At 39.5% G+C, this 72089-nt stretch overlaps 1 protein-coding gene across 1 annotated transcript; it reads right to left on the reverse strand.

Moving 5' to 3' along the window:
- Positions 1–1810: 1810 nt before the first annotated feature.
- On the reverse strand, positions 1811–49827 carry cspg4 (chondroitin sulfate proteoglycan 4). Its single transcript, XM_026919479.3, has 10 exons — positions 49561–49827; positions 24354–24517; positions 20328–23885; positions 18964–19434; positions 16524–16700; positions 11878–12076; positions 9291–9422; positions 8349–8509; positions 6748–6931; positions 1811–6649 (listed from the first exon to the last, which is right to left on the reverse strand). The coding sequence occupies exons 1-10, from the start codon at positions 49628–49630 to the stop codon at positions 4821–4823; spliced, it is 6945 nt and encodes a 2314-aa protein (XP_026775280.3). The 5' UTR covers positions 49631–49827; the 3' UTR covers positions 1811–4820.
- Between the last annotated feature and the right edge of the window lie 22262 nt (positions 49828–72089).

Consider the following 72089-nt stretch of genomic DNA (forward strand, 5'->3'; position numbering starts at 1 on the left):
CATGTGTTAGTTTGAATTTTACATCAAATTTTAATCATTATCATGATTTTATCTTTGTGTACGAGAAGACTATAGAAGTGAATTTCCCTGTTTCTAGCTTTTCCCCAAACAAACAGTTCACTGCAGCAAAAGGAAACCAGCAAATGGAGGCACAGGAGCTCTCAGGAGTGCATCTGTTTCATTCCTGCTCATTTTCTGACCAATGATTTGTTGTTAAGACCATTAAAAGCTTCATATTTACCATTTTGGGCTTGGCCCATTTTTTTTTCTTGCCCAGGAGTGTAGTGAGGGAAGTGAATTTAAAATCAGGCTATCCCTTTTCCGAGGGAAACGTTAATACTGTAGTAGTAGCTACCCTACTTTAGGGTTTCGGGGAGGAGCAGATGTGTACAGGATGTGTAAAACAGTGCTGCCAGGTACAACTGAACTCCAATTACACAAACACAAGTGGCCCCTCTTGAAACGCTCTGCTAGTTCTACCAAAGAAAAGAGACCAGTTTATGTTCAGCATATTTGTGTTCTACCACAAATTCAAACTAAATGATGTATATTTATTGAGAGTCATACATCATCAGTAATTGCTCTTTGTTTTCTCTGAATGAGTATAAGACATCCTCAACAAGTGAGTCAGTGGTAAGACTGGTGAAATTGGGGATTTTTTTTTTTCCCCAGCGCAGTCCCAGGACAATGTGTCACAGTAGCCAAGGGCCACACACACACCCACACTCACAATGATTTGTCTAACTTCCTGGTCACAGGGCAGCTGATGCTGTCACTACAAGCATAACAGTGTTGGCTGTATCTGTGTGATCTTCTAGCCCCAGGAACGGCTGTGGAGTATCTGCTGTTTGCTGTGGTGAGTGAAAGAATGAGTCTTTATTCCTTTCTGAGTGAACACAGACCCAGAGTTTGACCCTGATGCACCCAGATTCCCCCTCGCAATGCTCCATGGTTTATAGCTAGTCTCAAAAACCCATAGTCTAAAGACTCTCCAGCTGTCCTGAAGTTCAGCGTCATATGTTCAAGTGCTATAGGCCACGTTTAACACTGGCTGCTCTTGACAATTGTCTGAGGAACTGCTGTAATGTAACACAACATTCTGTATGAACATGTTATGTTATCCATCTGCTTTCCATATTTAAAGGAAATCCCATGGCACGTGTTAGAGTCGTTTACTGGTAGAAAGGCTAAGTGACCAAATGAGATCTTTGTTTTGACTGTTAACTATTTTGCCAGTTAATGAATGATGACTTTAGCATGGCAACACATTGTAAAAATAAATTCGGTCACACAACGAGCACACAATAAAACTCACTTATCTTATATAAGTCTTCCATCTAGATGCAGTTTCATGTCTGGATGCTGTCAGCCAACTTCAAAGCTTTACTGCATGGGCTCATTTCAGATGCTAAAACTGTCTGAAGCAGTAAATCCTTGCACAAACACACTAGGCTTTCTGGTCTGATTAACACTGTAAACTCAGTATCTCAAATAAAAACCAGGAAGAAAAGGGTAGAGAAGAAGTAATAAGCCACTGTAGATAAACTAACTATCGCTTCTCTTATGGATTATGTACATCATAAATACTAACATTATTTACATGATGCTAGTTTATTTATTACAACTATATGTCAAAGAGTAAAAAAAAAAAAAAAGGGGGGGGGGGGGGAACAACACAATCCTAGCAATTTCTAAATAAATTACATTTTCTTACAACTTCATAAATGCAATGAAAGTAAAAATAAACTTGTTTATAACATTTAAAACAAAGGTTGAGAAAAAAACCCTGTCTAAACAACCATGTTACATATTTCAAAGCCACATATAAGTCATGATAAGATTACAATAAGAATTATTTAATGTGAAGTACAGGTGTAAGTACATCCTAGAAGCATGAGCGTGTCTGTTCTTCCAGATAAAGAGAAAATATATACAACTGTAACACTAATAATAATGCATGCGTCAATGACGAGAAGGTTCAGAACCTCTGACAAGGAGCACCTAAAGGAAACGTAAAGCAAGATGCATTTTAAGAGTTTATATATTGTTTAAAATTGTTTAAACCATAATATATTCAGTGAGTAAGTAAGTTAGGTGTTGGATGTAGGATTTAGTCCCTGGTAGAAAGTACATTTTTTGTGTCTAAGTGTGATTTTTTTTTTTTTTTAAAGGGGAGACTATAGACCGCAGCACTCTGAGTTGCCAGTTGGCTTATATGGGTTAGCTCCAGCCGACAAACTTGTCAAAATGCTGAAATGTGCAGCCAGAGAAAATGCCGTCTGTAGGAAAGAATGACTGCAGCTCACAGGCTTGTTAAAAGCTGACGAATGACTACTTGTTTCACGACTGAAAAATTTCACATGTATCCCTGCGCCATCTGCTGTTCACTACATGTGCAGCACACAATGGTATTTACCTTGTACAACAATGGTATTTCTGTACCATTGTAATAAATGCATCAAAATCTGCTTATACATTAGTAAGTCATTTATAAGGTTACTAATGGAAATGGTAATAAAAATCTGAAATGCATTGTGTATCCTTTCCTTTTTTTTTTTTTTTTTTTTTAAATTTTATTTCATTTGTTGAGCAATATTGACAAAGTATATAAAGCCTAGATGACAAAAATAAATAAGAAGAACTACATAAGTTTAAAAAAAAAAAAAAAAACTTACATGAGCACACCACAGAATTTTGCATGTTTAGCCAGGCTGAAAAAAAAAATCCAATATTTACAAAAAAGACAAACATTAAAAAAGGGCTGGTTGATAGCTTTAAAAATAGAAATTCATCACTGCTTGCAATATAATCTTGATACATCATGGTAAAAATTCTATAAACCTAAAACCTGAGTTATATTTCATTCTCTAATTAAATGACATCTAATATTTCTTAACAGATAATAGTTATCCCAGGACTTATTTGCTTAATGTTAGCTACATGGAAATAATTTAAACAACCTTTTAAAGATAATATAGTGTACTTGGACAATCACTACTAATTTCTACTCTCAGAGAAAAGACATATTGCAGGATTTAAGGATATAGACTAAAATCTTAAATACTGTTAAATATGACCTAAATATTGATTTATAAGTCAATTTAAAAAGTATGAATACAACTCAATGGCATTGTGTTCCGTGTCTGTATGGACAATTTAAAATGTACAGCTTAAAGTCGGAAAACATTAATGAACCAAAATACATAACAGAAAATAACAAGGACTGGGCTTTAAGAATAAACTGACCCTAATTTGACAAGGAAGACCTAAATCTAATTCTTCATATATGTGTATTATCTCATTAGTTTCAACATATATCACATTAACATATGAAGCAGAAATACCTCCAGCAGCTAGGGAATGGGTCGTCCATGGACAATTTCACTACCAAGTTACTGAGGTGCTTTAGGCTAAAGCAAGTCCACTGGGCAAAACATAGATCTCTACTCTTACTTTTCAAGCAGATAACTTTCTAAAATATATATGGAAGTGGTATATACTAGAAAATATAGAAAGGAAGTGGAATTCTCCAAGCAAAGAATAAAAATCAGCAAAGTCATTAAAATCAGCTGGATAAGAATACCTCAGAACCTTGGAATATCATATGACTGGAAATGCTAAAATGACAAAAATACATTTTCCACACACTTGAAATACAATACAACAGAATTGCTCATCAACCCATATTTTCCTGTGACTAAATATATAATTATAGCTTCTCCGAAAATTCGTTTTTGACTGAGCTCGATTACGTTAATGGAAAATAGAGCCACCAGTTCAGAATAATGACCACAACTTCAGTTGTACCAGCCAAAAGAAATGTAGATGTCAACACAGCCACTGCTGAGTCACTTCCGTATGGCTTCAGTAATATATACTTATAGACTTATATAGAAATTGTTCTTCAGTGCCTTAAATCAGTCCAGTGGATGTATGTATAAAATCTCAGTTGTTTCAGCTACATCACCAAAGCACTGAGGGATTTATGGCACAATGTGCTACAGATAGATGATTAAAAAAATAATAATAATAATATTGTATATTTTTAGAAAAAAAAAAACCCACCCTAATTCAATTAAAAAATTACCCATATACCCTCTTTTATACGTTATTAAAAATACCATATTAACCATATTTAGATTTTATATATATATTGGGGTATTGGGGCCATATTTCATGCATCATTATTAATATGAACAAACTTGCAAATTATTTACTTTCAAAATACATAAAAAATTTCAAACATATTAAGTAATGTTCATGTCCAAAAGATCAATTTAAATATTAAAAATTAATTTCAACTTTTACGCATTGCTTGTTCTCTCGCTGACTGAAAATCTTAAAAAACTTTATCAAAATATCTTCATTGCTATAATGTACACTGTACAATATTTTTGGCAAATAACCTGATGTTTTACCTGACTAAGTAATATACAAACATGTAATCATGTTTGGGCCCAACCTGAAGTTACTGGGTCTTTCTATGAGAACTGTAGACTTTTATTAGAATCTGTTTCTAACTATGAAAAGGTGCATAAACCAGTCCTCATAAGACTTGGTCCTTCATCAGTGTAAAACGGAAGCAGATTCATGTGAGAAGTGTTTACACGCACTGACTGCATGACAGCTAATTGAACAAAAGTTAAATTATTTGCCAAAACGATTTTTCTCAACCACTAGTATAAGAGGAGATCTTTATAATACTGTTAGGAATGACTCAAGAAAGTGTCCACAAAAAAATTCTAATTCCTATATGCGAATCTGTCAATATACACTAAACGTCAATACAGCATGATGGAATGGAGTCCTAATTTTCCCCCTCATACCCAGTACTGGTTCTTTTTCAGGGCTGGGTTTGTTGTCCGACAGTGCTGCAGTAATTCAGGATCTGCGTCTTTAGACTCCATATTGGACATGGGGATGTTATTCGCTGGATCAGTTTTTCTGAAGGTTTCCTGAGCCACCTCTCCATTTTTTGGCTTGCTGGCAGCATTCTGGACATTGTGCTTTCCTGTTTTGTTGCGATGCACCAGGTAGTATGCTAGCAGACCAGCTACGAGTAGTAGAAGGAGGATAACTAATATAGGGATAAGGATGGCCCATACTGAGTTCCGTCTAGAAACAGGCGATTTATTGGAGCTGGTAGAGGGTGTGGTGGGACCTGCTTCATAGTTCCCATCCCCTCTCCATCTGGCATCAGGCTGGTCTGCTTTACTTGTGTCAGAGTTGGCCACAGATGGGGGGACCTTAAGTACTGTGGCATCATAGATTCCTGCTGGGTCATAAGGCACTGTCTGGAAGGAAAGAGTGCACTCTGCTGGAGGAACTCCATGTGCCTTGAGGAGGAAGCGAGCCTCATCCTGATCTTGACCTTTGCCCTTTGGATCCCCAGTGGAGTTCAGGACCTCTAGAGCCACTTGTCCCTCATCTAGATCTCTCTGGGTGAAGGATTCCACAGGCTGGCCATCTGCAGACCCTCCTCTTCTTATGAACCTTGCTCCCTTTGGCTGCTGCGTCAAGCTGAAGGTTGGTGAAGTTTTGGTCTTGTTGGCAAGTGGGGTGGCATCTAACAGCTTTCTGTCCACCAGAACTATAGTGCCACGTGGGAGTAAGGGATCCTTGGCCACATTTACTAAGGGTTTTACTGTGATGTTGAGGCTGGAGGAAACGTTAGCTGCTCTGCTGCGGGCTACAAAGGAAAAACTGTCATTTGAAGAAGTGGACTTGATGAAGCGAACACTCACTCTCCCTTCCCTAATCTGTTTTTGGGTAAAAGCAGAGGTAGGCTGCCTGTCCACCATCACTACTGCATACTTGGGAACTTTTGTAATTTTATATAGCACTTCTTCCTCTGTTGGCCCTCCTGTGGATGCTTTCAACATGGCCTCTGTGATAGGAGTCTCATCATCTCCCTGCTTGACTTGGATCTCCTGCACCTTATTAAGCGTAAGTTTCTTAGCCATAATGCCAATGCGCATCATGTGTGGCTCTGACTGGTGTTTCCCGTCAGAGACAGTGAACTCCAGTGAACCTTCAGACAAGCTACCATCGCTCACAAATGCCACCTGGCCCATGTTCACCTCCTCTTGGGTGAACTGTGTGATCTTCTCCCCAGTATCCTTGTAGATGATGTGCCCATTAGTAGGGCCCTTTAAGATAGTGAATCTGACCTCATCTGGTGTACTGTCTTGGTCTATAGTGTTGAAGTACTGCTTGGACAGTACACTAGTAGATCCTTGCAGAGCCTCCAGCAGCAGGTCCAGACTGACTAGCTCTGGGGGGCTGGCGTCCCTTCGTCTGATTGAGATAAGAAAGACCTCATCCAGCACCACGGCACCTGGTACAGCCTGAGGGGGACGGCCATGGGGGTTCAGCCGCACACGGAAAGAGAATCTGTCTGAAGATGCTCCTGAGTCATCATGGTAGTACTCCAGCTTCCTTTCACTGATGTCATCTTGCAGGAAATAGGGTGCATCCCGGGGAAGATCATCACCTCCAAGAGTGAGTCGGCCATGTATAGGGAACTGCCGTACCTCAAAAACTATGTCCTGGCCTGCCCGTTTTTCTTGTGGTACACTGCCTAGCAGGTTGGATGCATCCAGAATGGAGATGTCAAACACCTTTGATTGCCCCTGCACCACTGACATACCTGCAGGGTAAGTACAAACAAAACATCATCAATATACAGAACACTAACAACAGGAACTAAGGTGTTTAGAAATGAATTTAACAGATGTAGAGTGGTACCTTTGTTCTTCCACAGCTGTGAAGACACATTGCTATGGGTGGCAAAGTACGACACTGTAACAGGGAGAATGTGTTGGAGCTTTGCCGCTGGCGGTGATGAGAGCTCAAGTTCTACAGTGTCTTTTACTACCCAGAAGGACTCCAATGGCATCTGGTGTTCATAATACACTGCACCAGCATCCAGCTAAAGAATAAATGAAGAAAGAAATTAATAACTTGACAAATGGGTAACTGAGGGGGGCACAGTGGCTTAGTGGTCAGCACTGTTGCCTTGCACCTCTGGGGTTGGGGGTTCAAATCCCACCTCCACCCTGCATGCATGGAGTTTGCATGTTCTCCCCATTCTTCAGGGGTTTCCTCCGGGTACTCCAGTTTCCTCCCCCAGTCCAAAGACATGCACTGTAGGCTGATTAGCATTTCCGAATTATTTGTAGTACATGAATGGGTGTGTGCATGAGTGTACTCTATGATGGGTTGGCACCCTGTCCAGGGTGTCCCCCACCTTATACCCTGAGTCTCCTTGGATAGGCTGCAAGCTACCCCATGATCCTGTGTAGGATAAGTGGTACAGAGAATGGATGGATAACCAATCAAAAGTTTAAATCCTATTGTCCAGGAATTCATCCTGATTGCATCTTTTGTTATGATATGATAAAGTATAAATTACACTAAATGTACTCTGTCTCGATGGACCAAACTTTTTGAATCCTGGTCAAGAGTAGAAGATTAATCAGGATTGTCAATGAGAACAATCTTCACTGAGAGCATAATTTACTTCAAGAGTAGGCTTTTTTTTAAATAATTTTTTTTTTTTTTGGCTCAGAGCAATGTGGGACCAAATGTAGAAATTTAAATAGTTTATAGAAAAATTTCCTTTATTGCAGGGCACCATGTACACAGACAAATTCACACCTTGGAGAACTAGAGGAGTCACCAATCCACCTACCAAGATGTACTTGGTACTTGGGAAGTGGGAGGAAACCCATGAGAACACTAGTAGAACAGTGGAGCTGTGAGGTGGCAATACTTCCCGTTGCACCACCATGCTATTGCCACCTTGTTTTGTTAATTTGCTAATCAATTTAGTCAAGGACTTCAAGGAGTACACATGCATTATATACACATGCATTCTTACTTCAGATCACATCACACAGTCACCACTGTACTGCCTTAAACCTTTCAATGTAACCTAAAATACTGGTTCAATAAACTGAGTTACTTTGCAGATGGGCCATCATCTACTATATGCTATAAACTGTTTTAATGTCATTTGATCAGTATTCAGTTCATGTTGCCATTGCTAAGAACTTATACTTAACATTATAAATATGTTGTTTATTATTAAGAAGTAAAAATAAAAACCAGGCATGTCAGTAAACGTTTTGCTCAGTCTGTCAACTATATGGTTAAAGCGATATTTTTATGAACAGAATTATAGCAGGAGTATTTTGAGCTGGACTGAAGGGCTGTTCTTTGAAACTCTGAGATCATTATGTCCTCAGCTGAACTCTGGCCACGAAACATTTTAGCATACCATTGAATCCCAGGCATAACTTATTTTAGTTAACTGAAACAGCCATACAAATATGCGATACAGTCACCTCTGTTTGTGTGAATTGGCTGATTTCCTCAAATTGTCCACTCTGGTTGGGCTTAATGATTCGTCCTAGACGTGGAGGCCTCACAAGAGAATAGTTGATCTCATCTCCATCCTCACTGGTCACTGCTCGCAGGATATCACTATTGATGACTTGCCTGGAGCCTGAGCCAACAGCAAGACAGATACATGAATTCATTCATTAATGTAAAAATACTGATTTGTGTACAGTGAAAATGTTTGCATACCTTTTGGAAGACAAAGGAATATAGGTCTGATGCTAAGATATTAATTCTGCATCAGATACTTTATTATTTATAAGATTCTTTTTGTTGCCATTGTTGCTGCTACACTACAAAATAGTTTACAGTTCATTGTTTCTGTAGCTTTCCTGCACAACACACTTCTGTTGTCTTTCTGTAGCTCTTGTCCCATGTGTTCATTGTTCTGTGTATTTATTGTTCTGTGTATGCTGTTCTGTGTACTTATTGTCCTTCACTCACCTCACACTGTTGCTTATTTCCACGTTATGTAGTCTTGTGCACGTTACTATTGCTTCAATATCTAGCTACTAGCTACCACTCACGATCAACTGTATACATTTCATTTATTTTGGCAAAAAGCACAGCCATAATCTTCTAGAATTAGTGGCATATATATTTGACATTACTACACCAGATTATAGGGCCGTTGCCTGCTTTATACACCAAGATCAAACTTACTTTCTAACACTGCCGGTCCATATTTGCCTTGATGCATGTGTGTATATAACATATACAGGCCATTGAAAGGGAATAGGATGCTCACACAGTGATCTCACATCTTCTGCCACAGTATGGCCTACAGGCCCATACCTTAGACAGGGTGTATGTTCCTCTCTGGGGAACTCTCTTTCCTGCGTTTTTGGATTTAGGTATAAAGGTAGAATTACCCAGAGGCAACGTACCAGGAAAAACCATTAGCTCGCCCTGTACTTCCATGGAGATTGTCAGCTGCCGGACAGCAACGACGAAGCGGTGGAGAGGAGATGTGTGGTCTCCATCTGTCACTGTGAAACTGAAACTGCCAGATTCAGATCCTAATGGAAGAAACAGCTTCTGTTAGACAAACGTGAATGCTTGACATAACTACTTTGTGTCTTGATGTGTATTTTTCCTGTTCTTATGATTATATCTGTAGTGTCCTAACTCAAGAAGAACTATTTGAGTCTCTTATATGAAGTGCTATGTAAGTAGGGAATGAAAAACAGTAACCAATCCAATGTGGATTATTTTCCTTTAACAGAACATCCCAAAGTGTTTTATTCTTCATATACCACAGTAATTTGCCAAATATTACAATTTTAAATTTTTTTAAGAATGACACATTGTGCTCTTTATCCGTTTATTCACTATATGGGCAAAGGCACATGGACACCTGACCATCACACCCATATGTGATTCTTCCTCAAACTGTTACCACAAAGTTGGAAGCACACAGAATGTCTTTGTATGCTGTAGCATTACAACTTCCCTTCACTGGAACTAAGAGGCCCAAACCTGTTCCAGCATGACAATGCCCCTGTGCACAAAGCGAGCTCCATGAAGACATGGTGTGTGAAGGTTGGAGTGGAAGAACTCGAGTGTCCTGCACAGAGCCCTGACCTCAACCCCACTGAACACCTTTGGGATGAACTGGAACACCGACTGAACCCCAGACCTCCTCACCAACATCATTGCCTGACCTCACTAATGCTCTTGTAGCTGAATGAACACAAATCCCCACAGCCACGCTCCAACATCTAGTGGAAAGCCTTTGCAGAACAGTGGAGCTTATTATAACAGCAAAGAATGGGAAGTTCAACAAGCACATATGAGTGTGATGGTCAGGTGTGCACAAACCTTTGGCTATAAAGTGTAGTTACAGTTAATGTTGTGGAACATCCAATGAATTGATTTCTCTTGTCATTTATGTTATAGCAGCTATAAACATTCCTTCCCTCACCAGCTTAGAGAACCATGTTCTCTAAAATAAAAGTTCTGTACTTATGCTGACTTAATTAAGATTGCAGTATGTAACATTTAAATGAAAATGTCACATGGTCAACACAAGTTATCACCAGTGGTCAAGCCAAAAAGGGGGAAAAAACACAATTAGATCTATGGGGATCTGGCAAGTAAAGTTTTTGTTCATTTTTTTGTTTTTGTTTTACCTAGCTAGTGAAATGATATCCAGACAACTTAGCTAATATATAGCTAATCTGAGGTTGCTCTAGCTAAATAGCCAACAATTGCCAGCTAGTTCACAAGGAATGTGTCTGTTCTGCTGGATTTGTGTCCAGATATGAGTCCATATAAGCAGCTGGTCTTGTGTGTTTTGTTCTCTACTCTGTTTCTTTAGCTAGATAGATAGCTCACTAATGTTCAGTTTGTGTAGCAGAGCAGTAAGCAAGTACAAACACACCATGGTGCTGGGAGATGAGGTGGCCAGATGTGAACAGACTGCTGAGGGACCAGAGCTAATCAGTTTGTCTGCAACAGACTCCATGTGGATTTGCAGCTGCAGCAGAGGTGTGTGTGGGACTGTTTTTTTTTTAATTTTTTTTTTTTATCCCACCCCTTTCCTCTCTCACAGACACTCTTTACCAATCCCATCTGCTCATGCAGTTATTTTCTGTTGGCACCTGATGAACGTAGCTGTTTCTGAGTTTGCACAGATGCACAGAGTTTATTGCACAGAGCTTAATTTTTTGTGTTGTAAACTGACCTGGAGTGTAGAAATGATTAATTATTGTTTTCAAACTAGCTAGCATTGTTCCCTAAATAGCTAGCTGCTATTCTTGGACACCATCTAGGACAACCTTCTTTCTCCTAACTCACTGCTGAATTTTATAAAATGATTGCGACTGCTGCATTGCATTTAGCCAATCAGATGAGGGCTTTCTGATTGGGAAGCCTTTGATTCACCATAACCAAATCCAAGTCAGTGTCATAGAAATGCCCTAGGATGGTGTACAGAGAGACGCTGTGCGGCAGTAATGTTTGGCTACGTTATTTATAGTTATATAAATAGTTATAAATAGTTTATAGTACTCATTATTATCTAAATCCCTCAAAATGGCATTGTGCACAAGCTGGAATTGTATGTGGCATAGTTTGAAGATGAGAAGGTTTTATATTCTCCTAGACAACGTTGCATTGGTCAGATGTTCAATTCACTTAAAGGGACAGTTGAAAGAACTGAGTTTGCTTATTTGAATCAAACTTCTCATCAATATTGAATAGTCTTGAATGTCTATTAACCTGTCACTTAGTGTCAGAATAATCTCATCACATTTGATATTACAACATATTCTCCTGCCAGTTATGGACTGTTACTTAATTATTACTTAAGTAATAATAGTTAATAGTAATAAATTATTACTTTATTGCTCCTAATGGTGTCATAAAAACTCTTCAGCTGTATAAGGTAAATAAAATTTGACCACATTTTCAAGAATCTTGTAACCATGTCTCTTTGTCCAAGCAAGCACAGGGACATTTGTAATGGACTACCTTTATGGATGAAAATGACTTCGCCGTTGTTGATCTGAGCTTGGGTGAATCTTTCAATACTGTAATCAGGTGACTCTTTCAGAGCAATGATTCCATTCTTGGTTGCCTCAATGTTGTATACCAGCTTGTCTGGAGGGGTGTCCATATCTTCTGTGCTCAGTGCTTTGCTTGTGATTTCTGTTTCTTCACCAACAAGAAGCTGCACAGAAAGGGAATAGGGGGTGAGGGAGAATACAAAACATGATGAGGAAAAAAACCCAAACCAACTGTGGATTCCCTAAAAATGGATTGCAATGTTTGTTGTGGAACATTGCAGCTTGGCATGTTATCTGAAGATAAAGTGCGTTGCAGAAGTGGTTAGGTCTCTCCGGCCTCGATGAGCTCTAATGGACCTGTAATGGCTGGAGAGCTGAATGGAACATTAATTGAAAGAGCCCGAGCAGAGAGCAGAAATCCTGAAAGACATTCTTAAATAGCAGGAGTCAGTAGGGAGAACAGAGAGGCATGTAGTGAAAGGCTCATATCGATTTATTCAGCCTTTCTTCCCTCTGCTGCCTTCATCTACTGCTTTCCAGACATAACCAGAGAGGTTGAAAAAAAAAGTGGCTGGCAGAGAAATTCATGAAGCAGTGGCCTGTACAAGCAAGCGCTGCAATTCCACTAGATTTCAGGGAGCTATTTCCACACACCACACACCTACGATTACAGCACCTACTTACTTAAACACCATGGACAAAGTGCATTGTTGGATTTTGTTACAAAACACTCATCTTGACTGCCCTCAGCACACTATGTGAGTTCTACACCATTTACACTATCTACAACAGAGTCTGAAGTGGTGTGAAGTGGCCTGAAGTGGCGCACGCCCCTATTAGAGATTGACAGTCAATGATTTATCGCATAGATGTTCTGTGGATGCCCAGATCCTATCCTGATCAGGACCATGGTGGATCCAATGCCCATCCCAGGAACACTGAGTATGAGGCAGGAATACACCATGGATGGGATACCAGACCATGGCAGGACACTATTCACACAAACATTCACACACTCATCCACACCTAGGGGCAATTTATATTTATATAGCCAATCCACCTGCTGGTATGTTTTTGGGAGGTGGCACGAAACCGGAGAACCCAGAAGAAACCCAGACAGACACGAGGAGAATATGTATAAACTTAAATAAACTTCACACAGAGAGTAACCCGAGCTCAGGATCAGTGGAGCTGGAGCTGTGGACCATCGTGCTGCCTACACAGATTTCTGGTTTTGCCAAATGAAAAAGCATAAATGATTAGATTTGCAAAGAATGATGTGTCTTTCCAAAGGCAGGGGTTGTTTGATAACCAACCAACCAAAGTCTCACTACACTGAAACAATATAGCACTGTTCAGTTATAAACACAGAATAAAAAACTGTCTGAAACTGAAAGCATCATGAAAGTGATAGTGGGCGAATTATAGCAAAGTTGAAATTCCAAGCCAAAATATTTGTTTGGTTCAGAACTGAGTGTCATGTCCACCATGAACAATTCCTCCCCACACCACCAGAGGGGACTCTTACTCATTTTTTGAATTTCTTCTCTTGTTGTCAGCTCTAGGGATGGGCAATACCACTTATTTTCTTTTCGATCCGATATGAAGTACTTTCAAGACCAGTATCGTCGATATTGATACCAATACTGATACATCTATGAAGTGTTTTTTTTGTGTGTATGTGCGATTGTGTAGACCATAGTGTATTTTTGAAAGGCATCATTATTAATATTAAATAAACTGCAATGGACTGGACTTCTCTTTTGTTACATTTATTAAAAAATTACTGATTATTATTAATCAACAAACTTTTAACAAAATATAACAAGTCACACAAACCGTATTCAAACTGTTTATAATTGTAATTTTTAAATAAAAATGTCGAAACCTTTATACTTTATATCTTATTACTGTAAATTCTGTAATATTCTGCTCCTTGTGAAAATTCTAATATTGTCATTTTTTATTCAAATAATTAAAATATCTAAAAATCTAACATCCCACTTGGTAGCTGGATAATGTCTGCCTTTTTGAAAGGATTCTGGTAAAGAACTCTGCCTCATGCCAGAAGATGGAGGTCGTGTCTGTGTTACCTCCTCTGTTCGCCTCAGCTGTACTTCATCCTCCTCTTTAGGGTGTTTGACTTTTAGATGCTTCGTCATATTTGCGGTATTGCCACAACGGTGTATTGTTTTTCTGACAAATGTCATATGTAGCTTCATCATTGTTAAGTGGAGTGTAATAACTCCAGATGATGCTTCTTTTTCTGTCAGTCTGACCTCAGCGATGTACTCGCATCCCTCTTTAAACCTGTGCTGAGCGTGCTCTGACTGAGTGAGCGAACAGCGAAGGCACAGAGGAAGAAGGAATAGTTCCTATTCACATTAAGTAAATATTAGAATCACTTGTTTAAAAAAATCCCAGGTAGGATCGATATTTTAATGTGAGAATCGATCCTTTCAATACAACACCAGTATTGAAAGTATCAATTCTTTAGGATCAATCTGCCCATCCCTAGTCTGCTCCATTTCCTTCCTTGATTGTGCTCAACTGTTATGTGCTTTCCCAATTAGTTCCCTATTTAAGTTCTGTGTTTTCCCTCCTTAGGTGTGGAGCATTGTGTGTTTGTGCATAGTTGGTATGGTTGCTGGTATTTTATGTTATTTTGCATAGTGGTTTTTGTTTTCATGTTTTTTTTTTCCTCTGCCTTTCCTAGTCTTAGTCTAGTTCCTTGTTTTAGTCCTTCCAGTTTTTGGGTTTTCCGGTCTTTGCTTGTTTATTAATAATTTCTGTACTTGCATCCGACTCCCTGGAGTCCATGACACTGAGCTGCTCAGGAGAAAAACTAGAACACAATTCAAAATTGCCATATACACTATATAGCCAATAGTATATGAACACCTAAATCACACCCACATGTGCTTGTTGGACATCCCATCCCAGATTTAGTCCCTGCTTTGCTGTTATAATAACCTCCACTCTTCTGGGAAGGCTTTCCACTAGATTTTGGAGCGTGGCTGTGGGGATTTGTGTTCATTCAGCCACAGGGAAGGTCAAGTGTCCATGTACTTTGGGCCATATAGTGTAAATTGCAGTTTGTCTACTGCTTTTATACCATCCACAAGCATAGATGTTGTCGCTTAAATTTAACCTGCAATTGCAGTGTATGACCCCGGATACCCCTTTAAATGATGCATGGATATTAATTTTAATTGAGAAATCTTTGAGGTTGCTTAAGTGTTTCTCATGAAACTGACAAAACATTAGCTAGCAATAACATGTATTGAGGAAAACCCTGATTATGAAAAAATATAGAAAAGCTCAAATTAGAACATTCCAAAGAATAATTCACCAAGATACATCATCAATTGATTTGGAAAAATAACAAAATTCACGATTTTCTGTGTGCTAAACGAACTGAGCTAAATAATTCTCAGAATTAGTCATATTATTCTTGCACTTCCCCATATCCGATTTCTAAAACTGGACTGGACGTGTCACTAGTATCACTACTATTAAACACCGCAGATTTATGTCCTGTAGTGCCTGTGAACGTCACCATGTCCTGCATGGAGTGCGTTTCCTCCACCACTTGGTGGCAGTGTTACTATATATTTGCATCAAAACTGATATCCAAATTGTCCTGGAAATTTGTATTCTTACACAACGTATAACGCATATAACATTGATCAGAAGCTGTGTGGCAAATTTAATTTAAGCTCACAGTGGGAGAAGGGCCGTGCTTGAAAGAGACTCAACAAGCCATCATTAGAGCAATTAGTAATCAGTGTCTGATTGAACGACTATGTCTCCTAGATTTTAGATAATGCAGAGACTCCACGGGCTGCTGGAATGAGAACATGCAGTGTGTATGTGTGTGTGTATATATACGTAAGAGAGAGAGAGAGAGAGAGAGAGAGAGAGATTCTGTTGTAGTTGTGCATGTGAAGTAGATGAGATGGGCGTATGATTGAGGCTTAGCATTCGCTGAGTGAATAAGTGCACAAGGCAGACTGAGACGGTGCTGAGTGTGTGTTCGGATGGAGGCTCTCTAATGAATACCAGCTGGAGTCTGACTGGGCAGGATCTGGGGCCCTGAGCCTGTGTCACCTCTATGTTATTCATCATGTCTGATCATCTGCTGTAGGTCAAACAACACTGCAGTTTCCTGCTTTAAATCAATACAGCAGAGCTTGCTAGAAAGAGAAGAAGTGAACACATGAGAGAAGAAGAGAGCAGTGAGCAGGGTTAAAAAAGAGAGAGTATACACTGTGTATGCATGGAAAAAGGCATATCATTATTTCACATTCTGTGGGAAAGTAATGGAGAATGATGTTTGGCTGGCTTGATCTCTCTCCTAAAAGCCAAATTCCTGCCACAGACATAGTTTTCCAAAAATATGAGCTACCAAGTTGATGTGAGACCACAGGCGACGTCAAAAAAAAAAAAAAAAAAAAAAAAAACTAAGACGCTCTCCTTTCCCATTGGTATTTTCCGACCATGTATCTGTTTCAGATCCTTTGAGGTTTTTGAGCCACCCTTTAATTCTAGAAAGTCTTTGGAGTTATGAGGGGCCATGAACAAGAGGAGCTGAGATATTTGATGTTGTACCTCCAGGCCTGTGTTGTGCCTCAGCTGTGGCGCCTCATCGTTGACGGGGATCACTGTGATGCTGATGGTGATGGGGAGGCTGCGGCGCATTAACTCAAAAGCAGTGGCTGAGAAAGTGAAACTGTCCTCTGTGGTCTCTGTGCTGTCGTGAAGGTAGTAGACTGTTCCCTGCTGCACCTGAACATGATAGAGGGAAGCAGCAAATGCAATCACTATCGTTGAACCAAATCAAACATACTGTACGTGGAGGATAATAATAATAATAATAAAAATAGTAATAATAATAATAATAATAATAATAAAAGCACACTCGTGCACAGTAAATATAAACGGGATGTTCAGACTGTAGGGAGCCACGGCTCAATATATTAAGATGAACAACGAAGATAAATAGTACTCAACGATCACATCATACACATTGAAGTGCACATTATAATACCAATAAACTGATATTAGTAGCTAGTATGCACCATACTACATGGCACCGCGGGAATGTCTCTGATAACTTGTACTGGACTATAATAGTAATATATGATCATAGCACACTGATGCAGATATAAACCCAAAGCCTGGCGTTTATATACATTTATTGCAGGCGTTTAATGCTGATGTGTTGGTGTGCTTTTGCCCCGGGGCTGCTACAAAGAAGTGATAGCTGCAATAGCAGATTGAACACAGTGCTGTGTGCATTTTAAATGGCCTCCAGATGATTGCCTCCTCAAGAAGGGAACAGCTTAGTATTTTCTCTGATTGCGAGTGTTTATCTGGCACCATGGGCTTTTAGAAAAAGCAGCTCTACGTATTTTGACACATTCAGTTGACTCTTTCTGTTTTGTGCTCATGAATTCCAAGTCCTAGTGGCTGTTAAGTCTCATGCCAAGCCTAATAGTAGGAGTCTGCTGAGTAACACACAAACTGTTGCAACTGCCCTGGTTTGCTAGTTCCCTGAACCACATGCACAGAACAGTAGAATAAAAAGAGCCGCTGGTCCCACATGAGTGAATGGAGAAATTCTCAGTGATGCCTGATAATGAGAATGATGCAGTCTTCTTTCATTTAGGGATCATTATTCTCAGGTTCCAGCTGTTTGCAGAGCCAGTCTGCACATTTCTGTTCTCTCAGTATGGAACTCATTTACAGTGCTGCTGAATTCTGTCGTCTACGGCTCCTGGCATTACGGAACAAAGCACTCGCTAAAGACAGAGAATTAAAAACTTGCACTATATCAGTAGACTACTTTGTCTATAAATGTTGCCGAGTGTTTAGTTGAGCTTTCTAGGTATCTGGTGGTGTGAAATTCTTCAGGTACTTCAAAACCCTGACCTTTAGCCCTAATGTAACCAGGATGTTCTCAACAAATCTCAATTTAAGTTACAGTGGTTAGGGATGAGTTAGAGTTTATAGCTTTTTTCATTAAACAAACCGTCTGATAGGTAAAAAAATAAAACATAATCCTAGAAATAACATCCACTTTGGTTACAAACATCACCAAAACAGTGTTTATTCAGGACAGAAATCACTCCAGACCAATGCACATTTCTCTGTTTTAGTCCATTTATTCAAACATTGAATCAAAACTAAGTTCAGGTTTATGTTTCTCCTGATCTGGACCTACACATTCCCTCCTCACAGTGGAGTCTTTGACAGGCTGGCACTGCACAGGAAGAGCTGTGTGTGGATGCTTTATTATAGGATTATATGGGCCAGTTTATTTTGGCTTGGGGCAACAGGACATCTCCGTCAGAGTTTCCACTGGTTCTTAAACAGTGAAGGAGCTGAGGCCAAGCCCCATGCTTTACCGTTAGGAACAGTGTCTAACCACCTCCCTGAGGCTCAGCACTGCTCAGCACTTAGTGCTTTTCCACCAGAGACCAGTCATTTTACTCTCACTCTTTCCACTAGCAGACCTTTGGACCACTGCGGTAAGCTTCACACAGCTAGCAGCCTCAGCAAAGCCTATTCTGAGAGGATTCAAAGAGCGCTAAGATCACTGTGAACAGAGAGATGTGAGAAACAGAAAGGAAGAAAGAGGAGAGACATTGATTCCTTTTGTCGCTGAAACACAAAGAACACCAATGCTCCGCAGTACAAACAACTGGCATGATCAAAGTCTGGCTCAATGACTATTATTTGGTGAATGGCTTATAATTAAGATTTACAAAATGTTATTTTATTTTATTTTATGCCTGGCTGTCCTAAATGATACTGCTAATCTGGAGAATGAATGTATTTTTCTCAAGTAATATACGTTTCACCTCTCATCTTTTTAATTAATACAAAAACATCCTCGGTTTTTCCTGCCTTTATGTGGTCCGATCGGAAATATGAAACCTTTCCTAGCAGAACAAAAAAAAATGAAAAAAATGAAATCCACACAGCACTGCACAGGGCTAACAAACCTAATGAGTTTGACCAAATAAAGAAAATGGCATGCACTCACATCATCCCAGGTGAAAGAGACAAGCCCATCATCATCCCTGTCCAGATATCTGATCTCTCCATGTTGAGGTGCCTCCTCCATAAGGAATTCAATATGAACAGACCGGTAGAAAGGGTGCGTGATGTTGAGAATGTCTTCGGAAAAAGTCACAGCATCTCCTTCCCTCACCGTGAGGTTGGCCACTTGGACAGGTATGAGCCGGGGCATGATGTCCACCTGCACCTCTAGGTCCTCGACTATGGTGAAGCCATTACTGACATCTAGAGTGAACATGTCTTGACCCTGTAGTGAGGCTGACACATACAAGATTGTGCCCATATTTATGTCCTCTTGTGTAAAAGACTGGATATAGTCCAGCACAGGAGACACTGTGCTCTCAGTATCATTGGTCAGTTTGACCACATGGCCAATACGTGGAGGTTCTTTAATGCTAAACACTATCTCTGTAGGCGAGATGTCGGCCTGCTCCACCTGAAAGGAGGAAGGATAGCGTGTGTTAGTAAACAAAGTAGGGGTAATATTTAAGAAATTTAGGGAAAAAAACATAAATATTAAATTACTTCTCTCACACATAATTATGCTAATATATAAAAAAAATCACCAAATGTAATCTATGTTTCTCTTCAGATTATATATATTCTTTTCAAATCCCTAAATTCAGTAGGAATACATGTTCAGACAATTCAATCGCTCCCATTTGGAATGACTCATAGCTTATAATGATATATTTTAGGGAAAGCTGGCATAGAGATTGTAACCAAGATCTATTTTACACCCCCTATTATGCATGTCAAGACCCTGAATATTATTAAGGACAAGGTAATGTGACTGAAAAAGATTGAAACTGTGATTGAAGGTTCAATCTATTATTACTATAATTATTGTGCTTTAAACCATATTTTTTTAACATTTGTCAAATATTTGACCTCGTATAAATGAATCAGATTTCCCAAATATGATAAGCTCAAGCTTTCTTCGGCACTTGATTAACCATCATTTATCACCTCATGAGATTCAAATCTTGCACTTGCTTTGACGTGTGAATTAAGAAAAATGAATAATAGCTAATATGCTACATTCAGGTCAGAATAAGCACTGAGGTAACATATTCAGGCTTCTTTCAACAGATTTAACCTAAGAATTCCCATGCAGTTTGTGTGTTTCACAGTTTATGTACTTTAAAAATAAAAATGATGAAACTACAATAAATTGATGATCTAGGCTTTAACACTTGTGATTTTATGGTGCATAGTGATGTAACATGAAAGATTTAGAAAAATAATTTTCAATTTTCTACTAATGAGCATTTTATGTCCCATTAATTGTGGTATTATTAAACAAGCTGTATTCAAACAGACCCTTACCCTGAGATGATCCTGATCGATGACAGAATGCTCACCCTCATATGCAATGATCACTTTATTGGAGGTAACTTGAGGTTCAGACAAATATCCTTGCTTGAAGATCTTAATTCTGAAAGTGTCTTTCTCAGACATGTCTTTTGCACGCACAGTGAAGGTGAATGAGTCTGTGGACTGGAGGCTCTGATCACTGTGCTCATAGGATACCACACCTTTCTTGAGGTCTTCCTGAGTGAACCGAGTAGCCTCAACACCACTGACTATAATCCTGCCATCACTAGGAGGAGTGTTTATATCATATATAATTTCTGAAGCACTCCTAATGTCCATGTTGGACTCTGTGCCCAGAAGACTGGTGTCCAGAGTCTTGGTACTTCCATAGTCCATGACAACCATGGTGTTATTGACTACATGCAGGTATGGTTCACCTGCCTGCACCTCTAGCAGTGCTGTGGTCTTGTGCAAGCCATCAGACACTTGAAGCTGAAAAAGATCCCGGTCAGCACCATGATGGACAAACAGAACATTCCCATCTCTCAGGTCTGCCTGCGTGAAACGGTAGAGGGGTTGTGAAGCGTCTGCAGAAGACACAATGCTACCTGAGAGAATTCCCATGCGAACATAAACCAGTTGGGTGTCATTAAAGCCAGAGTCGTCATCCCTGAATAGAATGTCATCGGTTTTCAGTAAACGCTGGCCATTTCTTACCACATGGAAGGGTTTATTAATGACCCTCTGAGGTACATAATCATTTCTGGACTGGACTGCTATGGTGAACGTTCCTTTGAGCACCTCCTGTCCTTCAGTCTGCACATTAGTGCTACCTGTATTTACTTCAAAGACAAGAAAGGTGAATTGGTCATGGCTGATCTCTGAGCCATCATGTTTATAGATGAGCCTGTTTAAGAGTATATCTTCATTACTGAAGACATGAATTGCACCCTCGAACCTTGGCACACCGGGAGGGGAGTCCCGAATGAGATGTCCATGCAAAGGGTCTTGTACAATCCTGTACACAAAGTCTGTGGACTGTGGAGTCTGCATCCAGAGGTGTTCTTTAGTAATGGTACTCTCATTCCCTTTTAGTACCAGCAGTCTCTCATTGGTTAGTACAGGGATATTGGAGTCAGCTTTGACACTGATTGGGTAAGTGTATAATTGAGAGTATTGATCCTCTACAAAAACCTTAAACTGAAAATTGTCCTCAGCATCAAAAGGCCTGTGGATTGTGGGTCTGTAGCTGATATGTCCAGCCTCAATATCCTGTTGGGTGAAGCTATCTCTATCTGACAAATCTCCATCCCGCAACATCAAGGCACCCAGTGTCGGACGCTTCCAAATGATGTATCTGATAAAAGCTGAGTCAATATTCTTCCCTTTTACCATAGCTTCTAATTCAGATTGTTTGATAACTCTTGGCTCCCTTGTTACAATTTCAAGAGGGACGATATTTGCCATTACTAGCTGAGCAGGCATGATCTTAATTACAAATGTATTGTCTGGAAGAGTGAACTGTCCAAGCTGAGCATTAAAATGAATATACTCTGTTTCTGTGTCCTCCAGATCAGCTAACGTTGTAGTAGTGTACACTAGTCTATTCTGCTCCAGATCAGATTGATAAAATTGTGACACTCTCTTTGGCACGCCATCATGTGCAATAATTCGCAATTCTCCAAATCTCAAAGGCTGTGTAACATTGAATATAATATCGCCATTTTTGGGAGTGGCAGAAACAGCCAGGTTCTGTATTCCTATGGTGGAGTTGCTGCCCTGAATGAGGCGTAGTCCAGTGTTCGTCACCAGGCTCAGCTGTGGCTGAGTAACTGCCAGTCTAAAGTTGGCAGACTGGCTGATCTGATTACTATCTGAAACTTCTAGGGTGAGTCCACCCACTGAGCCTCCTCTGTCGACATAGTAAATAAGTCCATCCTTGAGCTGTCTGCAGGTGAACTCTCTCAGGTTCCTACCAGGGTGCTCTGAATTCTCTAAGTAGCCATGAGGGTTTGGATCTGAGGTAACAGTAACAATCAACTTGTCACACCGCTTATCGGAATCAGCTATTTTGACAAGGTTGGGGCTTAGACGAGTTCGTCCATTTGCTGTGATTGCAATGTCTCCACCACTAAGCTGGGGTACGTCATTGACAGGGAGAATTTCCACTGGGAGAATGTATTGGTGGGGAGCTTTCAAACACTCCGGGAGGTTGGAACCATGTGCAACCACTTCTAGTTGGATTTGATCACCATACTTTTCATTGCCATCATGAAGATACTTAATCTTCTTATTCACCACATCTAGGAGAGTAAACTTCTTAGTGCGCCTCGTATTGATATTCATGTCTACAAGCCCGTACCAAGGATCATTCTGAAGTGTGAAGATAATTTGAGACTGTCGTATTCCTGCAGCATTAAGATTGAGCGTTGGGTTCAGGTTGCTTATATCAATAAAAGCTTCTCCACCCTCTGGAACCAGCAGAGGGGTGACGTCCAAGAGCTTAGAGACATTTCGAAAGATCTCTGGCATGTCCTCAGTTGGTAAACAGTGTCTTTCATCTGGTGTTACACCCACATATCTTAGCCGTGGTGGGGCTGTAGTTGTGGTTGTTTCAAAATCGTAATAGCTGGAATAGTCATAATCTTCGCCTTCACATTTAACATGAACATCTTTGGTTATCAGGGCATCCTGTAGGCTTCTGTCTTTCTGGTTCACCTTTATTTCTCCTAAGCAGCCAATGAAAGACTCAGATGTTACCTCCTCTTCCATACGAGTCAGGTAGTCATCACGGAATACATCTTTCATTTTCCCCTGGATACCTCCTAAGTACAGATTTCCCACAAGGTCCAGTTTTTCTGATCCATTTAGAGGAACAGAGACGGACTGACTATCCACTGTTATTTCAAACCTGTTTGGATCAACCTGCATTCTTATCCTGTGCCACTGATCATCATCCAGCTTTACTTTCATGTTGTTTAGAGTTACTATGCCACTGCCCAGATCTGCCACGCCTTTTATGTACCCTCCTGTCATACCCAAGGCAATGAAATCAGACTCATGACCTGGATGAAAGAGAAGCAGAGCATCTTCAATAGTAGTTTTCATCAGTAATTCCATATTGCGAGAACCAGTGTTGGCTCTGGTCCAGGTTGGGAAAGATACAAAGGAGTCTGGGCTGATAAAGCTGGTGGCCTCCCCATCTCCTGCTTCAAACTCACTGCTACAGCCTTCTTTAGTGTCATGGCAGACAGCTGTAGCTGATGACAAAATATTAAACTGATGAGACTCAAACTTTATGTCGCTCATACAGCCACGGAGGGAGGGGCTAGCAGTGCTGAGGTACTGAACATCCAAGTCTCTTACGCCTCCAAGGAACACACCTATATCAATACTGAGGTCCTCCTCCTCTCCTTGCAAGTCAACAGAAGTCGAAAAAAGGCTGTCCACATTCATGGTGAGTTTGTTGTCTTGTAGTGTAAGAGAAACATGATGATCTATAAGATTGTTAAGTTGCACACCAGAGGAGGAGCTCAGCACCACTTCCCCTGATCCCATATCCATTCTTGCCTGTGAAAGCAAGCACAAATACAAACATTATTATTATTATTATTATTATTATTACTATTATTATTTTCTAAGACATTGAGACTAATGTGATGCATAAAAAAAAAAAAAAAGAACCACTTCAGACATATGTCTGCTGTTATTTGGCCTTGAGTCTAAATATTTTCTTTAAGTGCTGACAGATATAAACTCAGATGTTCAGCTCACTCCAACTCCAGAAGAGATGTTATCCATATGTGATGGAGTAAACATACAAGACTTAGCTAAATATAATGCAACCCAAACTAAATTACTAGGCATATGAAAGAAAAAAATGAGTATTTGGTACATAAGAAGACATAGTTAATCAAAAAAATTCCAAAAGAGAAATTTAATTGAATTATGTTTGTAATTTGAAGTAAATACTTGATAATCAGAGTATTAATGCTACAATATTGTATGGTCCCTTAACAATGCGTTTGTGCTTCTCACCTGTAACCTGCCATTGATGAGCTCCAGAGACAGGTAGTCTCTGTTTCCAGCAGCTAGGAGGAGCAGCCCGCTGCGTCTGCTTGTCTTAAACTGGAGTGACAGATCAAAACTTAACAGATCCTGCACCGCATCTATCCGGCAGTAGCTATCCCCAAAGTAAGAAACTGAAAACAGAAAAAAGGTAGCATGATGTATGATTCATATGGCTGCCAAGGCTTTCGTGTAATTCAGATGGAAAAAAGTAACTAATATAGTAGAAATAAAAAGTCTACACACGTCTGTTAAAATTGTGGGTTTTTATGATGTACAAAAATGAAACCATGATAAGTAACGTCAGCTTCCAATGTCTGCTTCCAACTTTAACGTGATATAGCAACCAACAAAATTCAAGTGAAAAACAAATAGAAATGCTTAATTGAAAAAAGAAACATAAAAACCTACAATAACCTGGTTATACACCCCTTAACAAATACTTTGTTAAAGCACCTTTTGCTTGTAATATGGCACTCTTTTAGTAATAAAAAAATAATACAGTATTTTCAGAGTCTACCAACTTAGCACATGTTGATTTGGCAATTTTATTCCGCTCTTCCTTGCAAAAATACCCTAGATCTATCAAATTGTGAGGGGATCTCCTGTACACCGCCCTCTTCAAGTCATTCTCCAGGTTTTCAATAGGATTTAGATTTGGAATCTGAGTTGGCCGTTCCAAGACATTGATCTTCTTCTTCTTCTGAAGCCGTTGCTTTGCTGACTTGGATTTGTGCTTTGCGTCGTTATCGTACTGGAAGGTGAAATTTTTCTTCAGCTGGCTGTCAGAAGCCTGCAAGTTTTGTGCCAAAATAGATTGGTATTTGGAGCTGTCCATGATTCTCTCTATCTTGACTAGAGCCCCAGTCCCAGCTGAAGAGTAGCAGCCCCATAGCATGATGCTGCCACCACCATGCTTCATTGTGGGTATGGTGTTCTTTGGGTGATAAGTTGTCTTGTTTTTGCACCAAACATATCTTTTAGAATTATGCCAAAAAAGCTCTACCTTGGTCTCCTCAGACCATAACATAATTTGCCACATGGTTTGGGGTGATTTGATTGGGCTTTTTCTTTTTTTTTGGAATTTTATTTTGGAGAAAGGGCAGCCTCCCTGATTAGTTTTCTTCTTTCTTCCTTTTGGCAATTTTGGAGGGACATACTGTTCTTTGTAATGTCACTGTGGTGCCCTATTTTCTCCACCTGTTCATGATGGACTTCACGGTGTTCCGTGGTACATCTAATGTTTTGGAAATTCTTATGTACCCCTCTCCTGATCGATACCTTTCCACAATGAGATTCTGTACATGCTTTGTAAGCTCTTTGTGGACCATGGCTTCAGCAGTCGGATGAAACCAAGAAGAGGTCAAAAAAATCCTAGAGAAACAGCTGGGTTTTTTGGGGTTAATCAGAATCACTTCATTAATGACAGGTGTATGATAATTACTTTTGAACATGAGTATGGATGTGATTAGTTCATTCTGAGCACAGTCACATACAGCCGGGTTACATGCAACTGGGTTATTGTTTAATGCTATGTTTATTCTTTTCTTTCCCCCAAAATGTTTCTATTTGTTTTTCACTTGAATTTTGTTGGTTGCCGTATTACATTAAAGGTAGAAAAAGATGTGACATGATTTATCAAGGTTTCATTTTTTACATCACAAAATCCTGCAATTTTAACAGGGGTGTGTAGACTTTTTTATATCCACTGTACGCTGCTAATGCATAAGACAATTACTATGATACACCATGGATGCATGACTGGTGTGCAGATTGAATCTTACACAGCTGCCACAAAAAAAGTAAAGAAAATTGGAAACATTGTGGAAAATGCTTAGATGATTCATAACCCCATGAGGATGTTTGGCTGCCAGTAGTGCTACAGATTTTCCCAGGCTTTGGCTGTGTGAAGTCTGACTCTGTGCAAATTCAACCACCTGCTCAGCACAAATCTCTTAAAAAAAAGCACTCTCTTCTCCCTCCACCAATATTATACACACAGGAAATGAATTGTTTCCCATTGCTTTCACTCTTGAACTAAACTGAGCAAGAGCACTAGGTCTCACCGGCAAGTGTTTCCAAGGCCTGAGCCAAGAGATAAAGATTAATACACATTTCACAACCTCCTACACAATCTACAGACTAGAAGTCACTTCACCATGACCGCTGGAAATCCCCTCCACGCAATCTCAACATAAATAGAGTTGGACGGCCTACATATGCATGAGAATATGTTAAAAAAGCTGATTTTATCAGGATTTATAATCAGACAGACAGAAAAGCCTTCCACCTTTCACAAATGTCTCACAATATCTAACATTCAAGGACTTAATAATTGGCAAAAATAGCCAAAAACTAAGATATAGCCAATAGTAGAAACACAGTATTTCATGTACTGACGCTAAATAACCCCTAAATAACGATTCAATGACACAATTCCAGTGTGTGTACCTTTATAAGAGATGCTGAAAGGCCTTTATAAGAGATGCTGAAATGCCTTTCAGCATCTCTTATAAAGGTACACACACTGGAATTGTGTCATTGAATCGTGACTGGTCATTTCATATGAATCGTGAATTGCTGCTAATCTGCAGTTCTCTTTTCGCATCAAGTCATCTGGGATGTGTTTTGCCTTCAGTAGGACATAAAATAAAGCAAAGGAAATAATTATTCTGCACTCCTGAACTCCCCAATCTGTGAACAAGGCACACAGAGAAAAATAAAACGACTCAACAGGACAGCACTTTTCACCCACAGTTAATTTCATACATAAAGTTGAAGGACGAGTATTATGAGGTGAAGCCATCTTTTAGCACTGAGCTCTCAAGCCTTGATTTCAAGCTGGCTGGAAAAGCTACAAAAACCACCTGCACTGGCCCCATGTGGGCAAGTGGATATATTTTATAGTTGACAAAAATAATAACAGAGACATTATTAGGAGGAACTGTACAGAAATAAAGGCTAGAACAGTCAGATTTCATCCCCATCTTTGCAGTGCAGTTTTGGAGATGTAGGAGCAGCACATCATTGGATAAATAGTTTGAAGCTAAATACTGTGGTTAATTAAAAATGGCTTCATATTTGGTACATAATGCTTGGCACTGTAACATCCAATATTACAGGCAACATATAGTGCATTATATAGAGAGTAGGGATCCATTATGAATTCATTTTTCACAGCGCACCCTGCAAAAATGATACCTTAGCCAGTGAAGATATCTTGAATAAAGCTGCATTTCTAGATATACTCTGGATTTGTCTTCTTCTCTGATCTGCGTTACTATAGTAATGTTAAAAACTTGTGGTTAGTGAACAAAGCGCCATTTGTCTAACCTGTTAGATATTTGGAAAATTAGAAGATTCACAAAAGATCAGTTTAATGTGTTGGATTTCTTGGTTCGCTGTGAGGAAATGTAATATATGTGTTTAAAAGATGTAGTTCATTCACCAAGGTCCTAGCTAGAATAGTTTTGAATTATTATACATTTTCCATAAACGAGAATGAGTTTAAAAAAAAAAACGTGCTGGCAGTGCAAAAGCAACCCAGCTCAGCAGGAAGCACACACTTGGCACCACTATCTATATAACTCTGAGCAGCATGTATGGAGCTAATTTACACCTGGTTTAGTGAAGGACAAAATGAACACGCAAACCTGGCCACTGATAATTGGGCAAAGTTTAGTACATTGAATGGAATACGTAATAAACTTCTCAATACTCCACCTTTTCTGTGCTGACTTTTCATTTTTTGCTCTCTCAAATGCATATGTAGGATAGAGGAGAGATGCACGCTTTATATGTTGCTGCAGTTTAAACTGTTCACATAGGCTTTTATCCTAGTTTTGTACATAAGAGGAAAGGTTTTTCGTGCAGAATGCAGCCTATGTACATGGTATGTGTATGTGTGTGTTTTGGCTCTGGCCAGGTCTGATGGCTATGAAGGATGATGAATGGCCTAGTTTATATTTATAGATCTTATGGGGAGCTTTGCATGCCTTTCTGTATACACTTTCAATGAATCTTCCCCTCTACTCAATCCCAACTCCAGCTCTTTCTGCTGCTTTCAGTGGCCTAACACATGTCTGGAAGGAGAAACAAACACAGTCAACCATTTTGAGCTGTTCCAGGGATATTTAAAAAAAAAAAATTCTGTTCACATGATGCTGAAATTATAATATTGTCAATGAAGAAAACATTTCTATGAGGGCCCACCATGGCAACCGTCACTAACCATTTACTTTCTAAGCAAACCACTGGCTTGTGTAAATGCTACGCAATTACGGACCTGAGTCTATAAATAGTGGTTACATTGGTTTGCTGATTTGTTGTTCTGGTAGTGATGCTATGCTTGTAATTATCTTGACACATAAGACAGTACCACTTAGACGGAGCCACTGTGTATGACAACCTTCAGTGTATTCAACAAACTGAATGTTGTTGCTAAGATTTTAAATATTTCCTGTGTGTCTATGAGCTATGAGGAGACTTGGTATTTTAAAGTCCGTTCACATAAATACAAAGGCAATTATGAAGGGAAAAAAAAAAAAACATGGCGTGTCTATACATACTTGTGAAAATGAGAGTCGCCGTGAGATGGGAAAGAGTGCGCTGCTTAATGTGAATTAACTTCAGGCAAAGAAAAAATAGTTACATCACACCATAATGAACTCAGACATGAAACAGATAATCAGGTAATTAAGGAAGGGGTGGTGGTGCTGTTTGATTCATGGCTATTCTCACCCATAAAACATTCATAATGAAGTGCACCATCGACTAGGCCCCTTTATTAGAAATAATTAAGAAGGTTTAGGGATTGAGCCAGGCGGTGTTTGTTTGTTGAAGTTATTTAAAGCAGCTGTAGTGTGTAGTTTTTGTGTGTGGAGAAGACATAGAAGTTGCTCTGGTGTTTTATAGAGCCATAGAGTACTGTTTTGCTTCTCTCTATGCGGCTTGGTTTACAACCGACCTGAAGTCTGCACACAGCCTGCGCCAAGTAACATCAAATCAAACTGCAAACCAGCTCAGCATCCCTTAGCGCTCCAATTCACAAAGATCCTCAGAGGAGTCCAGGCATGAGTGGAATAAAAAATATGTGTCTCACTATAATCCATATGGCAACCTACATTCTCTTGCAGAGAATTGTGTGAGGATATTACATGTAAGGCCCACAGATTTCTAAAAAACCTTCCTGGAAAAACACAAAACAAAACAAACAAAAAACTTTTATGGCTCACTTTTTGATGCTCTCATTGTCTGCGAACGATCATTCTCTGAGCTGCTTCATGGATTATTATTACTTCTAACTGATATGTTTTAAGCTATTTTTTATTAAAATCACAAACTATTTTCTCTGATATTTCACCGAATACAAGAAGTAAGAGCGAAACTACTGTAGATTAGGATGCATCCTCTAAGTGTGACATATATGTAGGTGGGTTGTCTTTTTATTTGTTTGTTTGTTTTTTCGTCACTGGCTTAAACTGCATGACTGATTGTGGAACAGTGGGGGCTGAGTGAGATTGAAGGGTGAGAGGTGACGGGAGCAGGAGAAGTCCTCCATCTGGAGAGAAAATCACCTAAAACCTTTCCATAACCTCTTTCCCTTCCCCCTGCATTCTGTGTAAAACAATCCAAACCTCACAGGCCTTAATCGAATTCACATTGAACTCATGGCAAGCACCAGGTTTCATGTTTACTTTGCAGCAGTACCTCATATAATAAGAATAAGGAAACACGAGGGCTCTGTCGTGCATTACACTACTGTAATACTGTATTCCCACTTTTCCCGTTCTGCTTCTTCTGTGTTTATGCTGAACTCCATGCTGTGTGAGCAGGCTCAGTACAACATCCACCACACCACTCTGAGACACTCATGACATTCATCATAAAAGTGCTGGCTGTATGAACTCACTCATCTATCAGCATTGTAAGAAAAACAGCAGGCGGAAGGGTCGTACTGTGTGAAAGAGAGCAGGCCTGCTTTCTGACTCTTCGGCACAAAGAGCTGCTCTGTGGGCTTCTGAGAGTCGCGCTAGTGTTTCGCCTCACGGATCTGCAGGGTGGTACCACTGAATTCATCGTAATTATTAACAAACAGGGTGGAGAAACAAATGTTTATTTATCTTGGGTTGATGTGGGCGTAAAGTTGGTGTGGCGCTTGTAGGGCTCCAGCTCCTGTGTGCTATCATTCTGAGGATCTTGTCAAGAAGTGAAAGTGTCCAGTGGCAGATCCTTGAGCTGTGTTTACTTGAGCTGTATGTGCATATATGTATGTATGTATGTGTGTGTATGTGTGTCTTGTAACAGCATACTTCCCTTCTTGGATTCTGACCCCCGTGACCCCCTAATATCTGGGACCACATGCTTGCTGCCCATTTTTTTCAGTATACTGACAACGTCCTGGAGAGGAGAGGTCAGCAATGGCAGGAAATGCTGAAGTCTGGACCTCCTTACCCAAGGTAAGCAATTTTAGAAACATGAATCGCATGTTTCCTATTACATTTCGTGCTAGGTTTCTTCTGTAGCTGACAATAATGGCAACTATTCCAGTTGCACTAAACACAGCTTGTCTGTGTGCAGCTGCATTGCATAATCAAACTGTGAACAATCACTGAAGAGCTTAACACTGGACAATGGTAGCTTTGTGCTGAACTTTTCCCCTAGAGTATTTCTGACACTGTGTAAAACCCTACAGTGTATAACCGAGTGCTCTCACAAATGAGTAAAAATCACAGGAGATTTAGCCTCCGCACTGCTGCTGTTTGCTACAATTGTTTCCTTATTCCTTACTTATTTTGGCAGTGGCCTCTTGCAGAAACTGTTATATTGTTCAGACATGTATACCTGTGTATTTATGTGTGTATATATAACTCTAGCATTAGGAAGGAGTTACAGCAAGCTATGAGCAGAAACGCTGGTGCATTTGATCAAAATGGGAATTTAATTCATTGCAGCTGAAAGCACAAGATACTCAACTGACCCTGCTTAGGCCCCTTGCTTATGTTCTGACTTCAGGGAGGCTCATAAACGCTTTTCCAGCAGCACCCCCAGCTCCCAAACCTTCCCCGAAGCATTCAGGGAGCTCCCTCCTTAGCAGTAGTTGCTTACGCTACTGTTTCCACCAAGCTACTGTTTCTTCACCGCACCCTGTTCTCTCTTACTCTCGCAACCAGTCATTAGTAAAACATTAGGACCCCACTGCCACCTGGCTCTCTCACACTGCTGAAAATAAACACTCAGCTCGGAAAAAAATGACAGCCTGATGGAACCATTCATCTTAAGTCACAGTATGACAGTACTCTTTATTTTGTCAGCAATAGACCCCTGAGTGAGACACGTCACTCTGACGTCAGCAACGCCTCCTGGTTGCAGAAACAAAGCTGGAGACTATATTGGTTTTTAAAATCTAGCCAGAATTTGTTTTCTGAAAGGTCACATTGTGCTGTCGGAAAAGTGTTCATAAACACATTCGTTTGTACCATATGCTATCAAATCAGACACCTTTCCCAGCCAGGGAACCGACCCCAGCTACTGCGGTTGCACATGGCAGTGCGCTCCCAGTGCCGGTCCCAAGCCTGGGTAAAATCGGGGAGGGTCGTATCAGGAAGGGCATCCGGCATAAAAACTGCGCCAACTCAAGTACGCGGACCGATGGGTCTGCTGTGGCGACCCGTAACAGGAGCAGCCGAAAGAAGAAGAATAACAACATCAAATCGGACACCTTTCCAAGCCACCAGAAGACGACTGTGGTTATAGGCAGTTAGGTGGGATAATTGGTCCGAGAAGCTCCTTCTTTACAGTCATCTCAGGTAAGTAGCTAACTAGGAATTTAACGGGCTTAGCTTGCTAGTTAGCTAACATGCCTAATTTATATTGCTTTCACAAATCTATGTAGCTGGCTTAAAATCTACATCAAGAAACTAGCTAGCTAATGCTAGATAGCTAGGTCACATTCTTACTGAGGAGTTACATGTACCTATAGTGTACCTATATGAGTGTGTGTGTGTGTGTGGGTCTGTGTGTGTGTATATATATTTCTAGTTCCTTATTTAAATGTAAGCAGATGTGTGATATTGACCCTGTTAACTGCATTGGACAAGAGGTCAGATTTTCCTCATGTCTAATCTCTTCTATTGAAGCGTGTGATCAGAGAGCACTATGATGGACTTGATCTAAGTTGGATCATAAGGTTTTGTATAAACTTGTGGGGTCCATGCCAGCTCGAGTGCACACTGTCATTAAAGCAAAAAGGAGACGTAGCAAATACTAAGAAACTCTGAAATTCATGTAACTATTTTGAAGATTCTACTTTTCACTCAGGTGCTGTCAGTAATATAATTTGTAATGACAATTGTTGTATTAAATTAGAAAAGAATGTAAAATAGCCATATTGATCTTCTGGAGTTACACCATTTGAAAGTGTTAGTTTAGGCAAATAGCACCCCTGTCTTTTAGTGCTAATCCATAATAATAAGCGAATAACATTTTAGCCAACATGTCAATCCGATTTCTAAATTAAATTCTTGACTTTATTTAGGAATTTAAGAAGTCTTGATAGATTCTTCAGTCGGATTATAAAAGTACCGTCAGGTTGCTATGCTACTCAGGTCACCTCTTTTTGTTTACAAACACCGAAGGGGTCTATGGGTTAGTCTCAGCCTTACAATCGTGGCTCCACCCACAGGCCACGGAGTATCTGATATCTTTTGTAGAGTTTTTCTGACATGTGTTGCGTGCGACTGAAGGTCGTCCGACCTCCAACTAGGAAAAACCAAAGAAACGTCCATCAGCTTGGAATTCCTACTCATGAACTTGAGATGGTCTCCTCAACCCCAAGTTCAGCAAGTGACATCAAATCAACATGGCTACTCACAGCATGAACAGTAAACACAATAGCACTTTTTACTTTTAAACGAATTATACTGTATATACTAGTATTTGCTTTAGATCCATCAACACACAGACATATTTGCTTGTTAATTCTATAACACTGACTGGACAGTTCACTGCTTTGAGAAGGTAAATGTGCATCACTCATCACAATTGAAAATGATGCAATTCCGAGCTCTGACTTCCCACTTCTAAGGCAAGTCAAACACAGCTACAAGCTTCAGGATCTTACAGGCTGCAACTATTAAGTTTGGACTTCAACTTTGTACAGTTGCTGTGTGATATACTAAATAAACTGACTCAACACCATAGCAGGTCTTTCCAGTACAGGATTTAACCAGAAATGCTATTCAACTGAGTCTCTTAAGGTAAGCTTATAAATTACGGTTGAAATACTGTGCAAGCTACTTCCCTGAAAATTCACATGGCTCATTCCCCTTTAAAGTGTGCATAGTTAAATGCCTTATCAGGCTGTGATATGAGGTGACAGAGTACCCTGCTACATTTCAACCTCTGTTAGCTTTGCACAGCTGTGGATCACGCTCACACTCCGCTGGGACATTTAGATTCATGGTTTAAACATGCGCTCAGCTATGGATCCGAGATCCCCAGTATTCTTGTAACAGCCACTCAATTCCAAATCCCTATTTCCATTTTCCTGTTCTGCCCTTCTCCAGCCTTCTTACATTATTCCCATGGCTAGGCACTTGCAAACACATACAGTATGTGCAATAAATATAAAAAAAAGTACAAAATATGTGTCTATCATCTCCCAACCATCCATCATGGCACTCAGATGGCTGTTCCGTTCTCTACTAGCAGGAAGATGTTTATTAGAAGTCTGAAGTATGCACAGCCTGCAGATGGCTGCCAGACGTCCACATATAAAACACCAATAAACACAGTTTTAAATGTTATGTAGACAAGATCAGAGATTTATCAGATTAATGTTCTTGCTCTTGGGGGATTGCTCTGCAGGTTGACTGGCTTTATGCCTGCTTATATCTCATGGTACTGAGACCTCTCAATCTGTGATTTAGTTGAATTTACAACACTAGGACAAGTGTAGCGTGTGAGGGACAGATGAGACAAAGAGAGACAAAGACAAAATGAGACAAAGAGAGAGCAATGCCACCTAGAACAGTTTAGCCAATACAACAAAGGTGGATATAATCTGGTGGAAATGTCAGGTTCTGTTGGTGGTGCGCTTCTCACCCAGTGCTTATGAATGAGTTCACTGTGAATTATATGAACGATTAGGAGGAATCGAAGTAAGTCTATAAACAACCCAGTCAATCCTGTGTGTCGTCTGCTGTCACTAACTGTACATATAACAACACCCCCCCCCTATTCTCCCACCCATATGAGTGCACTTCACCAAAGACTATAGTGTTCTTCTGTTTTTAAGATAACATCATTTCTCCGATACTCTAATTACCAACTTCTTGTAACAATCGCGAAATGTTTTTATGTTTACGTTATGTCTGTATTTGCTATTATGGTGTATAATGTTTTATTTCATAGTGTAAAGATATATATTATGTAGTAGATGATATCTTAAATGTATGATATGGGTGTATTGTTGTAAAATATGTGCCTATTTACCCTGTACCTTCCTTGTTAGTTGGTTTAATCCAAAGAGGGGCGGGGCTTAGAGTTTAAAAGAGAGCCCCGAACCAGTGTGTGGTGTGGTTGGTAGGTTGGTTGTTGTTTTTGAGCGAGGGTGCAACTGTGGTGCCGTGAGCAATATTTGTTAGAGTTTAAATTATTGTATATAGAGTTAAAGTGTTTATTTGTTTGTTTGTTTGTTTGTAGCTTTGTATATAGCTTTGGGGTTTTTTTTCCCCCGTACTGGATCACCTCTTGAGCACTGTAAATAAATCATCACCTTGCACTATAACATCTCGGCGAGTATTGCCATCATTCTTCCCCTTTTTCCCCTGGGGTGGGGGTTTTCTGGAGTCTGTGAAACCACTGCCTCACAGTCATATAGGTAGATGTTAAGGACTTAAATCTCACTTCTTACTTCTTTTATTATCATATTATTGTTGCTGAGAGGAAAAGTATTTCAACATCTAACACCCCAAAATAGCTGAGAGAACATGACAAAAGTATTTACAAGTAGTTCTTATTAAATTGTCTCATTAAATGTCTCATAAAACATTGTTACATATGTTTTTTCAGTGGTCAAACATCGGTCTGTGGTCTTCCGATCCCCTGGCAGGATGGAGCGCTAGCGAAAATACTGCACATCATCCTACAAGACACAGAGTCGAAATAAGGATTTTGTCTGCAATAATGAATCTGTACATGTTCTTTCATATTAACTGTTAAGCGCATACACACATACAGAGCAATCATTATGAACAGACACAAGCGAGTGACATTTAGCTTGTGCGCAGTGAATATAAATGCAATGTAGTCAGCATTCCTTACTAAGTTTGCATATTTTGCATTATAATTTGACTCACAGTGCAGAAGCCACTTACAATACCACAATCACACTGCACATATTCCATTGTACCTGCTGCAAGAATAATCTGCTGTAACCTTTCTGAGAATTTCAAGCTGGTTTCTAAAGTGAAAGAAGTGGATTCGTTCTAATCAGATGCAAACTACAGGCATACTCAATATTCCATCATAGCAAACATGACTTTTAACAGCATTCCCGGATTGTTTATACAGCATGTTATTTCTCAAAGAGGTGAAAACATTTTATTTATTAAATGCAGTTTACCAACAAACGACACGAAGTACCAATTTGCGAAGCTCTTTAACATTATTAAAGTTTGTGCCGCATATTGCGATGTATTCTGTCACATTCAGGGGCCTGCTGGAAGAACAGCAATACTTCCTGCGTCTAATTTGTGATTTCTAATTTCACGGTCGCTTAATAGGGAGCTTTGAGGTGTGCCTGCTTCAGCGGGGGGACGAGATGGAGAAGGACATACATTCAGGCAGATCCATTAGCATTCATTAGGAGAAACCGGATCAGCAGCCTCTAGCACACATGGCCTGCTTATTAAACACGTTGCTTTGCCTTTCACTTCATCTGAGCTTAACCTATCTCTCAGGGAGAACAGACACATAATAGTGAGATTATCATAGATCATCAATTTTCCTCTCACTGAACATGAGGTCATGATTTCATCAATTCATACTCCTCAGTTTGTGACATTTCTTCATAAATGAAAACACTCCACCATTTAAATTCTTCAAACCTGTGGTGGTGTTTGAGAGCAATATTAAATACATGGATACGACATTATGAATCTGAAAATTTTAAATGTGCAGTGATCACATGATTAAAGTGATTATCATGATTAAGATCCTTTCCATGTCTTGATCATGTGAATATATTTGCAATACTACTATTAGGTGTTCATTCTAAACTGTCAAATATTTTTGTCTCTTGCTTTTATGCTACATTTTATTGCAATCAACAGAAAAGGGGGAAAAAAACAATCCTTCTTGCGGTTCTGCATTTTCTATCCATCGATTTTGATCTGAGGACTGAATTTTTGAACATTTATGTTAACCAACCAGGTAAGCTACACTGAAGTGATCACTGCCCCCAATATCCACATTATATAAAGAAAGGAAATGTTAGCTGGCTAGCCACATGCTGTTGGGGTTTCAATAACTTGCTAGGTTCTGGAGTTAGCTAGCTAACTCATGTTAATTCATATATGTTTCAAGGTATATAGTTAGCTATCTAGCTAAGGTGCTTCTTATGCATTGTTTTGAGCGTTACCTATAGGCTGAGGCAGCACTTAGATATATTTAACATAACAGCCAATTGTTACCAAACATCTATCTTAATTTTAATACAGAGCTTTTATGCTGCAAAGCATCAAAGGTTCTGGCTAGTTAGTATAACTCACTCAGCTAGTTAATGGCAGTACATTTTTCCACAGGAAAGTTTTCCACATGGAAAGGCTCTGGGTTAGGCTCTGGGTTACTGGTCAGAAGGTTGGGGGTTCAAACCCCAGCACCACCAAGCTGCCACTGTTGGGCCCTTGAGCAAGGCCCCTAACCCTCTCTGCTCCAGGGGTGCTGTATTGTGGCTGACCCCAATTTCCAAACAAGGTGGGAAAAGCAAAGAAAAGGAGTTTCACTGTGCTGTAATGTTTATCTGACAAATAAAAGCTTATTCTATTCTTATTTTGATAGTGTCCTGAAATTGGGTTGTTTAAAACTTGCACATAATGAATTATACTCAAAACGGTGCTGTTACAGTGAATGTAACTCAAGTACAGTAACAAGAGTACATGTAGTTTGTTACTTTCCACCCATGATGTCAATCGTCCTTCAATGTGAAGCACCTCTGGGTAAAGAAAGTGTATTAATAATTTATTATTATGCTATATTTCCAAAATGAAACAAATCAATGCCTAATCAAAAGCCATATTCTATTAAATAATAAAAAATAGTGATCTGCTACGTGAATGTGTCAATAAAGCATGTGTGTTATGAAACTGTTTCCATGTTTCATGTCATTTTGCTCCATTTCATCTCAGCTTGTCTGGATTTTGTTAACCTTTCCTCAGCAATTCTACAAACCGCTAAACATCTGGCAACTGCAGTATCTTCTCACATCCTGATTTGTCATAATGGGAGAGAATCATTTGGTCTGGGTCAATGAATAGAAAAGATTGTGCCATTGATCAAAGATAATGACAAGTAGAAATTTGGGAATGTGTGTGTGTTTGTGTGTGTGTGTGTGTGTGTGTTAGACCACAGACGGCAACACCCTTCCACTGGTCTACTACTGCAGTTCTTCCATCAGCCCAACAAACCACAGTAACAGCACAACTTTTCACATTGTGGTGCCATTAAAATACACCCAAGCCCAAGTGATGCAAACTGAATGTCACTGAAACTTAAACTACTTAACTTGTTCCTTCTTGATCAGCCAGGAAAAGGTGAATATAGCATTGTGTAGAAGGTACCAGAGGCAGTCGTTGTTTTTGCGCGTTCATGTGTATGCATCTGTCTTCCTGTCTGAATCCTGTACAGATGTGTGAAGTGCTATAGAAAGCTTGAATTCTCTCAGAGGCGCACACATACTAAGTAATGCCAAAGGGCAGCCGTTCACTTAGAAAAGCTCTTAAATTAATATATATGTGTACACGTGCCCGAGTTAAATCACTGCCTGTGGTCTGCTTATTTGCCTCAGTGGTGGTCTGTCTGTCCATCTATTACTTTGTCCCTTCTTAGGGCCATGTGGTTGTTGAGAGCCTAAACATCACTCCAAGCACACTAATTTCCCCTTAATACATGAACATTAGAGTAAATTAAGCCATTAAATCCTGGGCTTAGAGCAAACATGCCCTCTTAACTGTGTCATCAGACTGAGGAGGCGATGATAGAGGAAAGTAGAAATGTGGACACACCTTTCTCATCTCTTCTCCTCTGCTCTCTATCAAACAGGCCTAGGAATGGGTACAGGATTTGAACTATGACTTCAGTGCGCCCTCGTTCTGCCAGACTTTGAGGTGGTTTGTACGGAAGAACATTTCTTTTTTTGATTCTTTATAAGGTAGTGGGCGATCCCACCTCAGACAGAAGGCGTGGTTCAGTAGGGTGGAATAGGAAAACTGTGCAAAGAAAGCAAAGTTATTTGTCACTGGTCTACTACAAGAAAGAGGCTTTGTCCTGGCTGACTGCTGCAGCTCAAAAAGTACACATGTGGAAACTACCCAAGGGAAAGGGCATAAAGAATTTTTAGTTCCAGACCTACCAAAAAAGGAGAGAACTTTGCCAAAGTCAGTAGCAGACGTAATTGAGTAACAGTCGTTTCCAGAAGCGGGATCCCCTCGCACTGCCAGATGGTCTGGCTCCCAGTTAAGGGCGTTGGCTGTCTGCAACACAGTGACTCTCACTGCCCATGACAGCAATACAACCCCATAACACTTTTTATAACAGGTTTATTTATTTCTATTTTAAACAGCATCTCACATGACAAAAAAACCATTTCCACTGCCTAGCTTTAAAAAAAAAAACTGTACCGATGCTGTTCCTTAAGCCATGCACATCACTAATGTCCAAACATAACATTTACAATTTGTTATATAACTCCGAATTGCTCAAATGGACTTGCTTAATAGCCTCATTTTCCTCTCCAGTGAACAAACACATTCTTAACAATTCACCTTCATTTTCTCAGTCTTGTATGCTAAGATATTCATTTGAATATGCCTCCTACTTATGATGCTTGGGCTGAGGGCAAAATATTGTTTGAATACCAATGAAAAGCCGTCTTATTCATAGCTGTAGCCCTGAGCCAACCTCAGTCTCATGTGTGAAATGACAAGTGTGTGCCTGTTAACACCGCAACCAGTCTGTGCTGCCAGTTTTGTCTCTCCAATAAGAAAAGAAAATCCTAAAGCAGAATTTTGGGAGTAAAACCAATAGCTAGAAGTCTCAAAATGTTAATGTCCTGAACTGTAGTTAGAACAATATTACAATATACTGTAACTACATTGTTGCTCTGCTCTTAGAAGAAAAAAAGGTCAAATCTAAAATCCTGAAGAGTTCTTCGGTAGTCCATTTAAGGGGAACTCAAGAAACCAGCAACTGTTTCACTATCAGACTATCAACAATACAAAGAATTCACTGAAGAACCATTAAAGGACACTTTTCTAAGCGTGTACAAACATTATGCCATAATAATTGTTGTTCTTCTCTTTGGGATCCTCCTGTTAGGGAATGCCACAGTGGATCATTGGTCCACATATTTGATTTGGCACAGTTTTAACACCGGACGCCCTTCTTGACGCAACCCTCCCCACTTTTATCCAGGCTTGGGGCCGGCACTGGGAGTGCACTGTCTTGTGCAAACCCGAGTGGCTGGGGTTGGTTCCCTGGCCAGGAATCGAATCTGGGCTGCGGTGGTGAGAACACCATGGCCTAACCACTAGTCCTCCAGGGACCCTACAATATACCATAATTATGACCTACAATTAAATTCAGAAGGAATAATATTAAAATTTTAAAGAATAACAACTTTTTAAAATGAATCGAATCAGTTCTGTATCGAATGTGCTGCATCTCTCAAATATTATTAATAAATAATTCCACATGAAAGTTTAAACAGACTTCAGTGTGTTTTATATGTGTTTTAAAATGCATACCATGCATACATCAGCTCAAATATGGGACGTTGTCAGTTCATATGAATTTCTATGTGGTACAAAGAAATGGTTATTATGTAATTACATAGGCAATAACCCATACAAAATATTGCAGGCCTATATCAGTAGTATGCATGAGGTATGTGGTTTTCATCTTTTGAGCTGATTATGTTTGCTCATGTAGCTTTGATTAATTGCTTTCTCCAGGCTCACATTTGCTCAGACATGTTTATCAAAAAGTCTCTGAATTAGTTTGCCTGGCATGATTTAGATTGAAAATAAACATTTTTGCTTTAAAAAAAAAAAAAAAATCAAAAGCTTTATGACTGACAGAATTTTGACTGAAGTGGAAAATGCAAACCTAACTCAGATCAGAGCAGCATCACAGACAGCGCCGAATCCAGCGCTTCCGTTTGGTTCTGCATTTTAAATATTCAGTTTATCCACTCATATGTTCTAACTCTGAGATCCAGATGTACAAAGGTGTTTGTGCTTTTTTTTTTTTTTTTTTTGTATGAAACACGTACAAGCCTAAATGGTCAGTTTATGTGCTTTGCATTCAGAAACACATCTTTCCATATCACGTCCAAAAAGGTGGACATTGGCCCAAAAAGGGTGGAGAAATGGGAAGTGCAGCTGATTACATATTCCATTCAATGTACTGAATTAGCAGCAGCCCAACCCTGCTTACACAATATACATTACTGTGCAAAAGGCTTAGGCAACCTAATTATTATTATTATTATTTTAAAAAAAGCTTTTTATGTTCGTTTAATTTAATGATGTCTGCATTATTGAGCCAGTAAAAAACATTTTAGCTTTCCAAACATTACTTTCCCAAAAAACCCCAAAAAGACCAAAAAAAAATCGTTGTATGTCTGTAAAGAAAGCAGCATATTACGCAATAGAGCACGTTTCAGACAGAAAAACATAACGAAGGCTGTCAGGTTTTACCTGCAGAAACAGAAGCAAGTCTCCAGCAGAACTGTGGCAGATTCTCCAAGATGCTCAGTAAAACTTCTCAGCCAATTTCTTTATTTAACCGCACAAAATGTCCCTGAGACTGTTGATGCATTTTTGAAGACAAGTGTCACACCAAATACTGACTTCGTTTATTACTGTTTACTCCTTTTTATAATAGATTGTATTTGATGTAGAAATGTTTCATTTCATTATTTTCAAAGGCATCTTTGAAGGCATCATTTCTTTTCATGTGCCTAAGACTTTTGCACTCTACTATACTGTAGGTCACAAACCATCTACTTACTCTGATAGAACGTCAATTTAAGAATTAATTTATCAACCTGATATCTTAGTCTTGAGCTTTTTGACAGGTCTGTGGTTGACTATTACTGCCACGTCATAGCAACTTTTAACTCCAAATTCATTTCAATTTGAGTGCATTTGCCTGTTGAGCTACAGTGTTAGTAAACTGAGCATTAATGAGCACCTCACAGTGACGTTGTGCACTGTGTCTCCTCATGTACATACATCTGGTCCTGAATCCATTACAGGTGAATTGAAGAGACACGCACATAAATAAAAGGTCTTAATGCAGGTCCTTGGACTTACTTGCAGCTGTCTTGCCTGCTAATTAACCCACCTGCACATGGTGTAGTATTGATTCAGGTGATATAAACAGCTGACTGTGGTTTACTATATTAGGGGTGTAACAATATGGTATGGTATCGTATCATAGCGCATCATTTAATGTGTGGGTCTTAATTTGATGTCTGCATATCAAACAATACATTCAACAGTTTGTATAATAAAATAGGCTAATTGTAATAAAATACCACTTATAAAGTGAGGTGAAATAAACATTTAAATTTAATCAAGCCCACACTCCCTCCTCTGAAAAAGGAGCTTCCTCCTTATCGTGAACGAGTACGGGTTAATGGGGTTTAAAAAAAAAGCAGGCTCCTTCTAAGCATCATATCATGCTAGCACATTAGCTTGCGAAATTAGCAATGGCTTCTTGTGAAATTAGCAATGGCAGGAGCTGGGACATTCTCTAAATATTTAAAGTCTGGTATATGGGAGCACTTTGGTTTACTTGTAAGTTATGACAGACAGTTGAACAAGACCAGGTTACATTTTTCCAATCTTCAGTTGTCTACTTTCGTTCAACCTGTGTCCCCTTTAGCTTCAGATTCATATTCTTGGTTGACGGGAGTGGAACCCGATGTGATCTCCTGCTGTTGTAACCCATCCACCTCAAGGTTTGGCATATTGTGCATTTTGTGCTGCTTTTCTGCTCACCACGTATGTAAAGAGTGGTTAAAGACTTCCTGTATGTATGAACCAGTTTGGCCGTTCTCTGACCTCTCTCATCAAGGCGTTTCTGCCGGCAGACCTGCTGCTCACTGGGTGTTTTTCTGTTTTTAGCACCATTCTGTGTGAACGTGGCTGTGTGTGAAAATCCTAGGAGATCAGCACCTTCTGAAATACTTACACCAGCCCAACCATGCCATGGTCAAAGTCACTGAGATCACATTTTTCCCATTCTGATATTAACTGAAGCTCTTCGCCTGTATCTGCATCATATAATGCATGGTGCTACCGCCGCATGCAGCCATATTTAAAACCAGCCCATATCAGGCCTTATCAGTCCTTGGCACATATATATAAAAAGCAGCACTAGAAGCTGTCTGTCTCTAGGAGGTTGCTTTGTCACCAACGCCTGAAGCAGACACGCAGAGGCATTTCAGCAACTCGTCCTCCTCAACGTCGAGCGTGCAGCCTGCCATTTCCTCTAGTTTATTTTAAGCCCTCATACATTCTCGATGACGACATGACTCTGGCCGTGAATACAGGAGTCACTGTGTGCACTGGCTCCCATCACACTCTATCTACGGACCCTTTACACCCCTTTTTCCTCTCAACGGCCTGTGAGCTAGTGTTTTTTTTCTTTTCTGCTTCAACTATATTTATCCAGAGCACTCTATGTGATAATATACAACGTGTCAGAAGCCCATCCCTTTCCATAGCTCCATTCTGTCTCTGGGTAGCAACCATGTGAAAAGATATTTGCAAACCTCCCAAAACACCTTATCCTCCAATACAGATTTGTGCTGGCAAAAGCGCTGCTAGTTAAATATGCTAACAGCTGTGCATTGCTCCCAGCGGAAAGCAGCTCCATTGCCCTTCAAACCAGTTCAAACTTTAGTCATATGACAGTAGTTTTAGATTACCATTTAGGCTAGGCTAAGAAGCATATCTAAGTGGAATTTTATGCTGCAGTTTTGTGTGAGAGAGATATGAGAACATTTTCATAACCTGAGGTAACCTCTTAAAGTACAGATATTGTGTGCGCAAATATCCAGAACTGCAGTTTAACCGTTGCTATTTGATCAGAGCTGGCCCACTTATTTACATTTCTGAAGGTAGCCAGAGATTCAATATGGTTTCAAATAAAACAGATTCATAACCACTATCTAAATCGTATTCAAGCAACTAGCATAACTACGCCTCAGGCTGTTCCATGTGATGATGCTGTTGCTCTGCAACAAATCCTCGAGAGAATACGAATGCCAGGAGATGACCCAGTTTCCTTATTAGTAGTGGGGGAAATTATTTACCTTTGTAAGCTGTGCTGTTATCCTCACAGCCATTTCCTGATGGTGAATGAATGTTGGTTCAGCAGCAGCAGCAGCAGCTGTCTTACTTACCATCACCAACAAAGTACCTTCCTAATCTCGTTACAACTGCAGTTAGATGGAAACAAAGCCATAACACAGCTTAATTTTTTTTTTAAATTTAATTTTCCAGGAAAGCACAGACAGCCATCAGTGGTGCATTCTGGTGATACACCATTAACATTTATCTTCACAATTAGAGCAAAGCACCATCATCATTACATTTCAAAGGAATGTGCTATCAATAAGCATGGCATTTATCAGCCCATCTTTCTACACTTAGCTTTCCTTCCTGATAGAGAAACACTCTCGTGTATAGTTCTACATAAAAACTTTAAGGGTTTTCCCAGAGGAACAACCAAAGCACCCTTAAGGGCGACTCTCTGGATATAGATGCGGTGTGGCATAAACAGCCTTTCCCAAAATGGATGCTGAGCTCGTTGTCACAACTGATCAGATTACATTTAAGTCAAAGTTCTCAAACAAGCCAATGGGCCATACATATACAGTTTTAAGATGAATGTAGCTGTTCCTTTGCCAGAGATACACATACAGTGATTGAATAAAGTGGAACCCCTTAAGGGTTCTTTGGTTTTAGAGTGTAAAGTGTTGAATTGTTGCCTCCTCATCAGATCAAAATACTTAACTTTATTCTGAAACTTGTGATTTATGCTTTATGGTTGTTTGACATTAAAGCTTAATGGGATGTTTCAGTGTTTGTATCACTCCGCTTGTCTGTGTTTGCCACGCAAAAATCCACTTCCTAGCTCAAAGCTGATACTACAGTACAGCAGACATGGCAAACTTCTGACTTAAAATAGGAAAGCTTGTCAGATAAAGATGAAAAGGAAGAAGGGAAGCCAATTTCACTGGAAGCACCTTTAACGAGAATGTACAATCTCAGCCCATGAGCTATCAGTGGGCGTGGCTTCTTCTGGATCTATTATCTAAAAATAAGCAAATTATTTTTTTTTACTGAAATGTCATTTACTCAATAATAATTTCTTATTTATAAACCTGTTGTGTAAATGCAATATCACACTCGCAGCCGTGTTGTTGTACTGAATATTGGCATGGCTGTGATTACCTGCAGCACTCGGACAGCGGTTTGCACCTACAGTCGAATCACAGCCATGCCGATGTTTGGTATAACCGCACTCTTGCTCGTGTGATATTGCTAAGTAACACACACACTGGCTTGTGAGATTTCGCACAGGCCTACTCATTTGGAAAGTTAGAAAAAAAAAGTTCTTATGACTGAAATCCAGTGAAGTGGCACCTATCCCAATTCTATGAATTTTTCCACGAGATTGGATTGGTATATATGATGAACAGCAGCAGCAGTGAATACAGCTGTTATTACCTTGTTTACAGTCATGCTATATGAAAACTGGGTCTGTGTTAAGCTCTAAAATGTGAGCTGACACATGTATTTAGCTGTAATACAAACACAGCCTCTGAGTGCCACACCCAGCATCTGCCTCTCTCTCATTCCTCCAGTAACAGAGCTCTAGACATGCAAGGTTTCAGACACCTGGTTCTGTATGATTTCCAATTCAGTAAGGAATCCTTTTGCTTTCCACTCTCTCGATGTTCTATGTTTTACATTATCTCCGAAGCAAAATTCTCCACAAGTCTGTTTTGAATAGAGCCATTAGAATGGATGCAGTGGGAGAAAATCATAACAGTTTAATGGTAGTGCTCTTTAAATTTGATTTTGTGATAGGACAAATTGCTGTCATTTGCCTTGATGCAGAAAAACCTCTAACAGCCTTTGATAAAAATGGTTCAGTCATATGGGTGTGCCATGTGACACAATGCAAAAAATGTGACGCATCATGGAAATATGTGATTCCATGAAAGCAGCATTATATTAATTATGCATCTTATGCAATTGCACTGCAATTCCAACCCACCACGGTGCACAATCATGCACACACCCATTCACACACTATGGACAATTTGGAAATGCCAGTCAGCCTGCATGCTGTTGGACTGGGGGAGGAAGCCGGCGTGCCCAGAGGAAATCCCCGAAGGACGGGGAGAAAATGCAAGCTCCACACACGCAGGGAAGAGGTGGGATTCAAACTCCCCAACCCTGCAGGTGTGAGGCAACAGTGCTAACCACTAAGCCACTGTGCCCCTCCATGCAACCTATAGAGTTAAATTATATAGAGAGCACACTGGTCACACGATCACATTATATCATGGATAATGCCTGCACCATTACCAAGAATCATCTGCACTTGTGAAGTGACCAATAGCTCTGGATCACAATGACTGATATGCATTATAGATTATATATGTAGTTACACCACTGCAATCTACAATGCCTGAGAAAGAGGCCGCAGAACACGGGTATTTTAGCCGACTTTGGAGCTCTATTTCAGGTTAAAATGATGCCTCAGGTAGTGCTACAGAGCGCTATTGATGTTTCAATTTTCCCCAAGTCAGAGACTTTGTTTACTCATGCAAATTTTTGAGAGAATTTCAAAATTTATTTATTTATTTTTTAAGATATGATAAACTTTGTAGTACATTTTGTTTATATTAAATATCTGTTCATAGCAATTTTTGAATAATTCAGTTTTATACAGACAAAAAAGGCACATTATTTGTCATTGTTTATGATTCAGAAATAAAAAAGAAGTCTTTTCAGTCATAATTAAGTCATGACTGGAGTGTATCGTTACACCCCTGTTCAAACAGCATCCTTTTAGAGTATCTAAGTAAACACAATTATTAAGGATACAAATTCTTCACTATTCTAAAACATTTCTTTCTTTCTTATTTTCCATTTATATACTTATCCTATTATTCTCATTAGTTAATAATTAATTATTAGTTACTAATTAATTTAAGTAAATTTATCCCTCAGACTGTATCTCAAACAAACATATGTACTTGGACTGAATCTTAAAAAACAGCAAATCAATAAATTGGAAAAATGTGAGACTTTTGAATTCCAACAGACCCACAGAACATTTTTTTTCCTATGACTACTCTGTCAGTTTTATGAGGGGACAATTTGCTCACAAACCACACCTATATGCAAAACCCTACATGACGGTGAATCAGAAAATACAGCAAATAGCACCACTCTGCTGTTCTCCACAGCAACAGGCTGAAGGGTGTCTTACTCAGAAGGGTGAGTAATATGCACCGTCATGAAGCTCAACTCATCAAGGTTAATTTGTAACCAGTGTTCACTGACACCACAGTGATGCGTCAATCCACTTCATCATAATGCAATACTGCATTGATTTTATGTGCATCACCGGCAAAATAACAGCTACATTTATGTTAAACCTGTATATGTATGGTCCATTGGCTTATTTGAGAACTTTGACTTAAATGTAATCTGATCTGTTGTGACATTGAGCTCAGCATCCACTTTGGGAAAGGCTGTTTATGCCACACTGCATCTATATCCAGAACGTCGCCACAAGCATCGGGTACAATCTGCAATCTTATGTCTATAAATTAGACAGAAGGCCATATCTTCCATATATGCATGAGCAATATGAATATCAAAGATAAATGGATGTGTAAATATTTACTCTTAATGTCTAGTGTGTGAGAATGCACTTTAACAAGCTTGATCAAGAGACTGAGCTAGTCAATTCACAATTATTCAATTACCAAATATTATGCAATGAGATCCTAATTTTTGCCGATATTTTGTTTAATGGCTTACAGAGAGCTATCCTAACACGTTTACCCTGCCAAGTACCCAATCCATCTCTGTCTGTGTCTCTTTCTCCACCGCTGTCTCATTCCCCCCTCACACACTCCTTGTATAGCCTCAAAATCTTGCCTGCAGAAATTTTGTTTGTGTGGAGTGTTTCTGCAGTGACATAGCAAAGGAATAACTAAGAGAACACAGTAGAGCTGGGCTTTGCTCAGAGTTATATAACATTTCACTGCTATATACAATTTTATAAAACTGTTTATTCGAACAGAACTTCATTTCAGGTTATGTGTGAGTGTGTGTCAGATGATTTACAGTCTATGATCATTAATACAACCTGAGATATAAAGGCATATACAAATTATAAATGACATCATTAATAAGACTGCTTTCTTAAGACCAAATATGAGCACTTACTCATGACATATAAATGTTCTAACAAATCAGACAGCAATTTAGTGCACACACACACTCACATGCACACACACACACACACACACACACATATCTGGGATCCAAGTACTGTATTTGATGGCCACACCCGTGCTGTCTCGGTTTGATCTAGTTCCACGCATCATGGCTGAGCTGAGACTACCACCCTCGCGGGAGCTCTGCGTGTCATTCAAATGCTTTTTAGACGATGCTCATGTGGCAACGCAGTAAGGAGATATAAACAAGTGAGGTCATTTCAAGGCATTCCAGGTGTTTTATGAAGTGTTCATTTGTTCACGAGACAGCTCAGAGTTCATGAACAGAGCCACACACATACAGTACACAGACACTGAATAGATCACTTAACCCAAAAAGATTTTTAGTTGCACTTGGAACAATGGTTGAGCAATGAAAGAGACATTTAATACAAACCTAAACATTCACTCTGCTACTCTACAGATTTCCTCTTAGAGCTTCGATCCACTGCCAACCTAATGATCCGAAGCCCAACTCAATAAAGTTCACTTCAATACCCGGTTAGATTCCCTTAGAATTGAAATGTAGCTTTTAGAGTCACTCGGAAGATGTGAAAACATCTGAGAGCTGTTCATGCCTGAGTGGAGTGAGTAGAGATCTGTGCTCCTCGGGCAGTTCTCAAAGGCTCTCTTCATTCAGCTTGGCCTTCTGCAAGCCACAACTCTTGGCTACGATGGAGTTCCCACCCTGAGGAACTTGCCGGATGTCTGCCCTCCCATGCCCCCCCACCCCCTCACGCAGCACCCTCAACCCCCATACCCAAGCCAATGCTTAAACCCCTGGTCGAAAAAAAAACAGAGAGAGCGAGGGACAGAGATGAATTACACATAGTACTATGGCAGCATTGTATTTCTTCTTCTTTTTTTTTAATTTCCCCTGTGTGGATGAATAAGCCTTTCACTAGGGTATATAGGTGCCTCCTGCCAACTCTGACACCTTGACTTCACCTTTAACTGTTATATTTGCACACCTCCAAGACATAAGTGCACACCAGTCACACTCACTTCACATCCCTCTCATTATTACCTACTTCTTTTAATTCTCATATCCTAGCTATCTCCAAGTCTCCAAGCATCTCCTTAAATATACATCGACACTTCATATAGCAGTAAGACACGTACTGTACATGGACATAGACACCTATTGCTGCCTGTAGTCCATTCATCCTTCACATAATTCATCTCACAGTAAGCAGAAAAAAAAATTAAATAAACAGTACATGCAGCTACAGTCTTATCATAGCCAAGACTGTGAGGAAAGGAAATTTTGCAAACAGAAAAGTGAAAAGTATGATTTCAGACAGAGCCTCAGTGTGGCTTTGATTCAAGGTTATCTCTGAACTTGGACTGTCTTACCTCCATGGCTTGCCTGAGGCAGACATAGCAGGGCCAGTACAGCACACAGGACTAAACGCAGCACTCTCATGTTGCCGGTATGTTCTGCAGTCTCCTCGTCTAGTTCTCCATTCACAGCACTGCTGGCGTTTAGGGACCCAGAGGTCTGTGCAGGGTATTCTCATGGAGGGGGCGGACCAACCAGACCTGAAAGGGACACCCTGTACTCCCCGAAATGCTCAGAGAATCCACCTCCTACCCCTTACTTAAAAACACACCCCATGCATCCAAAGCCCAGCCCTGCAACAGCCAGAAGAAGAAACTACTTTAACTTTTTCCCTCTTTGTTCAGTCCTATTCATCTTTTCCTCTCTTTCTGTCTCTGTCTGAGAAATCAAAATATGTCTGCCAGGTCAGATTTGTGCAGAAGAAAGATATAAGCTAACTTCGTTCCAATATTCTTCCTTTTATTATATTATAACTGGAAGCTGTCAGAGAGGATTTAGTTTTATTGTCACTGATCTTTTATAGCTAAAGTTGAAAGCAGTTAGAGTTAGTGAACTTGTAGCGTTAAAAAAAGTGATCAACTCACATGCAACTGGTGCATCTCTACAGATCTAATGCTACTCCAGCTCAATATGACAATTTTCAATATGACATTATTACTACGCAAACTCACAGCTATCTCCCTCTCTGTGCTGCCCTCCGTATGCTGCTTTCCCGCTTCTTCTCTCAAATTACACAACCTGGTCACTCTTACAATTGAATGACTTTGAGACTCCTCCCTTTGCTAATGCTACATCTGTGCAAATGTGTTATAAATAACTTAAAGCTGAATGTAGACAGCTCTCCATCCTTTCCATTGCAGTTACTGTATTTGTAACTGCTTACTCATAATGACCGTTACTCACTGAGCTGCTTTTTATATACTAGTTTTCCATGGGCAGCAGAATAGCTCACGATGTTCAGGAATAAATGCTTGGTTTTCAGTTCCAAGGTGGCTTGAGACATAAAGTTCAGAAGTGTAACAGATTCTTGATTCTCTTTACTCTTTTGCTGATCTCATTTTTCTGGTGTGTCATCACACCTTCAGTTCTGATTAACCAGAGCTCTGTGTGTGTGTGTCTGTGCATGTGTCCCTTAGGGTTTCTCCTAATCGTTTTTCAGTCCTCAAGGGGAAAAAAGAATCTATAACTGCTTCCAGATGCTTACAAAGGCTCATTGTCATTGGTTCCTTTTGACAGTGGCAGTAAGCTTTGTATGGCCAGTCCTGCAGACTGAAATCATTGTAGATTCCATATGGCCAATTTTTTTTTTTTTTTTTTTTTTTAAGAACAAGGGTAATGTTACACACATATCCAATGAGAAAGCAAGTAAAGGGAATGTGACTGAATTAAATTTCCTTACAAGGTGTTTCACAGATTTAGCAAGACCAAAATCTCAGTAATAGATGAAAAAATTCACTCATCCAAGAAATATGACGAAAAAAAAAAAAGCAACCTAAAAACAGCATATATGCATCTAGAATTGTACATTTAAAAAAAACTGTAAACAGTATTGAATTGTAATCATAAAAAAAAGTTAAGGCTGTCAATCATTTTGTCTCATATGTCTTTGAAAACTATTATTTAAACAACTATTAAATTTTATGCCTCAAATATACATTATACTGTATGCCCAAAAGTTTGTGGACACTTCACCATCAGACCCATATGTGCTTGCTGAACATCTCATTCCAGATTTACTCCCACCTTGCTGTTATAATAAGCTTCACTCTTCTGGGAAGGCTTTCCACTAGACTTTGGAGCGTGGCTGTGGGGATTTGTGTTCATTCAGCCATAAGAGCATTCAACCTTAAAGTTAAACAGTACTAAGTGTGTGCGGGGACCATTCACAGCAGCAGAAGGTGAGTCACAAGTGCAGAAAGTTTCAAGCAGATGTAGAGCATCAGGATGAATCAGGGAGGTCTGAAAGACAGCCTAGGAGCCACAGTGTCAGGACCAGGCACCAACATCATTTCAGGCATCAAGAGAGCATATACAGCTTGACAGAAAGAGAGAACAGATTGTTAGGTATTAAATATGACCTTGGGCAAAAACTCTATTTTCAACTGAGGTCACTCTGGAGTCATCCAGCCATGAATGCAAGCTTATTGCCAAGGTATACACTTCTGTCACTAATTTTGCTAGCAAACAAATGAGCCTTTAGAGCCCCATTTCAGTTCACCATGCTGCACAGGCTTCCAAGCATGATGGACAAAGGTGTCTTGCTCCCTTCAGGAAGATTACAAGTTTATGATCCCACAGCAACACACCATCTTTGGTGCTGTCATGGGCTGCATCTTCAATGTAACATCAGTGGCAGAATCAGTGGTAGAAGTGGAAATGCATTCAATAGACAGTGAGGCCAGTTGTGAGAGAGTGCATCTTGATCCAGGAGAACCATATTTGATTTGGCAGTGGGACACCACTTCTGGGTGTAGACACTCTCTCTGGATTATGCTCTGTCTTGCACCATTGTACCATACTTGCAAGTGAATTGCTCTCAGTGACACTAACTGTAGAGCTTTATTGTGCAAGGCAGAGAGCTCTATTGGATGTTATGTTGTTTTGATTGATCGGACCAGCATGTGGTATCTAGATCGTGTACTCTTATACTGTGGATCCAAACGCCCCCTGTGTGGCACCAAACTGCCCCTCAGCCAGACGGAGGCATCACTCTCTGAAGGACCAGTGCTCCCAGGCAGAACCCTTCTGTAAAAAAGCCTCACACCTCCAAAGAGGTAGAGCCTCAATAATATCTGCCACATGTTGGGATGTGTTGTGTCTTTGAAAGTAGACCCCCCAAAAAAATCCTATACAATTGTGTGCTTCTAACTATGGGGAAGAACCACGTATGGGTGTGATGGTCAGGTGTCTACATACACTCCTGGGCAAAAAAAAAAAAGAAAAAAAAGGGCCATGCCCCAATTGGCAAATATTAAGCTTGTAATGGTCTCAACAACAAATCATTGATTAGAAAATTAGCAAGAATGAAACAGATGCACTCCTGAGAGCTCCTGTTCCTCCATTTTCTGGTTTCCTTTTGCTGCAGTGAACTGTTTGTTTGGGGAAAAGCTAGAAACAGGGAAATTCGCTTATATAGTCTTCTTGTACACAAAGGTAAAATCATGATAATGATTAAGATGTTTGATGTGAATTCAAACTAACACATGTCTGGGTGTACAAAATTTTCCATAAATATCTTCTGGGATGTTTTTTTTTTTTTTCCTTAAAAGATTAGTGATTATTTGGTTATCTGCCGCACCTGATGCAGCCCATCAAGTGCCACAAGGCTTAAACATTTACAGAAATCAAAGGGAAAAGCTCCTATACGAAGTTCCTTTATCTGTTTGTTTAATTCTTGCTCATTTCCTGACCAGTGATTTGTTGTTAAGACCATTAAAAGCTTAATATTTTGCCATTTTGGGCTTGACCCAATTTTTTGACCAGAAGTGTACTTTTGGCCATGTAGTATACCTGTACTATCTATATATCTACCTATACAATCTTTATTTTTTATATATATATCATTCAATACGCTCGCATCAAAGCAATAAATCTGGTGTCTGGTTTCTTTGATATATGCTACCACCCACACTTCCCACTGACACCCTAACATTCTTGATGAATGTACAGTAGTTCCCCGGGAGCACTGTAATGTATGTGAGGAAGGTAGATGTATTGTATATGGCGTGCACTTTGGTAGGGGCACATTAGAGCCAACCATCCAAATACTGCAGTATCCTTATGCCTCTGGCCATCAGAGACAACAGAGTTCCCTGCATACATCTCAAGAATAGTTGTGGTGCTAGAGTTCTACTGATGTGAACCAGTCTTATGGTTACGCAGCATGAATAACATCATATAGCCTAAGCATTATAAACAGGAGGGCTTTTAGGAACCAGTTCAGTCGTCTCACATCTAGAATCAGATGCAAACTTGGTGAGATCTGATATCGAAGAGAAGCTTCTGATAGCAGAACTGAAGTTTTTTGACTTTCAGGACACACTGGTCTGATATAGATGCTGTACAATGAGCAGTGTTTTGGGCTGTATAACCTGTTATGATATGCAAAATCAGTTGCTTTTAAGACATAGTTTGTACCCACTGTAGTTGCAGGTTCTGTTGGTTTGAAACACTTTGTTTCAACAATATACAGTATAGACAATTACAACAATTACAACAACAATTCATATGAAAAGTTAAGGCTATATCGAGAATGAGCTTTTCATATTCCTGTATGAAATTCAACAAAATCTCTCTTCCATCTTCGATTTTACGCCAATGAGATTAGGTTGGTTTTTGCCAACTTTTGCCAACTTTTCTTGGGTTGTTAGAACACTGTGTGCCTGTGAACAGTGTCACAGTTATCTGAGAGCTGACTCAGTGAGAATGTCAGAGATACAGCACAAGAGTTTGAGGCAGTGTTTGTGGTTACAAGGGTCAGCCACCTGGTTTAGCTATTCGAGCGGAGACATCATTTCTTCTGGAATTCCAATTCAAACATGTAGAGATGCACAGATGAAACATTTCAACTAGCACTTTCAGCTGACATAACATGGGTTAAGTGCTTCATTGCTGTGTCCCAGGATTTATACATGCATTTTACACTGATGATGTGTTGGTGGACCTTGTTTGGTTTAAATTCCCAGTAATTTGATATGCTAGGACCCCATATTCATATTAAAATATTCATAGTTTATGCTCTGTTCTTGTACTCCCTATTGTTGATTATGGGAAATTACCTTGTTAATTCTTATCAAACAGTGAAGGCTGAACCTGACCATTTTCACTGAAGGACTCCAGACTCCAGCATTGCAATTGAGAGTGAAAACAAAAGGTCTATATTTACTTTATTCTTTAAAATTTGAAGTGGTTAATCTCTGCTTCCCTTCCAGAGTCTGAGACACATTTAATAAATCCTAATCCTCTTTATACTGAGCAGGAATGATCCCTCTTCTCTTTCTCTTTTTCTCTCTGTCTTCTTTGTGGAAAATACTACAATTCTCAGGTGAAGGCCTGCTGCCTGTAAAGTGCAGGGAGAGTGATCAGAATCCCTGTGCAGGTATTACAGCCTTATCCAGTGAGCAAAGCATGGGTGTAGGAAGGGGAAAATCGACATATTGGATTAGTGTGTGTGTATGTGTGTGGCTGTTTACTCCCACTCCAAGTAAACAGAAAATGGCACTAATGCAGTCCAGAGAATGTGAACATCCTACCTACAATTTGCTTCTATGTGGCTGCAGACAGCGTTATTAAAAACAAACAAAATAAATGTATGATTTCCACCCTTCATGAAATTTCTTTCATGGAAATGCTTCATGCCACTGGCACAAAGCTGACAGTACACATTCTACTTTGGCTGTTTTTTTTAAATAAATAAAAAAAAAATCTGTCATTGCAAAGAGATGTCTTAGAGACCTGGAGTTCTGAAGGGACTCGGGGAATCTGTCAGAGGAAGATGACAATCACCACCAACTAAACAGTGTTTCATATTTAAAAAGGCATATAGTCACACTTCAAGATGAGTCATCTCAACACACACTCTGATGCGTAAGGAGTGATGCATAAGCCAAGCATGCTGGTAGAGTGAACACACATACACACATGTTGGGTCCTGCACCTGAAATCAACATAGTGCATCTAAACCAAGAGCTACAGACCATGTGTTTCTGACCTTGTACATCCTGATGATGTCCATTCATCCATTCAAACAGCTGAAACTTTTTGCTCTCTAAAGCTAATGTTGCATTTTCTGAATGTAACCTGAGAGCAAAAATCGATCCCTTTTATCATTTACAAAAACGTAAGGCAATAAGGGCATATTCATTTACACATATCACATTACATGTTTTATGGGTGTGGTTATGGTTGCTTATTTATCTCCAATAAAACTGTTATCATGCTTTGTAGGGTTAACACGTGTGGAACGCAATAAGCTTTGGATAGCTTAAATAAGAAAACGCGATATTTCACAGAGGGTCACAGAGGGTAGTTTTTGAGAATACCGCCCTCTTGTGGATGAAACTGCTAGAGGCATTTTGTGAACTGTCATGTGACAATTCTAGGGGCCACTGCCAAAAATTCCAATAGGATATCTAAATACACTTAATGTTTACAGAACCTAATATAAAATTAAACAAGGTTGTGGGCCAGAATAATATTATTTTTGGATGGCTTAGAATTCCGTGGGTATAGGATTATACTCTAAGACACTTACACATACTTGCATGTTCCCACTACATGTTCTCTATGTGAAATGTCTATATACAGTCTTGAAGATTTCCCATGTTCATCAATAAAAACAAGCAAAATATAATTACATTAATCAAATTATTTGTATTTCTTATGGTGCCTTATTGTGTGACGCTGGTTCCTCTTATTCCCAGCTGGGAAAAAGCCTGGGAAAAGCGCGGGTAGGATGTGGTAAGCGGAAAGGATAGGAATGTACAGTACTGCTGAGAGAGGACAGTCAGTTCAGAGGTCACAGAGATGAACGAGACACCCAGTGTAACCTTGTGAGCTTAAAAACACAATCTACTTTAATGTAGCTTCATATATGACTTATAATAGCTCACACTGCTGCATTGCATATGCTATATTAATGTTAGTGCAGCTTGGACCAAAATGGTATGCGGAAGAATCCATGACTCTTTAACCATAGGATGGTGAAGAGCCCAAAGTCCTCATCATTCATAAGCATGACTCAGCTTTACGGGGGCACAGTAAAACTGCCATCATCACGGACACTCCTTACACTGACACTATTTCACCTGTGACATCTCTGATGGCTGGTTCTGCTCACGAACACACACACATATACACAAACACATATGAGAAATGGTGTTTACACTAAACCCGAGGGTGTGGGTCTATATAATATATTGCCCCAACGCTCCAGCACTCCCTAAGCAGGCTCGGTGATACTGCACTGACTGATCCCCTTTAACAGGAAGCAGCCCAGGAGAGGGGTTTTAGCATAGTGAAACAATAATTTTATAAACACACATTTGCTGTCATAAAGACGCTCAATCAGCTCGAGTCCCTTAAGTGGTGTTAGAAAATGTGTTAGTGCCTCTTCTCTTTATCTTCACTTCTCAGTATCTGTTCCTCCCAGCTGTTTTGATCCATTGAGTGTGCACTTACAACATTCCAGCAGCATCTTGTTGGAATGACCTTCTCTGTGCCCTAGTGACTTCCCAACTGTCTATATGCCACTAGAACTCCCTCAAGAGGACTGAAAGCCATGATAGCACATGTCCTACCAACCACTGCCTGCATTCTGCCAGCTGCCGCAGCCTGCTAAAGTGTCCTTAAATGGCAAGCGCAAGTCTTCAAGGGGACTGTTAGGAGAATGAAGGTGAGTCTGGTCGTGTGTGTATGCATACGTGTGTGTGTGTGTGCATGTGTGTGCATGTGTGTGCGCATGTATGCTCGTGTGTGTATGCATGATGTTCCAGATGGCCCACAGCAGTGGTGGCTCACTGTCACTGCGATCAAAGGCCCGATGATCTCTCATTACTGGAGTCAGATAGCTTTAAGGGCCTGATCAAATTAGCTAGAAAAAGAGTGAGAGTGAGGAAAAAAAGGGAGAGAGAGAGAGAGAGAAAGAGAGAGAATAGCAGAGGGTCAGATGATCTGCATGCTGTCCACTCATCTACGCATGTCTGAAGGTTGATGACTCTAATATCACTCTTGCTGATCATGTCTTCTGTCCTAATATATAAACTTCAGCAACAACTTGCACTCCAAATACGGATGACATTCAAAATAGCCACGTATTGTAGAAATGCTGATTTAAGGAGATAAAAAAAGTTTTGGATTGACTAGACCATCGTCTAGACCATCCTCTCACTGAACAGGGTCAGTCAGCAATACTAATTAGGTTGGGTGAGAGAGATCAGGATACAAAGATGGACGCAGGCACACTGCCAGTCAAATGTTTCTGAACACTATATTTGGAATACGGATAAGCAACCCAAGAAATACAGTATGTATCTTTAAATATTTACAGAATCACTACAAATATGCATTTGTAGCCCCATCACCTATTTATGTTTTACAGTTAATGCTAGCAATGTACTGTATATGAGTATATGTCTATAGCCTTAATGGGTTTAAGTGTTCCTGACTTTAATAAAGCACTAGTATACAGTTCCATTAAGATCTGAGACTGACCAGTTAATAGGCTCCAGATTTAGGCTGATTTTATTCCTAGTCAGAATCATTTTGTTTGTTCAGTGCCAGTAATAGTGATTAATACACCTGATACTGTAAGCACCCCAAAATTGATTATTTTCCAGTAACAGCATGTCACAAGTTTTTTTATTCCTCTTCTACTACAGGAAACACAGCATATATATATATGTGTATATATGTATGTATGTATATGTATATATATAAGATACACTTATAGTTGTTCACAAGTATTCACAAGATACATTTATAGTTGTGGAATGACCATGAAACAAGATAGTTCCTGTTACCACTTTCTTATAGCAGCTATAAACAGTTGTTCTCTCACTAGTCTCTCTCTCTCTCTGCATTAATATAAACATTGCAGCGGGACCTATTGTCAGAGCTGCTGTTATAGAAAATTAATCAACACTTTCTGACCAATTGGAATTGGTCACTGAATTCAACAGTGCCATGGTACAAACTGTAATAAAACATTAAAATTGGCAGGAAAAAGCAGTTTTGACTGGCAGTGTATAGGCTGATGCAATCCTAAAAAATGACCCGAAATCAAAGGAATCTTTCAATGGACAAGGTTGTTATGACTGCAAATTAAAATGTAGTCAAGAGTTTATAAAGTCATCTCAAACTTATACACCCAGTTCAACAAGACACACTGCAACAAATGACATCTTATCAAGTGAAAATATCTTAAATACAGTCAAATTCATCCAGTATTTTTTTATTTTAATACAACAATAAACCAAATACATGATTTTTAAACCTGTTTCTATACATTTTTAAAAACTAATTTCAAGCTTTAAAATTTCTTATTCTATTGGAAGATCATTTCCCTTCTTTCTAGAAATAAATGCTTAAAATTAGAACAAATATCTAGAAATAGTTTTAATATATTCATATTTGGGTTATTGTAATCTTAAACTAGGAAATACTAGATACATTTGACTATATTGTGGATACGCCCACTAGCTAAGATTAAATTTTTTGCAGTGCACAGCCATTTTTGCTAATTCGGTCTTATGTCTGAATACAAAACCCATCTATAGAACTGCTTTAAAACATGAAACATGTAACTTAAAAACATGTAATATACATATCACTTATTTAGATACTGGACTACATCTAGGCTTATGTGACCGAGGTATTTACAGAGTGTTTACAATACATAAAAATGAGGGACAAAAAGAGGACACTATGCTTGTGCATCCCTGTGTGACTGAGTTTATTATTCAGTTCCTGTGTGATTCAGTCCTTCTGGTGGAGAATCAGGTATGTATCAATTAATTTGTTGTGATCAGTGTGTAAGTGTTCTTTAACGTTTGGTTTGCTACTTCTTTGAAGAAGCATTTACATCTGAATAGAATGGATAACTTGAGGAATACCCAAGTATTCTTCAATTTACAGGATTTAATGGAATAACGGAAACCCTGGCCAAAACTTAGTAGCTTGTGCAGGATTTGGAAAGAACGTGTTTAAAACATCTTTTTTGAAGATGTATATAGGGCGGGGCTTTCTGCGATTGCAATGGATTAACTAATATCCCACAAAATTAGAATGATAGGAATTTTAAAAAATGAGCTATGGCAAATTACAGACATTTACTGATTGATGGACTCTACAAAGATATTTTTAGGTTTTATAATTCACTATTTAACAATCAATTTTAAGTGGGTTGCTAACAGCTTGCACCAAAACCCCTGAGAGCAAACTTTGGACTGTGCAGAAGGAGGATTAGATTTTGAATTACATTAAAATGGAAACATCTCAAAGACGAATATGCCCACGTCAACACTCAGAGAACAGCAGTGCGCAGCAAAATGACGCACAGTTGAGTCAGATGAGGTCGATATCATGTCTACATAGTGGCGGAATAACAAAAACACACTGTCTACTAGTATAAGGTGGTGACCTTAGTGAAACTTGAGAAAAATAAGACCCTCAACAAGCGGGAAAAATAAAGAGGCTGGAAATACAAGTCAATAATTACTCCACAATCCTTTTGCGCTTGGCAAATTCATAAGAGACCAACTTGAAAGATATTGAGGAGTGGGTGGGGAGCTGGAGACAGATCTTAAAGTTTTCCTCCTGAACTCAAGTGAGGATGCATTCCCAGGCTGCATCCCACTCTCCATCACTCCCTCTCCATCCCCATTTGAATTCTTCAGATTTATACTCTTGTTTTTCTTCAGAGAAGACACTCACTCCCTGCTTCCCTGATGTTTGGCTGGAGAAACAGAGAGAAAAAGTAACACTTTAGGTAGATATTTCTTAGTACACTTATAAATTATACATAAATGACAGATAGCTGTTCGTTGACATTTTGGGATACTTTAGTAAACCTCAAATATTCTACTTTCCAAAAATACAAAACACACGCTATCAGAGAGAGAGGTTTACCTTTTGTGCATTCAAAGTCTGTTAGTGGAAATTTAACTATAAGTATGCTACATGCTCTACATTATGTAGCAACTGTGCTTGTGTTCATGAAGATAAAAGGTGTAATAAATAATCAGGACTGAAAGGAAAATGCGTTCTGGTTGGGTGCACAATTCTGCAATATGACAAATAAAGAGCAGTGGGAGGACCATGATCATGTTTGCATCTGTTTAGAAACTCTAAGCACACCAGGATTATTAACCATCAAACCTCATAACTGTCAATAAAATCACCCTGCAGAGTCGCCACGACTGGCAGTCTGAAGCCAGCAATGTGATGGAAGAGGCTGTGGCTGAGATTCTTTTATAGAAATTGCAAACAGGAGTCAGGCACAACTCTGAGAGATAGCACTGGCCTGGTTTGCTAGCCTCTAGCTTTGGGGATAAGTGGCTAATATTCACACTGCCAGGGAGCAAGACCCTTATGAATGGATATTGAAACAGGGGTCAGAGAGAACACATTTCACTTTTTGATTGAAGGCAAAACAGTTGAATCATGAATGCAGGCTGCTCTGAATACTAAACAGTCTGAGGTTATGAACAGTAGAAATGCAGAGATTGAGCCTCTGCACTGACAGACACTTTGTTTTGGCAGACTGATGCCAGTGGGAAATGGAGAGGCTGCTAAATGAATTTGCGGCACTTATGAAATGCATATTTGCCTCTCGCTGACTTATTCCCACCAATTTATAAACTGATGTATCCAAAGAAAACAATTTTGGGGCTTAGGACTTTCACCAATTTAAAAGCTTTGAGGGATGATCTCAAATATAATTCAGTAATACAACTGAACATTCATTCATTCATTCATTAAACTTCAGTAACTGCTTTAGAGTCAGGATTGTTGTGAATCCAGATTCTATCCCAGGATCATTTAGGCGTGAGGTGGGAATACACCCTGAATGGGACTCCAGTCCGTCACAGGGCACCGTTCACACACTTGTTCACACCCAAGGGGGAAATTAGTGTAGACAACCCTACTACTGTATTTGAGAGGTGGGAGGAGACTGGAGAACCCAGAGGAAACCTGTGCAGACACGGAGAACACGGGATGAAACTCCACACAGACCGTAACCTGTGCTCATGATCAAACTATATACCTTATAAGAGCTATAAGAGCTATAAGAGCTGTGAGACTCAATTCAATTCTGTTTTTATTTTGTATAGTGCGTTTAACAATGGACATTGTCACAAAGTAGAAATATATAAATTCAGGATATAAATTTTAAATTGATAAATTTACCCTAATGAGCAAGCCAGAGATGACGGTGGTGAGGAAAACTCCCTGACACGATATGAAGAAAAAACATTGAGAGGAACCAGACTCAAAAGAGATCCCATCCTCATCTGGGTGACACTGGATAGTGCAACTATAATTGCCTTTAATAAATGTATACTATATGGTCAAAAAGTGCAATTGTGTAACCAGGAAATTCATTATAGTTTTCACATGAAGTCTGTTTTGTTGAAGTTATTGAACTGTTCACTGATGGAGACTTGAGTACTAATCTGTTCGTGGGAAATTGCAGTCCTAAAGCTATCATAGCAAAACTGTTTGTATCAACTGCAGTCCAAAGCCATCTTCATGATTTCTAAGTGGTACCATCCACAGTAATCTCATGTATCTTCAGGCTGTTCATATGGGGCTATCCTCAGCAGCAGTGAGTGGTTTCCATGTGAAGTGATGAGTACTCCAGAGTAGAGCATCAGGATGGATCAGGCAGCTCCAGAGAGCAGAATTGGGGGAGTGGAGGGAGAGATAGAGGAACAGAGATTATTAGGTATGCTTATTGTCATGTAATGGTTAAGGACAATGTACATTGTGTGCAGAGTGCAAGCAAGGACTCCAGCAAGGCCAGCTATGACAGCATAACTCAAAGGGGGAGCCAGAAGGTAACACAGACATGAGGGCGGCCCGGGACATAATGCGTGAGAATGGGGCACGACAGCATCCAAACATCCCAGTTCACCATAACACTCTAATAGCCCTGAACCCTCCAGATCTGCTTCTTTACCTATGACAAATCTATTCACAAAAGGCTTGACTAAACAAATATGTTTTCAGCCTAGACTTGACCACTAGACTTGAACGCTTGAACACTATCTGAGTCCCAAACAGTAATTGGAAGGCTGTTCCATAACTGTGATATAACAATAGCAAAATACACTATATGGCCAAAAAGTATGTGCACCTGACCATCACACCCATATGTGGTTCTTCCCCAAACTGTTGCCACAAAGTTGGAAGCACACAATTGTATAGAATGTCTTTATATTCTGAAGATTCCCCTTCACTGGTACTAAGGTTTCTAGTCCAAACCTGTTCCAGCATGACAATGCTCCTGTGCACAAAGCGAGCTCCATGAAGACATGGTGTGTGAAGGTTGGAGTGGAAGAACTCGAGTGTCCTGCACAGAGCCCTGACCTCAACCCCACTGAACACCTTTGGGATGAACTGGAACACCGACTGAACCCCAGACCTCCTCGACATCCCAACATCAGCGCCTGATCTCACTAATGCTCTTGTAGCTGAATGAACACAAATCCCCACAGCCACGCTCCAAACTCTAGTGGAAAGCCTTCTTAGAAGAATGGAGACTGTTCAAGCCGCAAAGGAGGTACCAACACAATATTAATGCCCATGGTTTAATATATACACATGGGTGTGATGGTTAGGTGTCCACATACTTTTGGCCATATAATGTAATCCATAAGATTGATTCTTTGAATACTGTGGTTTCATTTAACATTACACATTTAATTATTCTGAGCTTGATTCTCTGTACTTGCTGGGTTTGTCAGAAGGGACCTTGCAATAGAGTTTTAGAATTTGCCAACACCTTTTAGACTAATATCGAATTTAGTAATCACAGGTTCTAGCCATCACAGCTGGATCCTAGAGGTGGTGAGGGAAAATAAAATACTCTTCAGGCCCTGTGAGGGGAGCTGTTGCCTCTCTGTATACAGGGCATGGGCGGCGGTGGGGGGTGGTGGGTTAGACGTTGAAGGAAATGCAGGGAGATGGCATATGAGGGAGCTGCTTGGCAACCGCTGTCTGCTTTCCTGGTGTTTGGGCAGACTGAGGCACCTTAGCTCATTTCCAATCAGCCAGTTTGAAGTTAAAGCTTTTAGCTTCTGAAGATGGCAGTGTTGGCACTACTTCCCCCTCCCAGCCTCCTCTGGATAGTTACTGCCAGCCGCTCTTTACTGCCCAAAGCAATAACAGTGATAATAGCATTTACCTCAGACAGATGTCCTGTTTTTGTGGTTTTATTATCATACGCAAAAGAACATGCAGCAGCATATTCAATCAACCATACCAACACATTCACTGTTTCCTTCAGTGTAAAAATAGAGGCAATATTAATAGGGAGAGTAGTTCTTTATCTCTTTATGTTCTACATGTGCACTTCCATCTTCAACAGGAACAACATGAATGTCTGTTCATTAAAAAAAGACAGATTTAAAATGACAAATTTATACATTTTTCATTTTGTGCTTGAAATAGCATTAACGTGTAGTAGGAACCTTTAAAATCAAAAAACCTTTTGATTTTTGTCTAAAGCTTTAAGTTTAAAGAAGCAGTGGCTCAGTTCAGATTTGGTATTAACATCCGTCTCAGGTGATCAGATCACAAGGGCACAACCGAGACAGTCTGAACATTCACACCTGCTCACATCTGGTATTTTCGTGTCTTGAATGCCTCTCCACTGACCATATGTGATCACATTTTGTCAGTAGCAGGATTGCCGAAAGCAACCCAATGTCACTTCAAAACCAGCCCCCAAAATACTAGCCACTACCAAAAGTCAAAGAAAGCGTTTATAATTAGCCATCAAACAGCATTTTGTAATTAAACCGTAGGGTGCTTAGATTGATTGATAAAAGCTTTACTCATAAAGTCATCTCCCTGCATGGCATTTTGGGCAGCTTTTGCTCAGCGAATCATGTGCTTTCAACACCCTAACCACAGAGAGGAAAGTACAAACTGAAATAAACCATGAGGTGGAAGCTGTCAGTGTATGGTCCTCCCATACACACAGCTCTAATGAACTTGGCAACAGTGCACAAGGCTATAAACTCAAATATACTGACAACAAGGGATAAATTCACAGATCTACAATTTATTTTGGTTTAATTTCATTTGAATCTATTTATTTCTGTAAAACTGCTTTGTGACAATGTCCACTGTTAAAAGCACTATACAAATAAAATAAATTGAATTGAATTGAACAATATCCCTGTATTGTAGCTATACATTTTGTGTTTCTATAACATGTCCAGCAGACAGGAGTTTCAAGCTCACATCAGGTGATGTATTTGTTGGTGCTTTCTTAATATTATCTTAATGTAGCAATTCTGTCTAATAATAAAGTTTTTATTAAAATGGCATCTGGTGGCTGAAAGTATGCCATTAAATTCAAAATCTGCCACTTTCCAAACCCTATACACTATTTTAAAGTAGAACATTAAGATCGTCTGTTTTAAAACATAATGTCATACAGTATTCCTTCAGTGAAGCAGTATTAAAAACCAAGGGTGCTAAATTATTATTGCATACCTTATATTGCCATAAATACAAAATAGCTACATTCATATAGTAACGAGCTTACAGTGTGTTAGGAATGGTAACAGAAAGTGTATGTATGAGAAGAGACCACCTCACATGTCCAATTTAATGTCGTTGTTGTTCTTTCAGCTGCTCCTGTTAGGGAACGGCACAGCGGATCATTGGTCCACATATTTGATTTGGCACAGTTTTTACACTGGATCCCCTTCCTGATGCAAACCTCCCTAATTTTATGAAGGCTTGGGACTGGCACTGGAAGTGCATTGCCTTGTGCCACAGTGGCTGGGGTTGGTTCCCTGGCCAGGAAACGAACCCAGGCCGCAGCGGTGAGGGCGCCATGGCCTAACAACTAGTCCTCCAGGGGCCCAGTCTGCACAATTTAATATCAACTTTTAATTAATAAAACTTAATATAACTTTTACAAAATGCCCAAACCACTGAACAATTCTATTAACACTGTGGCCAGGTAGTTTAAAAGTGACTAGTGACTAGTCTTTTGATGTTGTTTGGGACGCAGCATGACCACCAGGACTACAAATGTAATGTGGCCACATGCGAATTGCCTGATTGGACCACCTGAGTGCACAGGAGGAACAACTGGGGCCAAACAATGGAGGGGAGTGAATTCCTTCCTAACACCCCAATTACATATGCTCATTATATAGTGGTTTCACTTTTTAACATATGCTGCTGTTTCTTATATTTGTCACGTTCGATTCAACTTCAACATATACAGTGCCCCCTGAAAGTATTCACCACCCCAATGATTATTTCTCTTATTAAGTAAAAGTATCTTAGAATGGGATTTTTCTGCTCTTTCTGAAGTGACTCTCTACAGAAATAAAATGAATGTATTTAGGTGTCCTCAGAATTATTTCAGAAATAAAAAAGTCTAGAAACTGCATAATGATAAGTATTCAGCCCCCTTTCTTTTAGCAATTTAAATTAGGACTAGTATTTAATTTAAGAGCTCACACTAAATATGTTAAACAGGGTACACCTGTGTTAATTTTAAATCCACTTGTGTCCAATTGTACGCTTATACAATAAATATCTCTGACTTTGGGAGGTCACACAGCTAAAATGTCAGATCAGATCAGTCCTGCTGTCATGAAGACCAAGAAACTGCCTTGAGATGAAGCTGTTAGGAGGAAAAAAGATGGTAAAGATGATTAAAACATAGGCAAAGCTTTGAACCTTCCTAGGAGGACTGTGAAATCCATTAGAACAAAGTAGGAAAAAAAACAAACACTACCAAGATCTGGCCAAACTGAGTGCTTGAGCAAGAAGGGCAATTGTCAGAGAAGTGTCCAAGAATCCAGCTAAGGAGTTACAGAGCTCACTTTGGAAAAAGATTTTGTGTATTTAGAGTGAAAATACTGTACATGTTCCAATGAGCCAAAGCACAAAGTGCAAAAACTACATAGAAATGACTTGAAAAAGAGAAAGTTCATGTTTTGGAATGGCCGAGTCAAACTTAAATCCAATTGCAAATCTGTGGCATGACCTGAAAATTGCTGTCTGCCAACATTTTCTATTTAATTTGAGATAATTTTAGAAAATTTGCATTGAGGAATGGAGGAAAATGCCAAAATAAAAATGTCCAGAGCTCAGAGAGACACATCTGATGCAACTCAAATCTGGAATTGCTGCAGAAGTGGTGAATACTTATCAATTGAGCAGTTTTTAGATGTTTTGATTTTCAAATAATTCTGAGGACATCTAAATACATTGTTTAATTTTATTTCTGTAGAGAGTCACTTCAAATGAAGCAGTTAAAAATCCCATTCTTCTAGGTTTAGATTTGATGCTGCTATCTGGCAAAAAGAGAAATAATCTCTCGGGGTTGAATACTTTCTGGAGGGACTGTTGCTTCCATCATGTGATTTTTATTCGTACACACAGAAGACGAGTGGGAAATAAATTGTTGGCCACCTCTACTGCGGCAGAAAATGCAGATTTATTTTCCTGATGGCTGTTTGTGAATGACAGGGCTAAAGCTGAGCCCATGTGAGAATGTAAAGAGCTACTGTAAAATGTGGGCTTAGTTTGGTTTAAAACCTAAAGCTGCAGCCTAGTATATATGGCATAGCTAGCTAGGTTCATGAATGTTCATACTTTCAGTGTTTAGGAATGATACAGTAGCCTTATTTTATTAACAAGAGTGACTGAAAGTGTTATGATCTTAGCTAACTGTGTCCTAAATGGCCATTTCTGAAATTCATGCTTGTGAGACATTTTCACTTTGTCTTCATCACCAAAGTGCAGCCTTGGAGGAGGACCGCAGGGTTTAGGGCACTATATGGGACAGTGTTGGAGTCAGATCTCATCTCAGACTACCTCATAATGCCCGTAACCATAGTGACAACCTCAGAGAAATATTCTTTGCCGTCTGTGATATACTCAAAATAGAATACAGTAAATGCTTCATAGCCTATCTGGGTTCCATATGGACCAGTTATTCTCTTCGTACTGACCCCTGCATTTCTCACGTTTTCACACATTGCCACAGAGTGAAAAAGCTTGTTGGCTAATTCTGCATTAAATGACTACAAGACTCTAAATCAGTGATATGGATGCAACAACGTGCATTTTCACTGTTATGGTCAGTGACCTGTTTTATGTAAAAGATAATGTTAACACACACACACACATCTAAATCTATCTATCTGTCTGTCTGTCTGTCTGTCTACACACACACACACACTCACTCACCTGCCACTTTAAAAAGGAACACCTGCCCATGTGGCATCAACACAATACATAAAATCATGCAGATACAGGTCAAGAGCTTCAGTTAATGTTCACATCAAACATCTGAATGGGGAAAAATGTGATCTTGTGGTTGTTGGTGCCAGATGGGCTGGTTTGAGTATTTCTAAATCTCCTGGGAGTTTCACAAACAACAGATTATTATTCTGTATTTTTTTTAATACAGAATGGTGCACAAAAAAAAAAAAAACTCCACTAGGCAGCTGGAAATGCCTTGTTGATAAAAAGTCAGAGGAGAATGGCCAGATCTGGTTTGAGCTGACAGGAAGGCTACGGTAACCCAAATAAGCACTCTTTACAACTGTGATGAGGAGAAAAGCATGTCAGAACACACAACACATCAAACCTTGAGGTGGATGGGCTACAAGAGCAGAACAACACATCGGGTTCCACTCCTGTCAGCCAAGAACAGGAATCAGAGCGTACCGTGGTCATAGGCTCCCTGAAAGATTGGAAAAACTTTGCCTGATCTTGTTCCAATCTTCAACTGGCCAGTTTGGGAAATCCTGTGCCCATTGTAGCCTCAGCTTCCTCATTGTTCCAACCAAATTTGTCAAGCTACAAAAAAAATGGCTGAGCTGAGAATTAGTAACTATTTTCTGCAAATTCGTTACTCAAATCAGAAATTACCTACATGATAAATGTCAAAACACATGAACTCTAGCAGGTGTCATAAGTAACTACAACAGAATGAAAAGTTAATCAAAGGTACAAACTTTCTTTTGGTCATTTGCCAATTCCCGCTGACTAGCTAACTTTCCCTAGCAACTGGGGAGGGGGGAGATGTAAAGGCTAGCACATGTTTTCTTTAAGATACATAAAGCTAGCTACCTCTTTTCAAACTGCAGCACGAGCTACGTCACAGCGCAACTGAACACACTCGGAGCAAAGCGTTAAGTGCACTCTCTTCCACAAACATGAGCTCACAGTCTGTCCTTCTGATGGACAGGAGAGAGAGTAATGCCATCGCAATTTTGCTCTGTTGGACTCCTGGCCCCAGAAGGCTGTGGTACAAACTTTGCAATTGTGCTGGTCATCCATTCCCAGGGAATGACTAAACATACGTTAATATTCTTACGTCATTCTATATTTCACTCCCTCCAGACCCACAGAACAATTAGTTTGTTCAAAATATTGTTGGAAGGCTTACCCAGACCTCTCCATGGTCCCATTAATATGTGTAATTGTTTCCATCTCATGGTCTATAAAGAGAGAATAGGCTTTTCTGAGAGCCTGACAGAGCTCTATTGTAAAGCATTGCTAGATTGTGAGCACTCGGCTTTCCATTCCAATCCATCATTCCATGGATTCATGCAGGCAACAAGACAAAAACAGGCAATTCCAGCATTATGGCCATGAAATTTAAACTCATATTGATTTGCAACGTGTGTGCACAATTTTAACATCAATAAACCAGTGTACATTTCATACACATTTCATTATGTCAAATGCAAACAAATATTATGATATTCACATACATAATATATATAAGGGACATTTTATTGGCATATTGGATTCAATGCTGTCAATTTTCAGGATCTTTACAGAAAAGTAAATAGTATAAACTACAGTATGTGTAAAGGTTATGTAGATAGTGTAGTTTTATAATATTTGCTGCTTTGGTATAGAATTATAATCTAATATTATTGATGTAAAATTTTGTGTGTGATGTGTCTGAAATATTTTTCACAGACTAGAATAGATATGGCATAACTATGTGAGCATCTGTTATATCAGACAAGTGAAGTAGGAGTTAGGAATAAGCCAAGAATCCTCTCCAACCTGACTCCATCCTTAACCTTATTGAGGACATTGAGGAAAAATGGCACTCTAGTTCCCTCTTTTGAACCAAGACAACATCTGGTTTTGTGTCGAAGCACTCCTCATATTTGGTTAAATGATTAAACTTTCTTAAATTTCAGCAAAACAGTTTAAATATAGAGCAAAGTGGAGCAAAGTTTCCCTTTGCTCACAACTTGATTTTCCCATTGTAATGTTGGCATCTGCATGGAATTACCCTTACTTAAATTGTCTTAGTTCGTGATGCAGTGCCAGTGCAGTTCCCTAAAATTCATTTTGCAGTGTGTGAGCTATATTTTTCATGTCAGTTCTTAGACTAGGCCCTCTTTTTCAGACGTGAGCAGCATGTTGTTGTGCAGTGTTTGGTGGAAAGCTGCGACGAAAATCTCACATTAGTGTGTCGCTTTTTGTCACAAAAATGACAGGCGGGAGGGAATCATAAAGATGTGAGCACAACTCTAAACTGTCAACACTTACAGCTTGGCGAAACATGCACGCACTGACTCTTTCTCTCTCTCTCTCTCTCTCTCTCAACAGCATCATGTTCTCTGCTGTTAAGAGTGCTGAGTCACCCTGCAGATAATAACGTCCGTTCCTTACTCTGAATATATCAGGCTTGCTGTTTTTTTGCAGCACGATTTAAAGCAACCAAGACATTCTAGTACTTAGACACACACATACACAGACACACATATATATATATATATATATATATATATATATATACACATACATTTAATGAGAGATCATAAACATCTCAGTGGCCCTAACACTGTGAATAATGCAGTATGGGGAAACTACATGCTCAAATGTAGACAAATAACTACAAACTACAGATACTCAAACACACTGATTAGACATGTGTCTTATAGCTAGACATATTAGCCAGTAAAACCAACATTACATTTGTAAACAATCGATCACTTTAATTAAAATATAATGTATTACATTCTGTAATGTTACTCTGTCCAGTGTTCATCAACAGAGCTAACAGATTGGCAACTCTTTCGCTAGTCCAACACTTTAATGAGGACAAGCTGAACATTACAAAGCGGTTATTTGGTTATGTTTGTCTGAACTGTTGGCTCCACAGTAGCGTAACAGAAAAAACCTCTGGAGACTCTGAGTTCAAACCTCAAACACAGCCATTCATGGTGATAAATATATATATTATTATTATAATTTTACCTCTATTTAACTCTTACATTATTACAGCTAGCATTAATGTTTTGCTCTTTCATCTGTAACTAAGGGTGTTTTCACATAAAGTTCTTTTTAAATGAACCATACTCCGTCGTGTTAAAGTGGACCCAAAAGGGAACTAGCTGCAAATGGACTCAAAAGGGGACTCAGTTCTCCTTCTGGACCTTTTAGCATTGCTGAGAACTTAGACCACTTGTTGTTCACACCACAACTCTTTTACTATAGTGTAATAGCTGTGTAACACTGAATAGCATCATTCAAAATGGTTGCTTTACATGCTTTACATTTGATGAAATGCTATGATTTGACTGAAAAACAGAGCAAGCAAAACAAATTTGAAGTGAAATACCAGAATCAACTTAAACTCAATATCATACTTGCTAGTGGCACACTGGTGCTATTAGCTTATCTGTCATGTTGCTACTTACCATGCTGACCTTCTAGTGGGACAGCACAACCCTACGGAATGCCATTTGCGTTGACAGCTTGAACTATGTATGTACAGCAACTCTCAATTTCTTTATCTATAAAGCAAAATGCGAAGCGGACTGAGACTGCTTTGTTTTCACAATGCACAAATCAAATGGACCACAAAATGAACCACAAAATGAACCACAAACGAACCGTACTCAGATGACCTCTACCTCTGAAGGAAGTATTTAGTATGGTTTGCTTGTGGGTCACTTTAGAGGGGTGTGAGTTCATTTATTGTGTTCACATATGCACAAAAAAATGCTGAGTCATGGGTCTGAGACCTCTTGGAGCACTGAAACAGACCAGGTGTGACAACGCCCTTAGTCTGCATTTCATGATTTTCGAATCTGACTGTGTGCCATGAGATTCATCCACATTGTAGAAAACAGCGCAGCCCAATCCACTTTACAAACTGTTCTTGCAATAGCATATTTCTATCAGAGAGGGTGAAGTTCCAAAATCTTACATGCTGTAGCTTTAATTAACCTCTCTAGTTTGGAAAAGAACATTATGAGTAATAAAAAGGAAGCCATGACTATTTTGGGCAGTAGCCTACTTTGAGGTTTATTGTTTCCATCCACTGAATTAAGCCACAGATGCTCAGTATTCTGCAGGGGAAGATAAATATGAAACAAATACTTGCAGTTTATGAAATGCATTTTAATTTTTCAGTTGGCATTTCCATTTAAATAAAGCTGTTTAAATCCAGAGGTCAGAGCAGGGGCAGCAAAATGTGTGCTTGTCAACATCATCAAACTGACAGCCAGCATACGGTTCCATGAATACAGGCCAGGGTGGATAAAAAGTCACCAAATAAGACACTAGTTTAGCATGTATCTGTGTGTCACATATGAGGAGAACAGATTAGTTGCAGTGAAAAAAAAAACATTATCTTTTGCAAGGCAAAGATGGTTCAGTTAAACCTTCATTTGAAGAAGTGTCTTCTCTATGGAAACCCTATGGATGTAGCTTATCTGCAGATCACTGCCAAGTTTTTGAAAGACTTTCTCAAGAAGCCTATTTTCATTAGAGATCAAGTACAGTGCTGAGAGACTAGGCT

This window comes from Pangasianodon hypophthalmus, chromosome 9, assembly GCF_027358585.1.
Source record: "Pangasianodon hypophthalmus isolate fPanHyp1 chromosome 9, fPanHyp1.pri, whole genome shotgun sequence".
Lineage (NCBI taxonomy): Eukaryota > Metazoa > Chordata > Actinopteri > Siluriformes > Pangasiidae > Pangasianodon > Pangasianodon hypophthalmus.

Bases quoted from the DNA above. Each gene is read 5' to 3' on its own strand.
- cspg4 (XM_026919479.3), bottom strand. From the start codon at position 49,630: ATGAGAGTGCTGCGTTTAGTCCTGTGTGCTGTACTGGCCCTGCTATGT. The intron at 23,886-24,353 runs GTGAGAAGCACA...TTGCTTTCACAG, and splicing joins TCATCAATGGCAGGTTACAG to GCAAGAATGGATATGGGATC. The intron at 16,701-18,963 runs GTGAGTGCATGC...TATCATGTTCAG, and splicing joins TCTCTTTCACCTGGGATGAT to GTGCAGCAGGGAACAGTCTA.